Here is a 72,089-nt window from a genome sequence, read left to right as displayed (position 1 = left end):
AGCAAAAACGGCTGATTTTTGACAAAAGAGATAACACCCCCCATTACGTCATGCTTCAGAAATGTGGAAAATGGTCCGTTTCAAATGTTTTATTTTTGAACGTCAGTTCACATTTGTAGGTTGATCATCAGTGTTAGAGCTAAAATTAGCATGTTTAAAGTGATTTTCATGCTTCCAGGGGCCCTAAACACAAGATTTATGGAATGGTTAAAAGTGCATGAAAATGGCCAATTTACTCACTCTGAGTTCTCAAAAAGGGTTTCTTCACCCCGGGAAGTTAATTAAATACCATTTGGAGGCATTTATTGTTCAAGCAAAAATGGCAGATTTTCGACAAAAGAGATAACACCCCCCCATTACGTCATGCTTCAGAAATGTGGAAAATGGTCCGTTTTCAAATGTTTTATTTTTGAACGTCAGTTCACATTTGTAGGTGGATCATCAGTGTTAGAGCTAAAATTAGCATGTTTAAAGTGATTTTCATGCTTCCAGGGGCTCGGGAAGTGAATTCAATACTATTTGGAGGCATTTAATGTTCAAGCAAAAATGGCTGATTTTTGACAAAAGAGATAACACCCCCCCCATTACGTCATGCTTCAGAAATGTGGAAAATGGTCCGTTTTCAAATGTTTTATTTTTGAACGTCAGTTCACATTTGTAGGTTGATCATCAGTGTTAGAGCTAAAATTAGCATGTTTAAAGTGATTTTCATGCTTCCAGGGGCCCTAAACACAAGATTTATGGAATGGTTAAAAGTGCATGAAAATGGCCAATTTACTCACTCTGAGTTCTCAAAAAGGGTTTCTTCACCCCGGGAAGTTAAATAAATACCATTTGGAGGCATTTAATGTTCAAGCAAAAACGGCTGATTTTCGACAAAAGAGATAACACCCCCCCATTACGTCATGCTTCAGAAACGTGGAAAATGGTCCGTTTCAAATGTTTTATTTTTGAACGTCAGTTCACATTTGTAGGTTGATCATCAGTGTTAGAGCTAAAATTAGCATGTTTAAAGTGATTTTCATGCTTCCAGGGGCCCTAAACACAAGATTTATGGAATGGTTAAAAGTGCATGAAATGGCCAATTTACTCACTCTGAGTTCTCAAAAAGGGTTTCTTCACCCCGGGAAGTTAATTAAATACCATTTGGAGGCATTTAATGTTCAAGCAAAAACGGCTGATTTTCGACAAAAGAGATAACACCCCCCCATTACGTCATGCTTCAGAAATGTGGAAAATGGTCCGTTTTCAAATGTTTTATTTTTGAACGTCAGTTCACATTTGTAGGTGGATCATCAGTGTTAGAGCTAAAATTAGCATGTTTAAAGTGATTTTCATGCTTCCAGGGGCTCGGGAAGTGAATTAAATACTATTTGGAGGCATTTAATGTTCAAGCAAAAACGGCTGATTTTCGACAAAAGAGATAACACCCCCCATTACGTCATGCTTCAGAAATGTGGAGACTGGTCCGTTTTCAAATGTTTTATTTTTGAACGTCAGTTCACATTTGTAGGTTGATCATCAGTGTTAGAGCTAAAATTAGCATGTTTAAAGTGATTTTCATGCTTCCAGGGGCTCGGGAAGTGAATTAAATACTATTTGGAGGCATTTAATGTTCAAGCAAAAATGGCTGATTTTTGACAAAAGAGATAACACCCCCCCATTACGTCATGCTTCAGAAATGTGGAAAATGGTCCGTTTTCAAATGTTTTATTTTTGAACGTCAGTTCACATTTGTTGGTTGATCATCAGTGTTAGAGCTAAAATTAGCATGTTTAAAGTGAGTTTCATGCTTCCAGGGGCCCTAAACACAAGATTTATGGAATGGTTAAAAGTGCATGAAAATGGCCAATTTACTCACTCTGAGTTCTCAAAAAGGGTTTCTTCACCCCGGGAAGTTAATTAAATACCATTTGGAGGCATTTAATGTTCAAGCAAAAACGGCTGATTTTCGACAAAAGAGATAACACCCCCCCATTACGTCATGCTTCAGAAATGTGGAAAATGGTCCGTTTTCAAATGTTTGATTTTTGAACGTCAGTTCACATTTGTAGGTTGATCATCAGTGTTAGAGCTAAAATTAGCATGTTTAAAGTGATTTTCATGCTTCCAGGGGCTCAGGAAGTGAATTAAATACTATTTGGAGGGATTTAATGTTCAAGCAAAAACGGCTGATTTTTGACAAAAGAGATAACACCCCCCCATTACGTCATGCTTCAGAAATGTGGAAAATGGTCCGTTTTCAAATGTTTTATTTTTGAACGTCAGTTCACATTTGTAGGTTGATCATCAGTGTTAGAGCTAAAATTAGCATGTTTAAAGTGATTTTCATGCTTCCAAGGGCCCTAAACACAAGATTTATGGAATGGTAAAAAGTGCATGAAAATGGCCAATTTACTCACTCTGAGTTCTCAAAAAGGGTTTCTTCACCCCGGGAAGTTAATTAAATACCATTTGGAGGCATTTAATGTTCAAGCAAAAAGGCTGATTTTCGACAAAAGAGATAACACCCCCCATTACGTCATGCTTCAGAAATGTGGAAAATGGTCCGTTTTTCAAATGTTTGATTTTGAACGTCAGTTCACATTTGTAGGTTGATCATCAGTGTTAGAGCTAAAATTAGCATGTTTAAAGTGATTTTCATGCTTCCAGGGGCTCGGGAAGTGAATTAAATACTATTTGGAGGCATTTAATGTTCAAGCAAAAATGGCTGATTTTTGACAAAAGAGATAACACCCCCCATTACGTCATGCTTCAGAAATGTGGAAAATGGTCCGTTTTCAAATGTTTTATTTTTGAACGTCAGTTCACATTTGTAGGTTGATCATCAGTGTTAGAGCTAAAATTAGCATGTTTAAAGTGAGTTTCATGCTTCCAGGGGCCCTAAACACAAGATTTATGGAATGGTTAAAAGTGCATGAAAATGGCCAATTTACTCACTCTGAGTTCTCAAAAAGGGTTTCTTCACCCCGGGAAGTTAATTAAATACCATTTGGAGGCATTTAATGTTCAAGCAAAAACGGCAGATTTTCGACAAAAGAGATAACACCCCCCCATTACGTCATGCTTCAGAAATGTGGAAAATGATCCGTTTTCAAATGTTTTATTTTTGAACGTCAGTTCACATTTGTAGGTGGATCATCAGTGTTAGAGCTAAAAATTAGCATGTTTAAAGTGATTTTCATGCTTCCAGGGGCTCGGGAAGTGAATTAAATACTATTTGGAGGCATTTAATGTTCAAGCAAAAACAGCTGATTTTTGACAAAAGAGATAACACCCCCCCCCATTACGTCATGCTTCAGAAATGTGGAAAATGGTCCGTTTTCAAATGTTTTATTTTTGAACGTCAGTTCACATTTGTAGGTTGATCATCAGTGTTAGAGCTAAAATTAGCATGTTTAAAGTGATTTTCATTTTTCCAGGGGCCCTAAACACAAGATTTATGGAATGGTAAAAAGTGCATGAAAATGGCCAATTTACTCACTCTGAGTTCTCAAAAAGGGTTTCTTCACCCCGGGAAGTTAATTAAATACCATTTGGAGGCATTGAATGTTCAAGCAAAAACGGCTGATTTTCGACAAAAGAGATAACACCCCCCATTACGTCATGCTTCAGAAATGTGGAGACTGGTCCGTTTTCAAATGTTTTATTTTTGAACGTCAGTTCACATTTGTAGGTTGATCATCAGTGTTAGAGCTAAAATTAGCATGTTTAAAGTGATTTTCATGCTTCCAGGGGCTCGGGAAGTGAATTAAATACTATTTGGAGGCATTTAATGTTCAAGCAAAAACGGCTGATTTTTGACAAAAGAGATAACACCCCCCATTACGTCATGCTTCAGAAATGTGGAAAATGGTCTGTTTCAAATGTTTTATTTTTGAACGTCAGTTCACATTTGTAGGTTGATCATCAGTGTTAGAGCTAAAATTAGCATGTTTAAAGTGATTTTCATGCTTCCAGGGGCCCTAAACACAAGATTTATGGAATGGTTAAAAGTGCATGAAAATGGCCAATTTACTCACTCTGAGTTCTCAAAAAGGGTTTCTTCACCCCGGGAAGTTAATTAAATACCATTTGGAGGCATTTAATGTTCAAGCAAAAATGGCAGATTTTCGACAAAAGAGATAACATCCCCCCATTACGTCATGCTTCAGAAATGTGGAAAATGGTCCGTTTTCAAATGTTTTATTTTTGAACGTCAGTTCACATTTGTAGGTGGATCATCAGTGTTAGAGCTAAAATTAGCATGTTTAAAGTGATTTTCATGCTTCCAGGGGCTCGGGAAGTGAATTCAATACTATTTGGAGGCATTTAATGTTCAAGCAAAAATGGCTGATTTTTGACAAAAGAGATAACACCCCCCCCCCATTACGTCATGCTTCAGAAATGTGGAAAATGGTCCGTTCTCAAATGTTTTATTTTTGAACGTCAGTTCACATTTGTAGGTTGATCATCAGTTTTAGAGCTAAAATTAGCATGTTTAAAGTGATTTTCATGCTTCCAGGGGCCCTAAACACAAGATTTATGGAATGGTTAAAAGTGCATGAAAATGGCCAATTTACTCACTCTGAGTTCTCAAAAAGGGTTTCTTCACCCCGGGAAGTTAAATAAATACCATTTGGAGGCATTTAATGTTCAAGCAAAAATGGCTGATTTTCGACAAAAGAGATAACACCCCCCCATTACGTCATGCTTCAGAAATGTGGAAAATGGTCTGTTTTCAAATGTTTGTTTTTTGAACGTCAGTTCACATTTGTAGGTGGATCATCAGTGTTAGAGCTAAAACTAGCATGTTTAAAGTGATTTTCATGCTTCCAGGGGCTCGGGAAGTGAATTAAATACTATTTGGAGGCATTTAATGTTCAAGCAAAAATGGCTGATTTTTGACAAAAGAGATAACACCCCCCCCCCCCCCATTACGTCATGCTTCAGAAATGTGGAAAATGGTCCGTTTTCAAATGTTTTATTTTTGAACGTCAGTTCACATTTGTAGGTTGATATCAGTGTTAGAGCTAAAATTAGCATGTTTAAAGTGATTTTCATGCTTCCAGGGGCCCTAAACACAAGATTTATGGAATGGTTAAAAGTGCATGAAAATGGCCAATTTACTCACTCTGAGTTCTCAAAAAGGGTTTCTTCACCCCGGGAAGTTAAATAAATACCATTTGGAGGCATTTAATGTTCAAGCAAAAACGGCTGATTTTCGACAAAAGAGATAACACCCCCCCATTACGTCATGCTTCAGAAATGTGGAAAATGGTCCGTTTCAAATGTTTTATTTTTGAACGTCAGTTCACATTTGTAGGTTGATCATCAGTGTTAGAGCTAAAATTAGCATGTTTAAAGTGATTTTCATGCTTCCAGGGGCCCTAAACACAAGATTTATGGAATGGTTAAAAGTGCATGAAAATGGCCAATTTATTCACTCTGAGTTCTCAAAAAGGGTTTCTTCACCCCGGGAAGTTAATTAAATACCATTTAGAGGCATTTAATGTTCAAGCAAAAACGGCTGATTTTCGACAAAAGAGATAACACCCCCCCATTACGTCATGCTTCAGAAATGTGGAAAATGGTCCGTTTTCAAATGTTTTATTTTTGAACGTCAGTTCACATTTGTAGGTGGATCATCAGTGTTAGAGCTAAAATTAGCATGTTTAAAGTGATTTTCATGCTTCCAGGGGCTCGGGAAGTGAATTAAATACTATTTGGAGGCATTTAATGTTCAAGCAAAAACGGCGGATTTTCGACAAAAGAGATAACACCCCCCATTACGTCATGCTTCAGAAATGTGGAGACTGGTCCGTTTTCAAATGTTTTATTTTTGAACGTCAGTTCACATTTGTAGGTTGATCATCAGTGTTAGAGCTAAAATTAGCATGTTTAAAGTGATTTTCATGCTTCCAGGGGCTCGGGAAGTGAATTAAATACTATTTGGAGGCATTTAATGTTCAAGCAAAAATGGCTGATTTTTGACAAAAGAGATAACACCCCCCCATTACGTCATGCTTCAGAAATGTGGAAAATGGTCCGTTTTCAAATGTTTTATTTTTGAACGTCAGTTCACATTTGTGGGTTGATCATCAGTGTTAGAGCTAAAATTAGCATGTTTAAAGTGAGTTTCATGCTTCCAGGGGCCCTAAACACAAGATTTATGGAATGGTTAAAAGTGCATGAAAATGGCCAATTTACTCACTCTGAGTTCTCAAAAAGGGTTTCTTCACCCCGGGAAGTTAATTAAATACCATTTGGAGGCATTTAATGTTCAAGCAAAAACGGCTGATTTTCGACAAAAGAGATAACACCCCCCCATTACGTCATGCTTCAGAAATGTGGAAAATGGTCCGTTTTCAAATGTTTGATTTTTGAACGTCAGTTCACATTTGTAGGTTGATCATCAGTGTTAGAGCTAAAATTAGCATGTTTAAAGTGATTTTCATGCTTCCAGGGGCTCGGGAAGTGAATTAAATACTATTTGGAGGCATTTAATGTTCAAGCAAAAATGGCTGATTTTTGACAAAAGAGATAACACCCCCCCATTACGTCATGCTTCAGAAATGTGGAAAATGGTCCGTTTTCAAATGTTTTATTTTTGAACGTCAGTTCACATTTGTAGGTTGATCATCAGTGTTAGAGCTAAAATTAGCATGTTTAAAGTGAGTTTCATGCTTCCAGGGGCCCTAAACACAAAATTTATGGAATGGTTAAAAGTGCATGAAAATGGCCAATTTACTCACTCTGAGTTCTCAAAAAGGGTTTCTTCACCCCGGGAAGTTAATTAAATACCATTTGGAGGCATTTAATGTTCAAGCAAAAACAGCAGATATTCGACAAAAGAGATAACACCCCCCATTACGTCATGCTTCAGAAATGTGGAAAATGGTCCGTTTTCAAATGTTTTATTTTTGAACGTCAGTTCACATTTGTAGGTGGATCATCAGTGTTAGAGCTAAAATTAGCATGTTTAAAGTGATTTTCATGCTTCCAGGGGCTCGGGAAGTGAATTAAATACTATTTGGAGGCATTTAATGTTCAAGCAAAAATGGCTGATTTTTGACAAAAGAGATAACACCCCCCCATTACGTCATGCTTCAGAAATGTGGAAAATGGTCCGTTTTCAAATGTTTTATTTTTGAACGTCAGTTCACATTTGTAGGTTGATCATCAGTGTTAGAGCTAAAATTAGCATGTTTAAAGTGATTTTCATGCTTCCAGGGGCCCTAAACACAAGATTTATGGAATGGTTAAAAGTGCATGAAAATGGCCAATTTACTCACTCTGAGTTCTCAAAAAGGGTTTCTTCACCCCGGGAAGTTAAATAAATACCATTTGGAGGCATTTAATGTTCAAGCAAAAACGGCTGATTTTCGACAAAAGAGATAACACCCCCATTACGTCATGCTTCAGAAATGTGGAGACTGGTCCGTTTTCAAATGTTTTATTTTTGAACGTCAGTTCACATTTGTAGGTTGATCATCAGTGTTAGAGCTAAAATTAGCATGTTTAAAGTGATTTTCATGCTTCCAGGGGCTCGGGAAGTGAATTAAATACTATTTGGAGGCATTTGATGTTCAAGCAAAAATGGCTGATTTTTGACAAAAGAGATAACACCCCCCCATTACGTCATGCTTCAGAAATGTGGAAAATGGTCCGTTTTCAAATGTTTTATTTTTGAACGTCAGTTCACATTTGTAGGTTGATCATCAGTGTTAGAGCTAAAATTAGCATGTTTAAAGTGAGTTTCATGCTTCCAGGGGCCCTAAACACAAGATTTATGGAATGGTTAAAAGTGCATGAAAATGGCCAATTTACTCACTCTGAGTTCTCAAAAAGGGTTTCTTCACCCCGGGAAGTTAATTAAATACCATTTGGAGGCATTTAATGTTCAAGCAAAAACGGCAGATTTTCGACAAAAGAGATAACACCCCCCCATTACGTCATGCTTCAGAAATGTGGAAAATGGTCCGTTTTCAAATGTTTTATTTGTGAACGTCAGTTCACATTTGTAGGTGGATCATCAGTGTTAGAGCTAAAATTAGCATGTTTAAAGTGATTTTCATGCTTCCAGGGGCTCGGGAAGTGAATTAAATACTATTTGGAGGCATTAATGTTCAAGCAAAAATGGCTGATTTTTGACAAAAGAGATAACACCCCCCCATTACGTCATGCTTCAGAAATGTGGAAAAATGGTCCGTTTTCAAATGTTTTATTTTTGAACGTCAGTTCACATTTGTAGGTTGATCATCAGTGTTAGAGCTAAAATTAGCATGTTTAAAGTGATTTTCATGCTTCCAGGGGCCCTAAACACAAGATTTATGGAATGGTTAAAAGTGCATGAAAATGGCCAATTTACTCACTCTGAGTTCTCAAAAAGGGTTTCTTCACCCCGGGAAGTTAAATAAATACCATTTGGAGGCATTTAATGTTCAAGCAAAAACGGCTGATTTTCGACAAAAGAGATAACACCCCCCCATTACGTCATGCTTCAGAAATGTGGAAAATGGTCTGTTTTCAAATGTTTTATTTTTGAACGTCAGTTCACATTTGTAGGTGGATCATCAGTGTTAGAGCTAAAATTAGCATGTTTAAAGTGATTTTCATGCTTCCAGGGGCTCGGGAAGTGAATTAAATACTATTTGGAGGCATTTAATGTTCAAGCAAAAATGGCTGATTTTTGACAAAAGAGATAACACCCCCCCCCCCCCCATTACGTCATGCTTCAGAAATGTGGAAAATGGTCCGTTTTCAAATGTTTTATTTTTGAACGTCAGTTCACATTTGTAGGTTGGACATCAGTGTTAGAGCTAAAATTAGCATGTTTAAAGTGATTTTCATGCTTCCAGGGGCCCTAAACACAAGATTTATGGAATGGTTAAAAGTGCATGAAAATGGCCAATTTACTCACTCTGAGTTCTCAAAAAGGGTTTCTTCACCCCGGGAAGTTAAATAAATACCATTTGGAGGCATTTAATGTTCAAGCAAAAACGGCTGATTTTCGACAAAAGAGATAACACCCCCCCATTACGTCATGCTTCAGAAATGTGGAAAATGGTCCGTTTCAAATGTTTTATTTTTGAACGTCAGTTCACATTTGTAGGTTGATCATCAGTGTTAGAGCTAAAATTAGCATGTTTAAAGTGATTTTCATGCTTCCAGGGGCCCTAAACACAAGATTTATGGAATGGTTAAAAGTGCATGAAAATGGCCAATTTACTCACTCTGAGTTCTCAAAAAGGGTTTCTTCACCCCGGGAAGTTAATTAAATACCATTTAGAGGCATTTAATGTTCAAGCAAAAACGGCTGATTTTCGACAAAAGAGATAACACCCCCCCATTACGTCATGCTTCAGAAATGTGGAAAATGGTCCGTTTTCAAATGTTTTATTTTTGAACGTCAGTTCACATTTGTAGGTGGATCATCAGTGTTAGAGCTAAAATTAGCATGTTTAAAGTGATTTTCATGCTTCCAGGGGCTCGGGAAGTGAATTAAATACTATTTGGAGGCATTTAATGTTCAAGCAAAAACGGCTGATTTTCGACAAAAGAGATAACACCCCCCATTACGTCATGCTTCAGAAATGTGGAGACTGGTCCGTTTTCAAATGTTTTATTTTTGAACGTCAGTTCACATTTGTAGGTTGATCATCAGTGTTAGAGCTAAAATTAGCATGTTTAAAGTGATTTTCATGCTTCCAGGGGCTCGGGAAGTGAATTAAATACTATTTGGAGGCATTTAATGTTCAAGCAAAAATGGCTGATTTTTGACAAAAGAGATAACACCCCCCCATTACGTCATGCTTCAGAAATGTGGAAAATGGTCCGTTTTCAAATGTTTTATTTTTGAACGTCAGTTCACATTTGTGGGTTGATCATCAGTGTTAGAGCTAAAATTAGCATGTTTAAAGTGAGTTTCATGCTTCCAGGGGCCCTAAACACAAGATTTATGGAATGGTTAAAAGTGCATGAAAATGGCCAATTTACTCACTCTGAGTTCTCAAAAAGGGTTTCTTCACCCCGGGAAGTTAATTAAATACCATTTGGAGGCATTTAATGTTCAAGCAAAAACGGCTGATTTTCGACAAAAGAGATAACACCCCCCCATTACGTCATGCTTCAGAAATGTGGAAAATGGTCCGTTTTCAAATGTTTGATTTTTGAACGTCAGTTCACATTTGTAGGTTGATCATCAGTGTTAGAGCTAAAATTAGCATGTTTAAAGTGATTTTCATGCTTCCAGGGGCTCGGGAAGTGAATTAAATACTATTTGGAGGCATTTAATGTTCAAGCAAAAATGGCTGATTTTTGACAAAAGAGATAACACCCCCCCATTACGTCATGCTTCAGAAATGTGGAAAATGGTCCGTTTTCAAATGTTTTATTTTTGAACGTCAGTTCACATTTGTAGGTTGATCATCAGTGTTAGAGCTAAAATTAGCATGTTTAAAGTGAGTTTCATGCTTCCAGGGGCCCTAAACACAAAATTTATGGAATGGTTAAAAGTGCATGAAAATGGCCAATTTACTCACTCTGAGTTCTCAAAAAGGGTTTCTTCACCCCGGGAAGTTAATTAAATACCATTTGGAGGCATTTAATGTTCAAGCAAAAACAGCAGATTTTCGACAAAAGAGATAACACCCCCCATTACGTCATGCTTCAGAAATGTGGAAAATGGTCCGTTTTCAAATGTTTTATTTTTGAACATCAGTTCACATTTGTAGGTGGATCATCAGTGTTAGAGCTAAAATTAGCATGTTTAAAGTGATTTTCATGCTTCCAGGGGCTCGGGAAGTGAATTAAATACTATTTGGAGGCATTTAATGTTCAAGCAAAAATGGCTGATTTTTGACAAAAGAGATAACACCCCCCCATTACGTCATGCTTCAGAAATGTGGAAAATGGTCCGTTTTCAAATGTTTTATTTTTGAACGTCAGTTCACATTTGTAGGTTGATCATCAGTGTTAGAGCTAAAATTAGCATGTTTAAAGTGATTTTCATGCTTCCAGGGGCCCTAAACACAAGATTTATGGAATGGTTAAAAGTGCATGAAAATGGCCAATTTACTCACTCTGAGTTCTCAAAAAGGGTTTCTTCACCCCGGGAAGTTAAATAAATACCATTTGGAGGCATTTAATGTTCAAGCAAAAACGGCTGATTTTCGACAAAAGAGATAACACCCCCATTACGTCATGCTTCAGAAATGTGGAGACTGGTCCGTTTTCAAATGTTTTATTTTTGAACGTCAGTTCACATTTGTAGGTTGATCATCAGTGTTAGAGCTAAAATTAGCATGTTTAAAGTGATTTTCATGCTTCCAGGGGCTCGGGAAGTGAATTAAATACTATTTGGAGGCATTTAATGTTCAAGCAAAAATGGCTGATTTTTGACAAAAGAGATAACACCCCCCCATTACGTCATGCTTCAGAAATGTGGAAAATGGTCCGTTTTCAAATGTTTTATTTTTGAACGTCAGTTCACATTTGTAGGTTGATCATCAGTGTTAGAGCTAAAATTAGCATGTTTAAAGTGAGTTTCATGCTTCCAGGGGCCCTCAACACAAGATTTATGGAATGGTTAAAAGTGCATGAAAATGGCCAATTTACTCACTCTGAGTTCTCAAAAAGGGTTTCTTCACCCCGGGAAGTTAATTAAATACCATTTGGAGGCATTTAATGTTCAAGCAAAAACGGCTGATTTTCGACAAAAGAGATAACACCCCCCATTACGTCATGCTTCAGAAATGTGGAAAATGGTCCGTTTTTCAAATGTTTGATTTTTGAACGTCAGTTCACATTTGTAGGTTGATCATCAGTGTTAGAGCTAAAATTAGCATGTTTAAAGTGATTGTCATGCTTCCAGGGGCCCTAAACACAAGATTTATGGAATGGTTAAAAGGGCATGAAAATGGCCAATTTACTCACTCTGAGTTCTCAAAAAGGGTTTCTTCACCCCGGGAAGTTAAATAAATACCATTTGGAGGCATTTAATGTTCAAGCAAAAACGGCTGATTTTCGACAAAAGAGATAACACCCCCCCATTACGTCATGCTTCAGAAATGTGGAAAATGGTTCGTTTTCAAATGTTTTATTTTTGAACGTCAGTTCACATTTATAGGTGGATCATCAGTGTTAGAGCTAAAATTAGCATGTTTAAAGTGATTTTCATGCTTCCAGGGGCTCGGGAAGTGAATTAAATACTATTTGGAGGCATTTAATGTTCAAGCAAAAACGGCTGATTTTTGACAAAAGAGATAACACCCCCCCATTACGTCATGCTTCAGAAATGTGGAAAATGGTCCGTTTTCAAATGTTTTATTTTTGAACGTCAGTTCACATTTGTAGGTGGATCATCAGTGTTAGAGCTAAAATTAGCATGTTTAAAGTGATTTTCATGCTTCCAGGGGCTCGGGAAGTGAATTAAATACTATTTGGAGGCATTTAATGTTCAAGCAAAAACAGCTGATTTTTGACAAAAGAGATAACACCCCCCCCATTACGTCATGCTTCAGAAATGTGGAAAATGGTCCGTTTTCAAATGTTTTATTTTTGAACGTCAGTTCATATTTGTAGGTTGATCATCAGTGTTAGAGCTAAAATTAGCATGTTTAAAGTGATTTTCATGCTTCCAGGGGCCCTAAACACAAGATTTATGGAATGGTAAAAAGTGCATGAAAATGGCCAATTTACTCACTCTGAGTTCTCAAAAAGGGTTTCTTCACCCCGGGAAGTTAATTAAATACCATTTGGAGGCATTGAATTTTCAAGCAAAAACGGCTGATTTTCGACAAAAGAGATAACACCCCCCATTACGTCATGCTTCAGAAATGTGGAGACTGGTCTGTTTTCAAATGTTTTATTTTTGAACGTCAGTTCACATTTGTAGGTTGATCATCAGTGTTAGAGCTAAAATTAGCATGTTTAAAGTGATTTTCATGCTTCCAGGGGCTCGGGAAGTGAATTAAATACTATTTGGAGGCATTTAATGTTCAAGCAAAAACGGCTGATTTTTGACAAAAGAGATAACACCCCCCATTACGTCATGCTTCAGAAATGTGGAAAATGGTCCGTTTCAAATGTTTTATTTTTGAACGTCAGTTCACATTTGTAGGTTGATCATCAGTGTTAGAGCTAAAATTAGCATGTTTAAAGTGATTTTCATGCTTCCAGGGGCCCTAAACACAAGATTTATGGAATGGTTAAAAGTGCATGAAAATGGCCAATTTACTCACTCTGAGTTCTCAAAAAGGGTTTCTTCACCCCGGGAAGTTAATTAAATACCATTTGGAGGCATTTATTGTTCAAGCAAAAATGGCAGATTTTCGACAAAAGAGATAACACCCCCCCATTACGTCATGCTTCAGAAATGTGGAAAATGGTCCGTTTTCAAATGTTGTATTTTTGAACGTCAGTTCACATTTGTAGGTGGATCATCAGTGTTAGAGCTAAAATTAGCATGTTTAAAGTGATTTTCATGCTTCCAGGGGCTCGGGAAGTGAATTCAATACTATTTGGAGGCATTTAATGTTCAAGCAAAAATGGCTGATTTTTGACAAAAGAGATAACACCCCCCCCATTACGTCATGCTTCAGAAATGTGGAAAATGGTCCGTTTTCAAATGTTTTATTTTTGAACGTCAGTTCACATTTGTAGGTTGATCATCAGTGTTAGAGCTAAAATTAGCATGTTTAAAGTGATTTTCATGCTTCCAGGGGCCCTAAACACAAGATTTATGGAATGGTTAAAAGTGCATGAAAATGGCCAATTTACTCACTCTGAGTTCTCAAAAAGGGTTTCTTCACCCCGGGAAGTTAAATAAATACCATTTGGAGGCATTTAATGTTCAAGCAAAAACGGCTGATTTTCGACAAAAGAGATAACACCCCCCCATTACGTCATGCTTCAGAAACGTGGAAAATGGTCCGTTTCAAATGTTTTATTTTTGAACGTCAGTTCACATTTGTAGGTTGATCATCAGTGTTAGAGCTAAAATTAGCATGTTTAAAGTGATTTTCATGCTTCCAGGGGCCCTAAACACAAGATTTATGGAATGGTTAAAAGTGCATGAAATGGCCAATTTACTCACTCTGAGTTCTCAAAAAGGGTTTCTTCACCCCGGGAAGTTAATTAAATACCATTTGGAGGCATTTAATGTTCAAGCAAAAACGGCTGATTTTCGACAAAAGAGATAACACCCCCCCATTACGTCATGCTTCAGAAATGTGGAAAATGGTCCGTTTTCAAATGTTTTATTTTTGAACGTCAGTTCACATTTGTAGGTGGATCATCAGTGTTAGAGCTAAAATTAGCATGTTTAAAGTGATTTTCATGCTTCCAGGGGCTCGGGAAGTGAATTAAATACTATTTGGAGGCATTTAATGTTCAAGCAAAAACGGCTGATTTTCGACAAAAGAGATAACACCCCCCATTACGTCATGCTTCAGAAATGTGGAGACTGGTCCGTTTTCAAATGTTTTATTTTTGAACGTCAGTTCACATTTGTAGGTTGATCATCAGTGTTAGAGCTAAAATTAGCATGTTTAAAGTGATTTTCATGCTTCCAGGGGCTCGGGAAGTGAATTAAATACTATTTGGAGGCATTTAATGTTCAAGCAAAAATGGCTGATTTTTGACAAAAGAGATAACACCCCCCCATTACGTCATGCTTCAGAAATGTGGAAAATGGTCCGTTTTCAAATGTTTTATTTTTGAACGTCAGTTCACATTTGTTGGTTGATCATCAGTGTTAGAGCTAAAATTAGCATGTTTAAAGTGAGTTTCATGCTTCCAGGGGCCCTAAACACAAGATTTATGGAATGGTTAAAAGTGCATGAAAATGGCCAATTTACTCACTCTGAGTTCTCAAAAAGGGTTTCTTCACCCCGGGAAGTTAATTAAATACCATTTGGAGGCATTTAATGTTCAAGCAAAAACGGCTGATTTTTGACAAAAGAGATAACACCCCCCCATTACGTCATGCTTCAGAAATGTGGAAAATGGTCCGTTTTCAAATGTTTGATTTTTGAACGTCAGTTCACATTTGTAGGTTGATCATCAGTGTTAGAGCTAAAATTAGCATGTTTAAAGTGATTTTCATGCTTCCAGGGGCTCGGGAAGTGAATTAAATACTATTTGGAGGGATTTAATGTTCAAGCAAAAACGGCTGATTTTTGACAAAAGAGATAACACCCCCCCATTACGTCATGCTTCAGAAATGTGGAAAATGGTCCGTTTTCAAATGTTTGATTTTTGAACGTCAGTTCACATTTGTAGGTTGATCATCAGTGTTAGAGCTAAAATTAGCATGTTTAAAGTGATTTTCATGCTTCCAAGGGCCCTAAACACAAGATTTATGGAATGGTAAAAAGTGCATGAAAATGGCCAATTTACTCACTCTGAGTTCTCAAAAAGGGTTTCTTCACCCCGGGAAGTTAATTAAATACCATTTGGAGGCATTTAATGTTCAAGCAAAAACGGCTGATTTTCGACAAAAGAGATAACACCCCCCCATTACGTCATGCTTCAGAAATGTGGAAAATGGTCCGTTTTCAAATGTTTTATTTTTGAACGTCAGTTCACATTTGTAGGTTGATCATCAGTGTTAGAGCTAAAATTAGCATGTTTAAAGTGAGTTTCATGCTTCCAGGGGCCCTAAACACAAGATTTATGGAATGGTTAAAAGTGCATGAAAATGGCCAATTTACTCACTCTGAGTTCTCAAAAAGGGTTTCTTCACCCCGGGAAGTTAATTAAATACCATTTGGAGGCATTTAATGTTCAAGCAAAAACGGCAGATTTTCGACAAAAGAGATAACACCCCCCCAATAACGTCATGCTTCAGAAATGTGGAAAATGATCCGTTTTCAAATGTTTTATTTTTGAACGTCAGTTCACATTTGTAGGTGGATCATCAGTGTTAGAGCTAAAATTAGCATGTTTAAAGTGATTTTCATGCTTCCAGGGGCTCGGGAAGTGAATTAAATACTATTTGGAGGCATTTAATGTTCAAGCAAAAACAGCTGATTTTTGACAAAAGAGATAACACCCCCCCATTACGTCATGCTTCAGAAATGTGGAAAATGGTCCGTTTTCAAATGTTTTATTTTTGAACGTCAGTTCACATTTGTAGGTTGATCATCAGTGTTAGAGCTAAAATTAGCATGTTTAAAGTGATTTTCATTTTTCCAGGGGCCCTAAACACAAGATTTATGGAATGGTAAAAAGTGCATGAAAATGGCCAATTTACTCACTCTGAGTTCTCAAAAAGGGTTTCTTCACCCCGGGAAGTTAATTAAATACCATTTGGAGGCATTGAATGTTCAAGCAAAAACGGCTGATTTTCGACAAAAGAGATAACACCCCCCATTACGTCATGCTTCAGAAATGTGGAGACTGGTCCGTTTTCAAATGTTTTATTTTTGAACGTCAGTTCACATTTGTAGGTTGATCATCAGTGTTAGAGCTAAAATTAGCATGTTTAAAGTGATTTTCATGCTTCCAGGGGCTCGGGAAGTGAATTAAATACTATTTGGAGGCATTTAATGTTCAAGCAAAAACGGCTGATTTTTGACAAAAGAGATAACACCCCCCATTACGTCATGCTTCAGAAATGTGGAAAATGGTCCGTTTCAAATGTTTTATTTTTGAACGTCAGTTCACATTTGTAGGTTGATCATCAGTGTTAGAGCTAAAATTAGCATGTTTAAAGTGATTTTCATGCTTCCAGGGGCCCTAAACACAAGATTTATGGAATGGTTAAAAGTGCATGAAAATGGCCAATTTACTCACTCTGAGTTCTCAAAAAGGGTTTCTTCACCCCGGGAAGTTAATTAAATACCATTTGGAGGCATTTAATGTTCAAGCAAAAATGGCAGATTTTCGACAAAAGAGATAACATCCCCCCATTACGTCATGCTTCAGAAATGTGGAAAATGGTCCGTTTTCAAATGTTTTATTTTTGAACGTCAGTTCACATTTGTAGGTGGATCATCAGTGTTAGAGCTAAAATTAGCATGTTTAAAGTGATTTTCATGCTTCCAGGGGCTCGGGAAGTGAATTCAATACTATTTGGAGGCATTTAATGTTCAAGCAAAAATGGCTGATTTTTGACAAAAGAGATAACACCCCCCCCCCATTACGTCATGCTTCAGAAATGTGGAAAATGGTCCGTTCTCAAATGTTTTATTTTTGAACGTCAGTTAACATTTGTAGGTTGATCATCAGTTTTAGAGCTAAAATTAGCATGTTTAAAGTGATTTTCATGCTTCCAGGGGCCCTAAACACAAGATTTATGGAATGGTTAAAAGTGCATGAAAATGGCCAATTTACTCACTCTGAGTTCTCAAAAAGGGTTTCTTCACCCCGGGAAGTTAAATAAATACCATTTGGAGGCATTTAATGTTCAAGCAAAAATGGCTGATTTTCGACAAAAGAGATAACACCCCCCCCATTACGTCATGCTTCAGAAATGTGGAAAATGGTCTGTTTTCAAATGTTTTATTTTTGAACGTCAGTTCACATTTGTAGGTGGATCATCAGTGTTAGAGCTAAAACTAGCATGTTTAAAGTGATTTTCATGCTTCCAGGGGCTCGGGAAATGAATTAAATACTATTTGGAGGCATTTAATGTTCAAGCAAAAATGGCTGATTTTTGACAAAAGAGATAACACCCCCCCCCCCCCATTACGTCATGCTTCAGAAATGTGGAAAATGGTCCGTTTTCAAATGTTTTATTTTTGAACGTCAGTTCACATTTGTAGGTTGGATATCAGTGTTAGAGCTAAAATTAGCATGTTTAAAGTGATTTTCATGCTTCCAGGGGCCCTAAACACAAGATTTATGGAATGGTTAAAAGTGCATGAAAATGGCCAATTTACTCACTCTGAGTTCTCAAAAAGGGTTTCTTCACCCCGGGAAGTTAAATAAATACCATTTGGAGGCATTTAATGTTCAAGCAAAAACGGCTGATTTTCGACAAAAGAGATAACACCCCCCCATTACGTCATGCTTCAGAAATGTGGAAAATGGTCCGTTTCAAATGTTTTATTTTTGAACGTCAGTTCACATTTGTAGGTTGATCATCAGTGTTAGAGCTAAAATTAGCATGTTTAAAGTGATTTTCATGCTTCCAGGGGCCCTAAACACAAGATTTATGGAATGGTTAAAAGTGCATGAAAATGGCCAATTTATTCACTCTGAGTTCTCAAAAAGGGTTTCTTCACCCCGGGAAGTTAATTAAATACCATTTAGAGGCATTTAATGTTCAAGCAAAAACGGCTGATTTTCGACAAAAGAGATAACACCCCCCCATTACGTCATGCTTCAGAAATGTGGAAAATGGTCCGTTTTCAAATGTTTTATTTTTGAACGTCAGTTCACATTTGTAGGTGGATCATCAGTGTTAGAGCTAAAATTAGCATGTTTAAAGTGATTTTCATGCTTCCAGGGGCTCGGGAAGTGAATTAAATACTATTTGGAGGCATTTAATGTTCAAGCAAAAACGGCGGATTTTCGACAAAAGAGATAACACCCCCCATTACGTCATGCTTCAGAAATGTGGAGACTGGTCCGTTTTCAAATGTTTTATTTTTGAACGTCAGTTCACATTTGTAGGTTGATCATCAGTGTTAGAGCTAAAATTAGCATGTTTAAAGTGATTTTCATGCTTCCAGGGGCTCGGGAAGTGAATTAAATACTATTTGGAGGCATTTAATGTTCAAGCAAAAATGGCTGATTTTTGACAAAAGAGATAACACCCCCCCATTACGTCATGCTTCAGAAATGTGGAAAATGGTCCGTTTTCAAATGTTTTATTTTTGAACGTCAGTTCACATTTGTAGGTGGATCATCAGTGTTAGAGCTAAAATTAGCATGTTTAAAGTGATTTTCATGCTTCCAGGGGCTCGGGAAGTGAATTAAATACTATTTGGAGGCATTTAATGTTCAAGCAAAAACGGCTGATTTTCGACAAAAGAGATAACACCCCCCATTACGTCATGCTTCAGAAATGTGGAGACTGGTCCGTTTTCAAATGTTTTATTTTTGAACGTCAGTTCACATTTGTAGGTTGATCATCAGTGTTAGAGCTAAAATTAGCATGTTTAAAGTGATTTTCATGCTTCCAGGGGCTCGGGAAGTGAATTAAATACTATTTGGAGGCATTTAATGTTCAAGCAAAAATGGCTGATTTTTGACAAAAGAGATAACACCCCCCCATTACGTCATGCTTCAGAAATGTGGAAAATGGTCCGTTTTCAAATGTTTTATTTTTGAACGTCAGTTCACATTTGTTGGTTGATCATCAGTGTTAGAGCTAAAATTAGCATGTTTAAAGTGAGTTTCATGCTTCCAGGGGCCCTAAACACAAGATTTATGGAATGGTTAAAAGTGCATGAAAATGGCCAATTTACTCACTCTGAGTTCTCAAAAAGGGTTTCTTCACCCCGGGAAGTTAATTAAATACCATTTGGAGGCATTTAATGTTCAAGCAAAAACGGCTGATTTTTGACAAAAGAGATAACACCCCCCCATTACGTCATGCTTCAGAAATGTGGAAAATGGTCCGTTTTCAAATGTTTGATTTTTGAACGTCAGTTCACATTTGTAGGTTGATCATCAGTGTTAGAGCTAAAATTAGCATGTTTAAAGTGATTTTCATGCTTCCAGGGGCTCGGGAAGTGAATTAAATACTATTTGGAGGGATTTAATGTTCAAGCAAAAACGGCTGATTTTTGACAAAAGAGATAACACCCCCCCATTACGTCATGCTTCAGAAATGTGGAAAATGGTCCGTTTTCAAATGTTTGATTTTTGAACGTCAGTTCACATTTGTAGGTTGATCATCAGTGTTAGAGCTAAAATTAGCATGTTTAAAGTGATTTTCATGCTTCCAAGGGCCCTAAACACAAGATTTATGGAATGGTAAAAAGTGCATGAAAATGGCCAATTTACTCACTCTGAGTTCTCAAAAAGGGTTTCTTCACCCCGGGAAGTTAATTAAATACCATTTGGAGGCATTTAATGTTCAAGCAAAAACGGCTGATTTTCGACAAAAGAGATAACACCCCCCCATTACGTCATGCTTCAGAAATGTGGAAAATGGTCCGTTTTCAAATGTTTTATTTTTGAACGTCAGTTCACATTTGTAGGTTGATCATCAGTGTTAGAGCTAAAATTAGCATGTTTAAAGTGAGTTTCATGCTTCCAGGGGCCCTAAACACAAGATTTATGGAATGGTTAAAAGTGCATGAAAATGGCCAATTTACTCACTCTGAGTTCTCAAAAAGGGTTTCTTCACCCCGGGAAGTTAATTAAATACCATTTGGAGGCATTTAATGTTCAAGCAAAAACGGCAGATTTTCGACAAAAGAGATAACACCCCCCCAATAACGTCATGCTTCAGAAATGTGGAAAATGATCCGTTTTCAAATGTTTTATTTTTGAACGTCAGTTCACATTTGTAGGTGGATCATCAGTGTTAGAGCTAAAATTAGCATGTTTAAAGTGATTTTCATGCTTCCAGGGGCTCGGGAAGTGAATTAAATACTATTTGGAGGCATTTAATGTTCAAGCAAAAACAGCTGATTTTTGACAAAAGAGATAACACCCCCCCATTACGTCATGCTTCAGAAATGTGGAAAATGGTCCGTTTTCAAATGTTTTATTTTTGAACGTCAGTTCACATTTGTAGGTTGATCATCAGTGTTAGAGCTAAAATTAGCATGTTTAAAGTGATTTTCATTTTTCCAGGGGCCCTAAACACAAGATTTATGGAATGGTAAAAAGTGCATGAAAATGGCCAATTTACTCACTCTGAGTTCTCAAAAAGGGTTTCTTCACCCCGGGAAGTTAATTAAATACCATTTGGAGGCATTGAATGTTCAAGCAAAAACGGCTGATTTTCGACAAAAGAGATAACACCCCCCATTACGTCATGCTTCAGAAATGTGGAGACTGGTCCGTTTTCAAATGTTTTATTTTTGAACGTCAGTTCACATTTGTAGGTTGATCATCAGTGTTAGAGCTAAAATTAGCATGTTTAAAGTGATTTTCATGCTTCCAGGGGCTCGGGAAGTGAATTAAATACTATTTGGAGGCATTTAATGTTCAAGCAAAAACGGCTGATTTTTGACAAAAGAGATAACACCCCCCATTACGTCATGCTTCAGAAATGTGGAAAATGGTCCGTTTCAAATGTTTTATTTTTGAACGTCAGTTCACATTTGTAGGTTGATCATCAGTGTTAGAGCTAAAATTAGCATGTTTAAAGTGATTTTCATGCTTCCAGGGGCCCTAAACACAAGATTTATGGAATGGTTAAAAGTGCATGAAAATGGCCAATTTACTCACTCTGAGTTCTCAAAAAGGGTTTCTTCACCCCGGGAAGTTAATTAAATACCATTTGGAGGCATTTAATGTTCAAGCAAAAATGGCAGATTTTCGACAAAAGAGATAACATCCCCCCATTACGTCATGCTTCAGAAATGTGGAAAATGGTCCGTTTTCAAATGTTTTATTTTTGAACGTCAGTTCACATTTGTAGGTGGATCATCAGTGTTAGAGCTAAAATTAGCATGTTTAAAGTGATTTTCATGCTTCCAGGGGCTCGGGAAGTGAATTCAATACTATTTGGAGGCATTTAATGTTCAAGCAAAAATGGCTGATTTTTGACAAAAGAGATAACACCCCCCCCCCATTACGTCATGCTTCAGAAATGTGGAAAATGGTCCGTTCTCAAATGTTTTATTTTTGAACGTCAGTTAACATTTGTAGGTTGATCATCAGTTTTAGAGCTAAAATTAGCATGTTTAAAGTGATTTTCATGCTTCCAGGGGCCCTAAACACAAGATTTATGGAATGGTTAAAAGTGCATGAAAATGGCCAATTTACTCACTCTGAGTTCTCAAAAAGGGTTTCTTCACCCCGGGAAGTTAAATAAATACCATTTGGAGGCATTTAATGTTCAAGCAAAAATGGCTGATTTTCGACAAAAGAGATAACACCCCCCCCATTACGTCATGCTTCAGAAATGTGGAAAATGGTCTGTTTTCAAATGTTTTATTTTTGAACGTCAGTTCACATTTGTAGGTGGATCATCAGTGTTAGAGCTAAAACTAGCATGTTTAAAGTGATTTTCATGCTTCCAGGGGCTCGGGAAATGAATTAAATACTATTTGGAGGCATTTAATGTTCAAGCAAAAATGGCTGATTTTTGACAAAAGAGATAACACCCCCCCCCCCCCATTACGTCATGCTTCAGAAATGTGGAAAATGGTCCGTTTTCAAATGTTTTATTTTTGAACGTCAGTTCACATTTGTAGGTTGGATATCAGTGTTAGAGCTAAAATTAGCATGTTTAAAGTGATTTTCATGCTTCCAGGGGCCCTAAACACAAGATTTATGGAATGGTTAAAAGTGCATGAAAATGGCCAATTTACTCACTCTGAGTTCTCAAAAAGGGTTTCTTCACCCCGGGAAGTTAAATAAATACCATTTGGAGGCATTTAATGTTCAAGCAAAAACGGCTGATTTTCGACAAAAGAGATAACACCCCCCCATTACGTCATGCTTCAGAAATGTGGAAAATGGTCCGTTTCAAATGTTTTATTTTTGAACGTCAGTTCACATTTGTAGGTTGATCATCAGTGTTAGAGCTAAAATTAGCATGTTTAAAGTGATTTTCATGCTTCCAGGGGCCCTAAACACAAGATTTATGGAATGGTTAAAAGTGCATGAAAATGGCCAATTTATTCACTCTGAGTTCTCAAAAAGGGTTTCTTCACCCCGGGAAGTTAATTAAATACCATTTAGAGGCATTTAATGTTCAAGCAAAAACGGCTGATTTTCGACAAAAGAGATAACACCCCCCCATTACGTCATGCTTCAGAAATGTGGAAAATGGTCCGTTTTCAAATGTTTTATTTTTGAACGTCAGTTCACATTTGTAGGTGGATCATCAGTGTTAGAGCTAAAATTAGCATGTTTAAAGTGATTTTCATGCTTCCAGGGGCTCGGGAAGTGAATTAAATACTATTTGGAGGCATTTAATGTTCAAGCAAAAACGGCGGATTTTCGACAAAAGAGATAACACCCCCCATTACGTCATGCTTCAGAAATGTGGAGACTGGTCCGTTTTCAAATGTTTTATTTTTGAACGTCAGTTCACATTTGTAGGTTGATCATCAGTGTTAGAGCTAAAATTAGCATGTTTAAAGTGATTTTCATGCTTCCAGGGGCTCGGGAAGTGAATTAAATACTATTTGGAGGCATTTAATGTTCAAGCAAAAATGGCTGATTTTTGACAAAAGAGATAACACCCCCCCATTACGTCATGCTTCAGAAATGTGGAAAATGGTCCGTTTTCAAATGTTTTATTTTTGAACGTCAGTTCACATTTGTGGGTTGATCATCAGTGTTAGAGCTAAAATTAGCATGTTTAAAGTGAGTTTCATGCTTCCAGGGGCCCTAAACACAAGATTTATGGAATGGTTAAAAGTGCATGAAAATGGCCAATTTACTCACTCTGAGTTCTCAAAAAGGGTTTCTTCACCCCGGGAAGTTAATTAAATACCATTTGGAGGCATTTAATGTTCAAGCAAAAACGGCTGATTTTCGACAAAAGAGATAACACCCCCCCATTACGTCATGCTTCAGAAATGTGGAAAATGGTCCGTTTTCAAATGTTTGATTTTTGAACGTCAGTTCACATTTGTAGGTTGATCATCAGTGTTAGAGCTAAAATTAGCATGTTTAAAGTGATTTTCATGCTTCCAGGGGCTCGGGAAGTGAATTAAATACTATTTGGAGGCATTTAATGTTCAAGCAAAAATGGCTGATTTTTGACAAAAGAGATAACACCCCCCCATTACGTCATGCTTCAGAAATGTGGAAAATGGTCCGTTTTCAAATGTTTTATTTTTGAACGTCAGTTCACATTTGTAGGTTGATCATCAGTGTTAGAGCTAAAATTAGCATGTTTAAAGTGAGTTTCATGCTTCCAGGGGCCCTAAACACAAAATTTATGGAATGGTTAAAAGTGCATGAAAATGGCCAATTTACTCACTCTGAGTTCTCAAAAAGGGTTTCTTCACCCCGGGAAGTTAATTAAATACCATTTGGAGGCATTTAATGTTCAAGCAAAAACAGCAGATATTCGACAAAAGAGATAACACCCCCCATTACGTCATGCTTCAGAAATGTGGAAAATGGTCCGTTTTCAAATGTTTTATTTTTGAACGTCAGTTCACATTTGTAGGTGGATCATCAGTGTTAGAGCTAAAATTAGCATGTTTAAAGTGATTTTCATGCTTCCAGGGGCTCGGGAAGTGAATTAAATACTATTTGGAGGCATTTAATGTTCAAGCAAAAATGGCTGATTTTTGACAAAAGAGATAACACCCCCCCATTACGTCATGCTTCAGAAATGTGGAAAATGGTCCGTTTTCAAATGTTTTATTTTTGAACGTCAGTTCACATTTGTAGGTTGATCATCAGTGTTAGAGCTAAAATTAGCATGTTTAAAGTGATTTTCATGCTTCCAGGGGCCCTAAACACAAGATTTATGGAATGGTTAAAAGTGCATGAAAATGGCCAATTTACTCACTCTGAGTTCTCAAAAAGGGTTTCTTCACCCCGGGAAGTTAAATAAATACCATTTGGAGGCATTTAATGTTCAAGCAAAAACGGCTGATTTTCGACAAAAGAGATAACACCCCCATTACGTCATGCTTCAGAAATGTGGAGACTGGTCCGTTTTCAAATGTTTTATTTTTGAACGTCAGTTCACATTTGTAGGTTGATCATCAGTGTTAGAGCTAAAATTAGCATGTTTAAAGTGATTTTCATGCTTCCAGGGGCTCGGGAAGTGAATTAAATACTATTTGGAGGCATTTGATGTTCAAGCAAAAATGGCTGATTTTCGACAAAAGAGATAACACCCCCCCATTACGTCATGCTTCAGAAATGTGGAAAATGGTCCGTTTTCAAATGTTTTATTTTTGAACGTCAGTTCACATTTGTAGGTTGATCATCAGTGTTAGAGCTAAAATTAGCATGTTTAAAGTGAGTTTCATGCTTCCAGGGGCCCTAAACACAAGATTTATGGAATGGTTAAAAGTGCATGAAAATGGCCAATTTACTCACTCTGAGTTCTCAAAAAGGGTTTCTTCACCCCGGGAAGTTAATTAAATACCATTTGGAGGCATTTAATGTTCAAGCAAAAACGGCAGATTTTCGACAAAAGAGATAACACCCCCCCATTACGTCATGCTTCAGAAATGTGGAAAATGGTCCGTTTTCAAATGTTTTATTTGTGAACATCAGTTCACATTTGTAGGTGGATCATCAGTGTTAGAGCTAAAATTAGCATGTTTAAAGTGATTTTCATGCTTCCAGGGGCTCGGGAAGTGAATTAAATACTATTTGGAGGCATTTAATGTTCAAGCAAAAATGGCTGATTTTTGACAAAAGAGATAACACCCCCCCATTACGTCATGCTTCAGAAATGTGGAAAATGGTCCGTTTTCAAATGTTTTATTTTTGAACGTCAGTTCACATTTGTAGGTTGATCATCAGTGTTAGAGCTAAAATTAGCATGTTTAAAGTGATTTTCATGCTTCCAGGGGCCCTAAACACAAGATTTATGGAATGGTTAAAAGTGCATGAAAATGGCCAATTTACTCACTCTGAGTTCTCAAAAAGGGTTTCTTCACCCCGGGAAGTTAAATAAATACCATTTGGAGGCATTTAATGTTCAAGCAAAAACGGCTGATTTTCGACAAAAGAGATAACACCCCCCCATTACGTCATGCTTCAGAAATGTGGAAAATGGTCTGTTTTCAAATGTTTTATTTTTGAACGTCAGTTCACATTTGTAGGTGGATCATCAGTGTTAGAGCTAAAATTAGCATGTTTAAAGTGATTTTCATGCTTCCAGGGGCTCGGGAAGTGAATTAAATACTATTTGGAGGCATTTAATGTTCAAGCAAAAATGGCTGATTTTTGACAAAAGAGATAACACCCCCCCCCCCCCCCCCATTACGTCATGCTTCAGAAATGTGGAAAATGGTCCGTTTTCAAATGTTTTATTTTTGAACGTCAGTTCACATTTGTAGGTTGGACATCAGTGTTAGAGCTAAAATTAGCATGTTTAAAGTGATTTTCATGCTTCCAGGGGCCCTAAACACAAGATTTATGGAATGGTTAAAAGTGCATGAAAATGGCCAATTTACTCACTCTGAGTTCTCAAAAAGGGTTTCTTCACCCCGGGAAGTTAAATAAATACCATTTGGAGGCATTTAATGTTCAAGCAAAAACGGCTGATTTTCGACAAAAGAGATAACACCCCCCCATTACGTCATGCTTCAGAAATGTGGAAAATGGTCCGTTTCAAATGTTTTATTTTTGAACGTCAGTTCACATTTGTAGGTTGATCATCAGTGTTAGAGCTAAAATTAGCATGTTTAAAGTGATTTTCATGCTTCCAGGGGCCCTAAACACAAGATTTATGGAATGGTTAAAAGTGCATGAAAATGGCCAATTTACTCACTCTGAGTTCTCAAAAAGGGTTTCTTCACCCCGGGAAGTTAATTAAATACCATTTAGAGGCATTTAATGTTCAAGCAAAAACGGCAGATTTTCGACAAAAGAGATAACACCCCCCCATTACGTCATGCTTCAGAAATGTGGAAAATGGTCCGTTTTCAAATGTTTTATTTTTGAACGTCAGTTCACATTTGTAGGTGGATCATCAGTGTTAGAGCTAAAATTAGCATGTTTAAAGTGATTTTCATGCTTCCAGGGGCTCGGGAAGTGAATTAAATACTATTTGGAGGCATTTAATGTTCAAGCAAAAACGGCTGATTTTCGACAAAAGAGATAACACCCCCCATTACGTCATGCTTCAGAAATGTGGAGACTGGTCCGTTTTCAAATGTTTTATTTTTGAACGTCAGTTCACATTTGTAGGTTGATCATCAGTGTTAGAGCTAAAATTAGCATGTTTAAAGTGATTTTCATGCTTCCAGGGGCTCGGGAAGTGAATTAAATACTATTTGGAGGCATTTAATGTTCAAGCAAAAATGGCTGATTTTTGACAAAAGAGATAACACCCCCCCATTACGTCATGCTTCAGAAATGTGGAAAATGGTCCGTTTTCAAATGTTTTATTTTTGAACGTCAGTTCACATTTGTGGGTTGATCATCAGTGTTAGAGCTAAAATTAGCATGTTTAAAGTGAGTTTCATGCTTCCAGGGGCCCTAAACACAAGATTTATGGAATGGTTAAAAGTGCATGAAAATGGCCAATTTACTCACTCTGAGTTCTCAAAAAGGGTTTCTTCACCCCGGGAAGTTAATTAAATACCATTTGGAGGCATTTAATGTTCAAGCAAAAACGGCTGATTTTCGACAAAAGAGATAACACCCCCCCATTACGTCATGCTTCAGAAATGTGGAAAATGGTCCGTTTTCAAATGTTTGATTTTTGAACGTCAGTTCACATTTGTAGGTTGATCATCAGTGTTAGAGCTAAAATTAGCATGTTTAAAGTGATTTTCATGCTTCCAGGGGCTCGGGAAGTGAATTAAATACTATTTGGAGGCATTTAATGTTCAAGCAAAAATGGCTGATTTTTGACAAAAGAGATAACACCCCCCCATTACGTCATGCTTCAGAAATGTGGAAAATGGTCCGTTTTCAAATGTTTTATTTTTGAACGTCAGTTCACATTTGTAGGTTGATCATCAGTGTTAGAGCTAAAATTAGCATGTTTAAAGTGAGTTTCATGCTTCCAGGGGCCCTAAACACAAAATTTATGGAATGGTTAAAAGTGCATGAAAATGGCCAATTTACTCACTCTGAGTTCTCAAAAAGGGTTTCTTCACCCCGGGAAGTTAATTAAATACCATTTGGAGGCATTTAATGTTCAAGCAAAAACAGCAGATTTTCGACAAAAGAGATAACACCCCCCATTACGTCATGCTTCAGAAATGTGGAAAATGGTCCGTTTTCAAATGTTTTATTTTTGAACGTCAGTTCACATTTGTAGGTGGATCATCAGTGTTAGAGCTAAAATTAGCATGTTTAAAGTGATTTTCATGCTTCCAGGGGCTCGGGAAGTGAATTAAATACTATTTGGAGGCATTTAATGTTCAAGCAAAAATGGCTGATTTTTGACAAAAGAGATAACACCCCCCCATTACGTCATGCTTCAGAAATGTGGAAAATGGTCCGTTTTCAAATGTTTTATTTTTGAACGTCAGTTCACATTTGTAGGTTGATCATCAGTGTTAGAGCTAAAATTAGCATGTTTAAAGTGATTTTCATGCTTCCAGGGGCCCTAAACACAAGATTTATGGAATGGTTAAAAGTGCATGAAAATGGCCAATTTACTCACTCTGAGTTCTCAAAAAGGGTTTCTTCACCCCGGGAAGTTAAATAAATACCATTTGGAGGCATTTAATGTTCAAGCAAAAACGGCTGATTTTCGACAAAAGAGATAACACCCCCATTACGTCATGCTTCAGAAATGTGGAGACTGGTCCGTTTTCAAATGTTTTATTTTTGAACGTCAGTTCACATTTGTAGGTTGATCATCAGTGTTAGAGCTAAAATTAGCATGTTTAAAGTGATTTTCATGCTTCCAGGGGCTCGGGAAGTGAATTAAATACTATTTGGAGGCATTTAATGTTCAAGCAAAAATGGCTGATTTTTGACAAAAGAGATAACACCCCCCCATTACGTCATGCTTCAGAAATGTGGAAAATAGTCCGTTTTCAAATGTTTTATTTTTGAACGTCAGTTCACATTTGTAGGTTGATCATCAGTGTTAGAGCTAAAATTAGCATGTTTAAAGTGAGTTTCATGCTTCCAGGGGCCCTCAACACAAGATTTATGGAATGGTTAAAAGTGCATGAAAATGGCCAATTTACTCACTCTGAGTTCTCAAAAAGGGTTTCTTCACCCCGGGAAGTTAATTAAATACCATTTGGAGGCATTTAATGTTCAAGCAAAAACGGCTGATTTTCGACAAAAGAGATAACACCCCCCATTACGTCATGCTTCAGAAATGTGGAAAATGGTCCGTTTTTCAAATGTTTGATTTTTGAAAGTCAGTTCACATTTGTAGGTTGATCATCAGTGTTAGAGCTAAAATTAGCATGTTTAAAGTGATTGTCATGCTTCCAGGGGCCCTAAACACAAGATTTATGGAATGGTTAAAAGGGCATGAAAATGGCCAATTTACTCACTCTGAGTTCTCAAAAAGGGTTTCTTCACCCCGGGAAGTTAAATAAATACCATTTGGAGGCATTTAATGTTCAAGCAAAAACGGCTGATTTTCGACAAAAGAGATAACACCCCCCCATTACGTCATGCTTCAGAAATGTGGAAAATGGTTCGTTTTCAAATGTTTTATTTTTGAACGTCAGTTCACATTTATAGGTGGATCATCAGTGTTAGAGCTAAAATTAGCATGTTTAAAGTGATTTTCATGCTTCCAGGGGCTCGGGAAGTGAATTAAATACTATTTGGAGGCATTTAATGTTCAAGCAAAAACGGCTGATTTTTGACAAAAGAGATAACACCCCCCCATTACGTCATGCTTCAGAAATGTGGAAAATGGTCCGTTTTCAAATGTTTTATTTTTGAACGTCAGTTCACATTTGTAGGTGGATCATCAGTGTTAGAGCTAAAATTAGCATGTTTAAAGTGATTTTCATGCTTCCAGGGGCTCGGGAAGTGAATTAAATACTATTTGGAGGCATTTCATGTTCAAGCAAAAACAGCTGATTTTTGACAAAAGAGATAACACCCCCCCCATTACGTCATGCTTCAGAAATGTGGAAAATGGTCCGTTTTCAAATGTTTTATTTTTGAACGTCAGTTCACATTTGTAGGTTGATCATCAGTGTTAGAGCTAAAATTAGCATGTTTAAAGTGATTTTCATGCTTCCAGGGGCCCTAAACACAAGATTTATGGAATGGTAAAAAGTGCATGAAAATGGCCAATTTACTCACTCTGAGTTCTCAAAAAGGGTTTCTTCACCCCGGGAAGTTAATTAAATACCATTTGGAGGCATTGAATTTTCAAGCAAAAACGGCTGATTTTCGACAAAAGAGATAACACCCCCCATTACGTCATGCTTCAGAAATGTGGAGACTGGTCTGTTTTCAAATGTTTTATTTTTGAACGTCAGTTCACATTTGTAGGTTGATCATCAGTGTTAGAGCTAAAATTAGCATGTTTAAAGTGATTTTCATGCTTCCAGGGGCTCGGGAAGTGAATTAAATACTATTTGGAGGCATTTAATGTTCAAGCAAAAACGGCTGATTTTTGACAAAAGAGATAACACCCCCCATTACGTCATGCTTCAGAAATGTGGAAAATGGTCCGTTTCAAATGTTTTATTTTTGAACGTCAGTTCACATTTGTAGGTTGATCATCAGTGTTAGAGCTAAAATTAGCATGTTTAAAGTGATTTTCATGCTTCCAGGGGCCCTAAACACAAGATTTATGGAATGGTTAAAAGTGCATGAAAATGGCCAATTTACTCACTCTGAGTTCTCAAAAAGGGTTTCTTCACCCCGGGAAGTTAATTAAATACCATTTGGAGGCATTTATTGTTCAAGCAAAAATGGCAGATTTTCGACAAAAGAGATAACACCCCCCCATTACGTCATGCTTCAGAAATGTGGAAAATGGTCCGTTTTCAAATGTTTTATTTTTGAACGTCAGTTCACATTTGTAGGTGGATCATCAGTGTTAGAGCTAAAATTAGCATGTTTAAAGTGATTTTTATGCTTCCAGGGGCTCGGGAAGTGAATTCAATACTATTTGGAGGCATTTAATGTTCAAGCAAAAATGGCTGATTTTTGACAAAAGAGATAACACCCCCCCCATTACGTCATGCTTCAGAAATGTGGAAAATGGTCCGTTTTCAAATGTTTTATTTTTGAACGTCAGTTCACATTTGTAGGTTGATCATCAGTGTTAGAGCTAAAATTAGCATGTTTAAAGTGATTTTCATGCTTCCAGGGGCCCTAAACACAAGATTTATGGAATGGTTAAAAGTGCATGAAAATGGCCAATTTACTCACTCTGAGTTCTCAAAAAGGGTTTCTTCACCCCGGGAAGTTAAATAAATACCATTTGGAGGCATTTAATGTTCAAGCAAAAACGGCTGATTTTCGACAAAAGAGATAACACCCCCCCATTACGTCATGCTTCAGAAACGTGGAAAATGGTCCGTTTCAAATGTTTTATTTTTGAACGTCAGTTCACATTTGTAGGTTGATCATCAGTGTTAGAGCTAAAATTAGCATGTTTAAAGTGATTTTCATGCTTCCAGGGGCCCTAAACACAAGATTTATGGAATGGTTAAAAGTGCATGAAATGGCCAATTTACTCACTCTGAGTTCTCAAAAAGGGTTTCTTCACCCCGGGAAGTTAATTAAATACCATTTGGAGGCATTTAATGTTCAAGCAAAAACGGCTGATTTTCGACAAAAGAGATAACACCCCCCCATTACGTCATGCTTCAGAAATGTGGAAAATGGTCCGTTTTCAAATGTTTTATTTTTGAACGTCAGTTCACATTTGTAGGTGGATCATCAGTGTTAGAGCTAAAATTAGCATGTTTAAAGTGATTTTCATGCTTCCAGGGGCTCGGGAAGTGAATTAAATACTATTTGGAGGCATTTAATGTTCAAGCAAAAACGGCTGATTTTCGACAAAAGAGATAACACCCCCCATTACGTCATGCTTCAGAAATGTGGAGACTGGTCCGTTTTCAAATGTTTTATTTTTGAACGTCAGTTCACATTTGTAGGTTGATCATCAGTGTTAGAGCTAAAATTAGCATGTTTAAAGTGATTTTCATGCTTCCAGGGGCTCGGGAAGTGAATTAAATACTATTTGGAGGCATTTAATGTTCAAGCAAAAATGGCTGATTTTTGACAAAAGAGATAACACCCCCCCATTACGTCATGCTTCAGAAATGTGGAAAATGGTCCGTTTTCAAATGTTTTATTTTTGAACGTCAGTTCACATTTGTTGGTTGATCATCAGTGTTAGAGCTAAAATTAGCATGTTTAAAGTGAGTTTCATGCTTCCAGGGGCCCTAAACACAAGATTTATGGAATGGTTAAAAGTGCATGAAAATGGCCAATTTACTCACTCTGAGTTCTCAAAAAGGGTTTCTTCACCCCGGGAAGTTAATTAAATACCATTTGGAGGCATTTAATGTTCAAGCAAAAACGGCTGATTTTCGACAAAAGAGATAACACCCCCCCATTACGTCATGCTTCAGAAATGTGGAAAATGGTCCGTTTTCAAATGTTTGATTTTTGAACGTCAGTTCACATTTGTAGGTTGATCATCAGTGTTAGAGCTAAAATTAGCATGTTTAAAGTGATTTTCATGCTTCCAGGGGCTCGGGAAGTGAATTAAATACTATTTGGAGGGATTTAATGTTCAAGCAAAAACGGCTGATTTTTGACAAAAGAGATAACACCCCCCCATTACGTCATGCTTCAGAAATGTGGAAAATGGTCCGTTTTCAAATGTTTTATTTTTGAACGTCAGTTCACATTTGTAGGTTGATCATCAGTGTTAGAGCTAAAATTAGCATGTTTAAAGTGATTTTCATGCTTCCAAGGGCCCTAAACACAAGATTTATGGAATGGTAAAAAGTGCATGAAAATGGCCAATTTACTCACTCTGAGTTCTCAAAAAGGGTTTCTTCACCCCGGGAAGTTAATTAAATACCATTTGGAGGCATTTAATGTTCAAGCAAAAACGGCTGATTTTCGACAAAAGAGATAACACCCCCCATTACGTCATGCTTCAGAAATGTGGAAAATGGTCCGTTTTTCAAATGTTTGATTTTTGAACGTCAGTTCACATTTGTAGGTTGATCATCAGTGTTAGAGCTAAAATTAGCATGTTTAAAGTGATTTTCATGCTTCCAGGGGCTCGGGAAGTGAATTAAATACTATTTGGAGGCATTTAATGTTCAAGCAAAAATGGCTGATTTTTGACAAAAGAGATAACACCCCCCCATTACGTCATGCTTCAGAAATGTGGAAAATGGTCCGTTTTCAAATGTTTTATTTTTGAACGTCAGTTCACATTTGTAGGTTGATCATCAGTGTTAGAGCTAAAATTAGCATGTTTAAAGTGAGTTTCATGCTTCCAGGGGCCCTAAACACAAGATTTATGGAATGGTTAAAAGTGCATGAAAATGGCCAATTTACTCACTCTGAGTTCTCAAAAAGGGTTTCTTCACCCCGGGAAGTTAATTAAATACCATTTGGAGGCATTTAATGTTCAAGCAAAAACAGCAGATTTTCGACAAAAGAGATAACACCCCCCCATTACGTCATGCTTCAGAAATGTGGAAAATGATCCGTTTTCAAATGTTTTATTTTTGAACGTCAGTTCACATTTGTAGGTGGATCATCAGTGTTAGAGCTAAAATTAGCATGTTTAAAGTGATTTTCATGCTTCCAGGGGCTCGGGAAGTGAATTAAATACTATTTGGAGGCATTTAATGTTCAAGCAAAAACAGCTGATTTTTGACAAAAGAGATAACACCCCCCCCATTACGTCATGCTTCAGAAATGTGGAAAATGGTCCGTTTTCAAATGTTTTATTTTTGAACGTCAGTTCACATTTGTAGGTTGATCATCAGTGTTAGAGCTAAAATTAGCATGTTTAAAGTGATTTTCATTTTTCCAGGGGCCCTAAACACAAGATTTATGGAATGGTAAAAAGTGCATGAAAATGGCCAATTTACTCACTCTGAGTTCTCAAAAAGGGTTTCTTCACCCCGGGAAGTTAATTAAATACCATTTGGAGGCATTGAATGTTCAAGCAAAAACGGCTGATTTTCGACAAAAGAGATAACACCCCCCATTACGTCATGCTTCAGAAATGTGGAGACTGGTCCGTTTTCAAATGTTTTATTTTTGAACGTCAGTTCACATTTGTAGGTTGATCATCAGTGTTAGAGCTAAAATTAGCATGTTTAAAGTGATTTTCATGCTTCCAGGGGCTCGGGAAGTGAATTAAATACTATTTGGAGGCATTTAATGTTCAAGCAAAAACGGCTGATTTTTGACAAAAGAGATAACACCCCCCATTACGTCATGCTTCAGAAATGTGGAAAATGGTCCGTTTCAAATGTTTTATTTTTGAACGTCAGTTCACATTTGTAGGTTGATCATCAGTGTTAGAGCTAAAATTAGCATGTTTAAAGTGATTTTCATGCTTCCAGGGGCCCTAAACACAAGATTTATGGAATGGTTAAAAGTGCATGAAAATGGCCAATTTACTCACTCTGAGTTCTCAAAAAGGGTTTCTTCACCCCGGGAAGTTAATTAAATACCATTTGGAGGCATTTAATGTTCAAGCAAAAATGGCAGATTTTCGACAAAAGAGATAACATCCCCCCATTACGTCATGCTTCAGAAATGTGGAAAATGGTCCGTTTTCAAATGTTTTATTTTTGAACGTCAGTTCACATTTGTAGGTGGATCATCAGTGTTAGAGCTAAAATTAGCATGTTTAAAGTGATTTTCATGCTTCCAGGGGCTCGGGAAGTGAATTCAATACTATTTGGAGGCATTTAATGTTCAAGCAAAAATGGCTGATTTTTGACAAAAGAGATAACACCCCCCCCCATTACGTCATGCTTCAGAAATGTGGAAAATGGTCCGTTCTCAAATGTTTTATTTTTGAACGTCAGTTCACATTTGTAGGTTGATCATCAGTTTTAGAGCTAAAATTAGCATGTTTAAAGTGATTTTCATGCTTCCAGGGGCCCTAAACACAAGATTTATGGAATGGTTAAAAGTGCATGAAAATGGCCAATTTACTCACTCTGAGTTCTCAAAAAGGGTTTCTTCACCCCGGGAAGTTAAATAAATACCATTTGGAGGCATTTAATGTTCAAGCAAAAATGGCTGATTTTCGACAAAAGAGATAACACCCCCCCATTACGTCATGCTTCAGAAATGTGGAAAATGGTCTGTTTTCAAATGTTTGTTTTTTGAACGTCAGTTCACATTTGTAGGTGGATCATCAGTGTTAGAGCTAAAACTAGCATGTTTAAAGTGATTTTCATGCTTCCAGGGGCTCGGGAAGTGAATTAAATACTATTTGGAGGCATTTAATGTTCAAGCAAAAATGGCTGATTTTTGACAAAAGAGATAACACCCCCCCCCATTACGTCATGCTTCAGAAATGTGGAAAATGGTCCGTTTTCAAATGTTTTATTTTTGAACGTCAGTTCACATTTGTAGGTTGGATATCAGTGTTAGAGCTAAAATTAGCATGTTTAAAGTGATTTTCATGCTTCCAGGGGCCCTAAACACAAGATTTATGGAATGGTTAAAAGTGCATGAAAATGGCCAATTTACTCACTCTGAGTTCTCAAAAAGGGTTTCTTCACCCCGGGAAGTTAAATAAATACCATTTGGAGGCATTTAATGTTCAAGCAAAAACGGCTGATTTTCGACAAAAGAGATAACACCCCCCCATTACGTCATGCTTCAGAAATGTGGAAAATGGTCCGTTTCAAATGTTTTATTTTTGAACGTCAGTTCACATTTGTAGGTTGATCATCAGTGTTAGAGCTAAAATTAGCATGTTTAAAGTGATTTTCATGCTTCCAGGGGCCCTAAACACAAGATTTATGGAATGGTTAAAAGTGCATGAAAATGGCCAATTTATTCACTCTGAGTTCTCAAAAAGGGTTTCTTCACCCCGGGAAGTTAATTAAATACCATTTAGAGGCATTTAATGTTCAAGCAAAAACGGCTGATTTTCGACAAAAGAGATAACACCCCCCCATTACGTCATGCTTCAGAAATGTGGAAAATGGTCCGTTTTCAAATGTTTTATTTTTGAACGTCAGTTCACATTTGTAGGTGGATCATCAGTGTTAGAGCTAAAATTAGCATGTTTAAAGTGATTTTCATGCTTCCAGGGGCTCGGGAAGTGAATTAAATACTATTTGGAGGCATTTAATGTTCAAGCAAAAACGGCGGATTTTCGACAAAAGAGATAACACCCCCCATTACGTCATGCTTCAGAAATGTGGAGACTGGTCCGTTTTCAAATGTTTTATTTTTGAACGTCAGTTCACATTTGTAGGTTGATCATCAGTGTTAGAGCTAAAATTAGCATGTTTAAAGTGATTTTCATGCTTCCAGGGGCTCGGGAAGTGAATTAAATACTATTTGGAGGCATTTAATGTTCAAGCAAAAATGGCTGATTTTTGACAAAAGAGATAACACCCCCCCATTACGTCATGCTTCAGAAATGTGGAAAATGGTCCGTTTTCAAATGTTTTATTTTTGAACGTCAGTTCACATTTGTGGGTTGATCATCAGTGTTAGAGCTAAAATTAGCATGTTTAAAGTGAGTTTCATGCTTCCAGGGGCCCTAAACACAAGATTTATGGAATGGTTAAAAGTGCATGAAAATGGCCAATTTACTCACTCTGAGTTCTCAAAAAGGGTTTCTTCACCCCGGGAAGTTAATTAAATACCATTTGGAGGCATTTAATGTTCAAGCAAAAACGGCTGATTTTCGACAAAAGAGATAACACCCCCCCATTACGTCATGCTTCAGAAATGTGGAAAATGGTCCGTTTTCAAATGTTTGATTTTTGAACGTCAGTTCACATTTGTAGGTTGATCATCAGTGTTAGAGCTAAAATTAGCATGTTTAAAGTGATTTTCATGCTTCCAGGGGCTCGGGAAGTGAATTAAATACTATTTGGAGGCATTTAATGTTCAAGCAAAAATGGCTGATTTTTGACAAAAGAGATAACACCCCCCCATTACGTCATGCTTCAGAAATGTGGAAAATGGTCCGTTTTCAAATGTTTTATTTTTGAACGTCAGTTCACATTTGTAGGTTGATCATCAGTGTTAGAGCTAAAATTAGCATGTTTAAAGTGAGTTTCATGCTTCCAGGGGCCCTAAACACAAAATTTATGGAATGGTTAAAAGTGCATGAAAATGGCCAATTTACTCACTCTGAGTTCTCAAAAAGGGTTTCTTCACCCCGGGAAGTTAATTAAATACCATTTGGAGGCATTTAATGTTCAAGCAAAAACAGCAGATATTCGACAAAAGAGATAACACCCCCCATTACGTCATGCTTCAGAAATGTGGAAAATGGTCCGTTTTCAAATGTTTTATTTTTGAACGTCAGTTCACATTTGTAGGTGGATCATCAGTGTTAGAGCTAAAATTAGCATGTTTAAATTGATTTTCATGCTTCCAGGGGCTCGGGAAGTGAATTAAATACTATTTGGAGGCATTTAATGTTCAAGCAAAAATGGCTGATTTTTGACAAAAGAGATAACACCCCCCCATTACGTCATGCTTCAGAAATGTGGAAAATGGTCCGTTTTCAAATGTTTTATTTTTGAACGTCAGTTCACATTTGTAGGTTGATCATCAGTGTTAGAGCTAAAATTAGCATGTTTAAAGTGATTTTCATGCTTCCAGGGGCCCTAAACACAAGATTTATGGAATGGTTAAAAGTGCATGAAAATGGCCAATTTACTCACTCTGAGTTCTCAAAAAGGGTTTCTTCACCCCGGGAAGTTAAATAAATACCATTTGGAGGCATTTAATGTTCAAGCAAAAACGGCTGATTTTCGACAAAAGAGATAACACCCCCATTACGTCATGCTTCAGAAATGTGGAGACTGGTCCGTTTTCAAATGTTTTATTTTTGAACGTCAGTTCACATTTGTAGGTTGATCATCAGTGTTAGAGCTAAAATTAGCATGTTTAAAGTGATTTTCATGCTTCCAGGGGCTCGGGAAGTGAATTAAATACTATTTGGAGGCATTTGATGTTCAAGCAAAAATGGCTGATTTTTGACAAAAGAGATAACACCCCCCCATTACGTCATGCTTCAGAAATGTGGAAAATGGTCCGTTTTCAAATGTTTTATTTTTGAACGTCAGTTCACATTTGTAGGTTGATCATCAGTGTTAGAGCTAAAATTAGCATGTTTAAAGTGAGTTTCATGCTTCCAGGGGCCCTCAACACAAGATTTATGGAATGGTTAAAGGTGCATGAAAATGGCCAATTTACTCACTCTGAGTTCTCAAAAAGGGTTTCTTCACCCCGGGAAGTTAATTAAATACCATTTGGAGGCATTTAATGTTCAAGCAAAAACGGCTGATTTTCGACAAAAGAGATAACACCCCCCATTACGTCATGCTTCAGAAATGTGGAAAATGGTCCGTTTTTCAAATGTTTGATTTTTGAACGTCAGTTCACATTTGTAGGTTGATCATCAGTGTTAGAGCTAAAATTAGCATGTTTAAAGTGATTGTCATGCTTCCAGGGGCCCTAAACACAAGATTTATGGAATGGTTAAAAGTGCATGAAAATGGCCAATTTACTCACTCTGAGTTCTCAAAAAGGGTTTCTTCACCCCGGGTAGTTAAATAAATACCATTTGGAGGCATTTAATGTTCAAGCAAAAACGGCTGATTTTCGACAAAAGAGATAACACCCCCCCATTACGTCATGCTTCAGAAATGTGGAAAATGGTCCGTTTTCAAATGTTTTATTTTTGAACGTCAGTTCACATTTATAGGTGGATCATCAGTGTTAGAGCTAAAATTAGCATGTTTAAAGTGATTTTCATGCTTCCAGGGGCTCGGGAAGTGAATTAAATACTATTTGGAGGCATTTAATGTTCAAGCAAAAACGGCTGATTTTTGACAAAAGAGATAACACCCCCCCATTACGTCATGCTTCAGAAATGTGGAAAATGGTCCGTTTTCAAATGTTTTATTTTTGAACGTCAGTTCACATTTGTAGGTGGATCATCAGTGTTAGAGCTAAAATTAGCATGTTTAAAGTGATTTTCATGCTTCCAGGGGCTCGGGAAGTGAATTAAATACTATTTGGAGGCATTTAATGTTCAAGCAAAAACAGCTGATTTTTGACAAAAGAGATAACACCCCCCCATTACGTCATGCTTCAGAAATGTGGAAAATGGTCCGTTTTCAAATGTTTTATTTTTGAACGTCAGTTCACATTTGTAGGTTGATCATCAGTGTTAGAGCTAAAATTAGCATGTTTAAAGTGATTTTCATGCTTCCAGGGGCCCTAAACACAAGATTTATGGAATGGTAAAAAGTGCATGAAAATGGCCAATTTACTCACTCTGAGTTCTCAAAAAGGGTTTCTTCACCCCGGGAAGTTAATTAAATACCATTTGGAGGCATTGAATTTTCAAGCAAAAACGGCTGATTTTTCGACAAAAGAGATAACACCCCCCATTACGTCATGCTTCAGAAATGTGGAGACTGGTCTGTTTTCAAATGTTTTATTTTTGAACGTCAGTTCACATTTGTAGGTTGATCATCAGTGTTAGAGCTAAAATTAGCATGTTTAAAGTGATTTTCATGCTTCCAGGGGCTCGGGAAGTGAATTAAATACTATTTGGAGGCATTTAATGTTCAAGCAAAAACGGCTGATTTTTGACAAAAGAGATAACACCCCCCATTACGTCATGCTTCAGAAATGTGGAAAATGGTCCGATTTCAAATGTTTTATTTTTGAACGTCAGTTCACATTTGTAGGTTGATCATCAGTGTTAGAGCTAAAATTAGCATGTTTAAAGTGATTTTCATGCTTCCAGGGGCCCTAAACACAAGATTTATGGAATGGTTAAAAGTGCATGAAAATGGCCAATTTACTCACTCTGAGTTCTCAAAAAGGGTTTCTTCACCCCGGGAAGTTAAATAAATACCATTTGGAGGCATTTAATGTTCAAGCAAAAACGGCTGATTTTCGACAAAAGAGATAACACCCCCCCATTACGTCATGCTTCAGAAATGTGGAAAATGGTCCGTTTTCAAATGTTTTATTTTTGAACGTCAGTTCACATTTGTAGGTGGATCATCAGTGTTAGAGCTAAAATTAGCATGTTTAAAGTGATTTTCATGCTTCCAGGGGCTCGGGAAGTGAATTAAATACTATTTGGAGGCATTTAATGTTCAAGCAAAAACGGCTGATTTTTGACAAAAGAGATAACACCCCCCCATTACGTCATGCTTCAGAAATGTGGAAAATGGTCAGTTTTCAAATGTTTTATTTTTGAACGTCAGTTCACATTTGTTGGTTGATCATCAGTGTTAGAGCTAAAATTAGCATGTTTAAAGTGAGTTTCATGCTTCCAGGGGCCCTAAACACAAGATTTATGGAATGGTTAAAAGTGCATGAAATGGCCAATTTACTCACTCTGAGTTCTCAAAAAGGGTTTCTTCACCCCGGGAAGTTAATTAAATACCATTTGGAGGCATTTAATGTTCAAGCAAAAACGGCTGATTTTCGACAAAAGAGATAACACCCCCCCATTACGTCATGCTTCAGAAACGTGGAAAATGGTCCGTTTCAAATGTTTTATTTTTGAACGTCAGTTCACATTTGTAGGTTGATCATCAGTGTTAGAGCTAAAATTAGCATGTTTAAAGTGATTTTCATGCTTCCAGGGGCTCGGGAAGTGAATTAAATACTATTTGGAGGGATTTAATGTTCAAGCAAAAACGGCTGATTTTTGACAAAAGAGATAACCCCCCCCCATTACGTCATGCTTCAGAAATGTGGAAAATGGTCCGTTTTCAAATGTTTTATTTTTGAACGTCAGTTCACATTTGTAGGTTGATCATCAGTGTTTGAGCTAAAATTAGCATGTTTAAAGTGATTTTCATGCTTCCAAGGGCCCTAAACACAAGATTTATGGAATGGTAAAAAGTGCATGAAAATGGCCAATTTACTCACTCTGAGTTCTCAAAAAGGGTTTCTTCACCCCGGGAAGTTAATTAAATACCATTTGGAGGCATTGAATGTTCAAGCAAAAACGGCTGATTTTCGACAAAAGAGATAACACCCCCCATTACGTCATGCTTCAGAAATGTGGAGACTGGTCCGTTTTCAAATGTTTTATTTTTGAACGTCAGTTCACATTTATAGGTTGATCATCAGTGTTAGAGCTAAAATTAGCATGTTTAAAGTGATTTTCATGCTTCCAGGGGCTCGGGAAGTGAATTAAATACTATTTGGAGGCATTTAATGTTCAAGCAAAAATGGCTGATTTTTGACAAAAGAGATAACACCCCCCCATTACGTCATGCTTCAGAAATGTGGAAAATGGTCCGTTTTTCAAATGTTTGATTTTTGAACGTCAGTTCACATTTGTAGGTTGATCATCAGTGTTAGAGCTAAAATTAGCATGTTTAAAGTGATTGTCATGCTTCCAGGGGCCCTAAACACAAGATTTATGGAATGGTTAAAAGTGCATGAAAATGGCCAATTTACTCACTCTGAGTTCTCAAAAAGGGTTTCTTCACCCCGGGAAGTTAAATAAATACCATTTGGAGGCATTTAATGTTCAAGCAAAAACGGCTGATTTTCGACAAAAGAGATAACACCCCCCCATTACGTCATGCTTCAGAAATGTGGAAAATGGTCCGTTTTCAAATGTTTTATTTTTGAACGTCAGTTCACATTTATAGGTGGATCATCAGTGTTAGAGCTAAAATTAGCATGTTTAAAGTGATTTTCATGCTTCCAGGGGCTCGGGAAGTGAATTAAATACTATTTGAGGCATTTAATGTTCAAGCAAAAACGGCTGATTTTTGACAAAAGAGATAACACCCCCCCATTACGTCATGCTTCAGAAATGTGGAAAATGGTCCGTTTCAAATGTTTTATTTTTTAACGTAAGTTCACATTTGTAGGTTGATCATCAGTGTTAGAGCTAAAATTAGCATGTTTAAAGTGATTTTCATGCTTCCAGGGGCCCTAAACACAAGATTTATGGAATGGTTAAAAGTGCATGAAAATGGCCAATTTACTCACTCTGAGTTCTCAAAAAGGGTTTCTTCACCCCGGGAAGTTAATTAAATACCGTTTGGAGGCATTTAATGTTCAAGCAAAAACGGCAGATTTTCGACAAAAGAGATAACACCCCCCCATTACGTCATGCTTCAGAAATGTGGAAAATGATCCGTTTTCAAATGTTTTATTTTTGAACGTCAGTTCACATTTGTAGGTGGATCATCAGTGTTAGAGCTAAAATTAGCATGTTTAAAGTGATTTTCATGCTTCCAGGGGCTCGGGAAGTGAATTAAATACTATTTGGAGGCATTTAATGTTCAAGCAAAAACAGCTGATTTTTGACAAAAGAGATAACACCCCCCCATTACGTCATGCTTCAGAAATGTGGAAAATGGTCCGTTTTCAAATGTTTTATTTTTGAACGTCAGTTCACATTTGTAGGTTGATCATCAGTGTTAGAGCTAAAACTAGCATGTTTAAAGTGATTTTCATGCTTCCAGGGGCCCTAAACACAAGATTTATGGAATGGTAAAAAGTGCATGAAAATGGCCAATTTACTCACTCTGAGTTCTCAAAAAGGGTTTCTTCACCCCGGGAAGTTAATTAAATACCATTTGGAGGCATTGAATGTTCAAGCAAAAACGGCAGATTTTCGACAAAAGAGATAACACCCCCCATTACGTCATGCTTCAGAAATGTGGAAAATGGTCCGTTTCAAATGTTTTATTTTTGAACGTCAGTTCACATTTGTAGGTTGATCATCAGTGTTAGAGCTAAAATTAGCATGTTTAAAGTGATTTTCATGCTTCCAGGGGCTCGGGAAGTGAATTAAATACTATTTGGAGGCATTTAATGTTCAAGCAAAAACGGCTGATTTTTGACAAAAGAGATAACACCCCCCATTACGTCATGCTTCAGAAATGTGGAAAATGGTCCGTTTCAAATGTTTTATTTTTGAACGTCAGTTCACATTTGTAGGTTGATCATCAGTGTTAGAGCTAAAATTAGCATGTTTAAAGTGATTTTCATGCTTCCAGGGGCTCGGGAAGTGAATTAAATACTATTTGGAGGCATTTAATGTTCAAGCAAAAACGGCTGATTTTTGACAAAAGAGATAACACCCCCCATTACGTCATGCTTCAGAAATGTGGAAAATGGTCCGTTTCAAATGTTTTATTTTTGAAAGTCAGTTCACATTTGTAGGTTGATCATCAGTGTTAGAGCTAAAATTAGCATGTTTAAAGTGATTTTCATGCTTCCAGGGGCCCTAAACACAAGATTTATGGAATGGTTAAAAGTGCATGAAAATGGCCAATTTACTCACTCTGAGTTCTCAAAAAGGGTTTCTTCACCCCGGGAAGTTAATTAAATACCATTTGGAGGCATTTAATGTTCAAGCAAAAATGGCAGATTTTCGACAAAAGAGATAACACCCCCCCATTACGTCATGCTTCAGAAATGTGGAAAATGGTCCGTTTTCAAATGTTTTATTTTTGAACGTCAGTTCACATTTGTAGGTGGATCATCAGTGTTAGAGCTAAAATTTGCATGTTTAAAGTGATTTTCATGCTTCCAGGGGCTCGGGAAGTGAATTCAATACTATTTGGAGGCATTTAATGTTCAAGCAAAAATGGCTGATTTTTGACAAAAGAGATAACACCCCCCCATTACGTCATGCTTCAGAAATGTGGAAAATGGTCCGTTTTCAAATGTTTTATTTTTGAACGTCAGTTCACATTTGTAGGTTGATCATCAGTGTTAGAGCTAAAATTAGCATGTTTAAAGTGATTGTCATGCTTCCAGGGGCCCTAAACACAAGATTTATGGAATGGTTAAAAGTGCATGAAAATGGCCAATTTACTCACTCTGAGTTCTCAAAAAGGGTTTCTTCACCCCGGGAAGTTAAATAAATACCATTTGGAGGCATTTAATGTTCAAGCAAAAACGGCTGATTTTCGACAAAAGAGATAACACCCCCCCCATTACGTCATGCTTCAGAAATGTGGAAAATGGTCCGTTTTCAAATGTTTTATTTTTGAACGTCAGTTCACATTTATAGGTGGATCATCAGTGTTAGAGCTAAAATTAGCATGTTTAAAGTGATTTTCATGCTTCCAGGGGCTCGGGAAGTGAATTAAATACTATTTGGAGGCATTTAATGTTCAAGCAAAAACGGCTGATTTTTGACAAAAGAGATAACACCCCCCCATTACGTCATGCTTCAGAAATGTGGAAAATGGTCCGTTTCAAATGTTTTATTTTTGAACGTCAGTTCACATTTGTAGGTTGATCATCAGTGTTAGAGCTAAAATTAGCATGTTTAAAGTGATTTTCATGCTTCCAGGGGCCCTAAACACAAGATTTATGGAATGGTTAAAAGTGCATGAAAATGGCCAATTTACTCACTCTGAGTTCTCAAAAAGGGTTTCTTCACCCCGGGAAGTTAATTAAATACCATTTGGAGGCATTTAATGTTCAAGCAAAAACGGCTGATTTTCGACAAAAGAGATAACACCCCCCCATTACGTCATGCTTCAGAAATGTGGAAAATGATCCGTTTTCAAATGTTTTATTTTTGAACGTCAGTTCACATTTGTAGGTGGATCATCAGTGTTAGAGCTAAAATTAGCATGTTTAAAGTGATTTTCATGCTTCCAGGGGCTCGGGAAGTGAATTAAATACTATTTGGAGGCATTTAATGTTCAAGCAAAAACAGCTGATTTTTGACAAAAGAGATAACACCCCCCCATTACGTCATGCTTCAGAAATGTGGAAAATGGTCCGTTTTCAAATGTTTTATTTTTGAACGTCAGTTCACATTTGTAGGTTGATCATCAGTGTTAGAGCTAAAATTAGCATGTTTAAAGTGATTTTCATGCTTCCAGGGGCCCTAAACACAAGATTTATGGAATGGTAAAAAGTGCATGAAAATGGCCAATTTACTCACTCTGAGTTCTCAAAAAGGGTTTCTTCACCCCGGGAAGTTAATTAAATACCATTTGGAGGCATTGAATGTTCAAGCAAAAACGGCTGATTTTCGACAAAAGAGATAACACCCCCCATTACGTCATGCTTCAGAAATGTGGAGACTGGTCCGTTTTCAAATGTTTTATTTTTGAACGTCAGTTCACATTTGTAGGTTGATCATCAGTGTTAGAGCTAAAATTAGCATGTTTAAAGTGATTTTCATGCTTCCAGGGGCTCGGGAAGTGAATTAAATACTATTTGGAGGAATTTAATGTTCAAGCAAAAACGGCTGATTTTTGACAAAAGAGATAACACCCCCCATTACGTCATGCTTCAGAAATGTGGAAAATGGTCAGTTTCAAATGTTTTATTTTTGAACGTCAGTTCACATTTGTAGGTTGATCATCAGTGTTAGAGCTAAAATTAGCATGTTTAAATTGATTTTCATGCTTCCAGGGGCCCTAAACACAAGATTTATGGAATGGTTAAAAGTGCATGAAAATGGCCAATTTACTCACTCTGAGTTCTCAAAAAGGGTTTCTTCACCCCGGGAAGTTAAATAAATACCATTTGGAGGCATTTAATGTTCAAGCAAAAACGGCTGATTTTCGACAAAAGAGATAACACCCCCCCATTACGTCATGCTTCAGAAATGTGGAAAATGGTCCGTTTCAAATGTTTTATTTTTGAACGTCAGTTCACATTTGTAGGTTGATCATCAGTGTTAGAGCTAAAATTAGCATGTTTAAAGTGATTTTCATGCTTCCAGGGGCCCTAAACACAAGATTTATGGAATGGTTAAAAGTGCATGAAAATGGCCAATTTACTCACTCTGAGTTCTCAAAAAGGGTTTCTTCACCCCGGGAAGTTAATTAAATACCATTTGGAGGCATTTAATGTTCAAGCAAAAACGGCTGATTTTCGACAAAAGAGATAACACCCCCCCATTACGTCATGCTTCAGAAATGTGGAAAATGGTCCGTTTTCAAATGTTTTATTTTTGAACGTCAGTCCACATTTGTAGGTGGATCATCAGTGTTAGAGCTAAAATTAGCATGTTTAAAGTGATTTTCATGCTTCCAGGGGCTCGGGAAGTGAATTAAATACTATTTGGAGGCATTTAATGTTCAAGCAAAAACGGCTGATTTTCGACAAAAGAGATAACACCCCCCATTACGCCATGCTTCAGAAATGTGGAGACTGGTCCGTTTTCAAATGTTTTATTTTTGAACGTCAGTTCACATTTGTAGGTTGATCATCAGTGTTAGAGCTAAAATTAGCATGTTTAAAGTGATTTTCATGCTTCCAGGGGCTCGGGAAGTGAATTAAATACTATTTGGAGGCATTTAATGTTCAAGCAAAAATGGCTGATTTTTGACAAAAGAGATAACACCCCCCATTACGTCATGCTTCAGAAATGTGGAAAATGGTCCGTTTTCAAATGTTTTATTTTTGAACGTCAGTTCACATTTGTGGGTTGATCATCAGTGTTAGAGCTAAAATTAGCATGTTTAAAGTGAGTTTCATGCTTCCAGGGGCCCTAAACACAAGATTTATGGAATGGTTAAAAGTGCATGAAAATGGCCAATTTACTCACTCTGAGTTCTCAAAAAGGGTTTCTTCACCCCGGGAAGTTAATTAAATACCATTTGGAGGCATTTAATGTTCAAGCAAAAACGGCTGATTTTCGACAAAAGAGATAACACCCCCCCATTACGTCATGCTTCAGAAATGTGGAAAATGGTCCGTTTTCAAATGTTTGATTTTTGAACGTCAGTTCACATTTGTAGGTTGATCATCAGTGTTAGAGCTAAAATTAGGATGTTTAAAGTTATTTTCATGCTTCCAGGGGCTCGGGAAGTGAATTAAATACTATTTGGAGGGATTTAATGTTCAAGCAAAAACGGCTGATTTTTGACAAAAGAGATAACACCCCCCCATTACGTCATGCTTTAGAAATGTGGAAAATGGTCCGTTTTCAAATGTTTTATTTTTGAACGTCAGTTCACATTTGTAGGTTGATCATCAGTGTTAGAGCTAAAATTAGCATGTTTAAAGTGATTTTCATGCTTCCAAGGGCCCTAAACACAAGATTTATGGAATGGTAAAAAGTGCATGAAAATGGCCAATTTACTCACTCTGAGTTCTCAAAAAGGGTTTCTTCACCCCGGGAAGTTAATTAAATACCATTTGGAGGCATTGAATGTTCAAGCAAAAACGACTGATTTTCGACAAAAGAGATAACACCCCCCATTACGTCATGCTTCAGAAATGTGGAGACTGGTCCGTTTTCAAATGTTTTATTTTTGAACGTCAGTTCACATTTGTAGGTTGATCATCAGTGTTAGAGCTAAAATTAGCATGTTTAAAGTGATTTTCATGCTTCCAGGGGCTCGGGAAGTGAATTAAATACTATTTGGAGGCATTTAATGTTCAAGCAAAAATGGCTGATTTTTGACAAAAGAGATAACACCCCCCCATTACGTCATGCTTCAGAAATGTGGAAAATGGTCTGTTTTCAAATGTTTTATTTTTGAACGTCAGTTCACATTTGTAGGTTGATCATCAGTGTTAGAGCTAAAATTAGCATGTTTAAAGTGAGTTTCATGCTTCCAGGGGCCCTAAACACAAGATTTATGGAATGGTTAAAAGTGCATGAAAATGGGCAATTTACTCACTCTGAGTTCTCAAAAAGGGTTTCTTCACCCCGGGAAGTTAATTAAATACCATTTGGAGGCATTTAATGTTCAAGCAAAAACGGCAGATTTTCGACAAAAGAGATAACACCCCCCCATTACGTCATGCTTCAGAAATGTGGAAAATGGTCCGTTTTCAAATGTTTTATTTGTGAACGTCAGTTCACATTTGTAGGTGGATCATCAGTGTTAGAGCTAAAATTAGCATGTTTAAAGTGATTTTCATGCTTCCAGGGGCTCGGGAAGTGAATTAAATACTATTTGGAGGCATTTAATGTTCAAGCAAAAATGGCTGATTTTTGACAAAAGAGATAACACCCCCCCATTACGTCATGCTTCAGAAATGTGGAAAATGGTCCGTTTTCAAATGTTTTATTTTTGAACGTCAGTTCACATTTGTAGGTTGATCATCAGTGTTAGAGCTAAAATTAGCATGTTTAAAGTGATTTTCATGCTTCCAGGGGCCCTAAACACAAGATTTATGGAATGGTTAAAAGTGCATGAAAATGGCCAATTTACTCACTCTGAGTTCTCAAAAAGGGTTTCTTCACCCCGGGAAGTTAAATAAATACCATTTGGAGGCATTTAATGTTCAAGCAAAAACGGCTGATTTTCGACAAAAGAGATAACACCCCCCCCATTACGTCATGCTTCAGAAATGTGGAAAATGGTCTGTTTTCAAATGTTTTATTTTTGAACGTCAGTTCACATTTGTAGGTGGATCATCAGTGTTAGAGCTAAAATTAGCATGTTTAAAGTGATTTTCATGCTTCCAGGGGCTCGGGAAGTGAATTAAATACTATTTGGAGGCATTTAATGTTCAAGCAAAAATGGCTGATTTTTGACAAAAGAGATAACACCCCCCCATTACGTCATGTTTCAGAAATGTGGAAAATGGTCCGTTTTCAAATGTTTTATTTTTGAACGTCAGTTCACATTTGTAGGTTGATCATCAGTGTTAGAGCTAAAATTAGCATGTTTAAAGTGATTTTCATGCTTCCAGGGGCCCTAAACACAAGATTTATGAAATGGTTAAAAGTGCATGAAAATGGCCAATTTACTCACTCTGAGTTCTCAAAAAGGGTTTCTTCACCCCGGGAAGTTAATTAAATACCATTTGGAGGCATTGAATGTTCAAGCAAAAACGGCTGATTTTCGACAAAAGAGATAACACCCCCATTACGTCATGCTTCTTAAATGTGGAGACTGGTCCGTTTTCAAATGTTTTATTTTTGAACGTCAGTTCACATTTGTAGGTTGATCATCAGTGTTAGAGCTAAAATTAGCATGTTTAAAGTGATTTTCATGCTTCCAGGGGCTCGGGAAGTGAATTAAATACTATTTGGAGGCATTTAATGTTCAAGCAAAAATGGCTGATTTTTGACAAAAGAGATAACACCCCCCCATTACGTCATGCTTCAGAAATGTGGAAAATGGTCCGTTTTCAAATGTTTTATTTTTGAACATCAGTTCACATTTGTAGGTTGATCATCAGTGTTAGAGCTAAAATTAGCATGTTTAAAGTGAGTTTCATGCTTCCAGGGGCCCTAAACACAAGATTTATGGAATGGTTAAAAGTGCATGAAAATGGCCAATTTACTCACTCTGAGTTCTCAAAAAGGGTTTCTTCACCCCGGGAAGTTAATTAAATACCATTTGGAGGCATTTAATGTTCAAGCAAAAACGGCTGATTTTCGACAAAAGAGATAACACCCCCCCATTACGTCATGCTTCAGAAATGTGGAAAATGGTCCGTTTTTCAAATGTTTGATTTTTGAACGTCAGTTCACATTTGTAGGTTGATCATCAGTGTTAGAGCTAAAATTAGCATGTTTAAAGTGATTGTCATGCTTCCAGGGGCCCTAAACACAAGATTTATGGAATGGTTAAAAGTGCATGAAAATGGCCAATTTACTCACTCTGAGTTCTCAAAAAGGGTTTCTTCACCCCGGGAAGTTAAATAAATACCATTTGGAGGCATTTAATGTTCAAGCAAAAACGGCTGATTTTCGACAAAAGAGATAACACCCCCCCATTACGTCATGCTTCAGAAATGTGGAAAATGGTCCGTTTTCAAATGTTTTATTTTTGAACGTCAGTTCACATTTATAGGTGGATCATCAGTGTTAGAGCTAAAATTAGCATGTTTAAAGTGATTTTCATGCTTCCAGGGGCTCGGGAAGTGAATTAAATACTATTTGGAGGCATTTAATGTTCAAGCAAAAATGGCTGATTTTTGACAAAAGAGATAACACCCCCCCATTACGTCATGCTTCAGAAATGTGGAAAATGGTCCGTTTCAAATGTTTTATTTTTGAACGTCAGTTCACATTTGTAGGTTGATCATCAGTGTTAGAGCTAAAATTAGCATGTTTAAAGTGATTTTCATGCTTCCAGGGGCCCTACACACAAGATTTATGGAATGGTTAAAAGTGCATGAAAATGGCCAATTTACTCACTCTGAGTTCTCAAAAAGGGTTTCTTCACCCCGGGAAGTTAATTAAATACCATTTGGAGGCATTTAATGTTCAAGCAAAAACGGCAGATTTTCGACAAAAGAGATAACACCCCCCCATTACGTCATGCTTCAGAAATGTGGAAAATGATCCGTTTTCAAATGTTTTATTTTTGAACGTCAGTTCACATTTGTAGGTGGATCATCAGTGTTAGAGCTAACATTAGCATGTTTAAAGTGATTTTCATGCTTCCAGGGGCTCGGGAAGTGAATTAAATACTATTTGGAGGCATTTAATGTTCAAGCAAAAACAGCTGATTTTTGACAAAAGAGATAACACCCCCCCCCATTACGTCATGCTTCAGAAATGTGGAAAATGGTCCGTTTTCAAATGTTTTATTTTTGAACGTCAGTTCACATTTGTAGGTTGATCATCAGTGTTAGAGCTAAAATTAGCATGTTTAAACTGATTTTCATGCTTCCAGGGGCCCTAAACACAAGATTTATGGAATGGTAAAAAGTGCATGAAAATGGCCAATTTACTCACTCTGAGTTCTCAAAAAGGGTTTCTTCACCCCGGGAAGTTAATTAAATACCATTTGGAGGCATTGAATGTTCAAGCAAAAACGGCTGATTTTCGACAAAAGAGATAACACCCCCCATTACGTCATGCTTCAGAAATGTGGAGACTGGTCCGTTTTCAAATGTTTTATTTTTGAACGTCAGTTCACATTTGTAGGTTGATCATCAGTGTTAGAGCTAAAATTAGCATGTTTAAAGTGATTTTCATGCTTCCAGGGGCTCGGGAAGTGAATTAAATACTATTTGGAGGCATTTAATGTTCAAGCAAAAACGGCTGATTTTTGACAAAAGAGATAACACCCCCCATTACGTCATGCTTCAGAAATGTGGAAAATGGTCCGTTTCAAATGTTTTATTTTTGAACGTCAGTTCACATTTGTAGGTTGATCATCAGTGTTAGAGCTAAAATTAGCATGTTTAAAGTGATTTTCATGCTTCCAGGGGCCCTAAACACAAGATTTATGGAATGGTTAAAAGTGCATGAAAATGGCCAATTTACTCACTCTGAGTTCTCAAAAAGGGTTTCTTCACCCCGGGAAGTTAATTAAATACCATTTGGAGGCATTTAATGTTCAAGCAAAAATGGCAGATTTTCGACAAAAGAGATAACACCCCCCCATTACGTCATGCTTCAGAAATGTGGAAAATGGTCCGTTTTCAAATGTTTTATTTTTGAACGTCAGTTCACATTTGTAGGTGGATCATCAGTGTTAGAGCTAAAATTAGCATGTTTAAAGTGATTTTCATGCTTCCAGGGGCTCGGGAAGTGAATTCAATACTATTTGGAGGCATTTAATGTTCAAGCAAAAATGGCTGATTTTTGACAAAAGAGATAACACCCCCCCATTACGTCATGCTTCAGAAATGTGGAAAATGGTCCGTTTTCAAATGTTTTATTTTTGAACGTCAGTTCACATTTGTAGGTTGATCATCAGTGTTAGAGCTAAAATTAGCATGTTTAAAGTGATTTTCATGCTTCCAGGGGCCCTAAACACAAGATTTATGAAATGGTTAAAAGTGCATGAAAATGGCCAATTTACTCACTCTGAGTTCTCAAAAAGGGTTTCTTCACCCCGGGAAGTTAATTAAATACCATTTGGAGGCATTGAATGTTCAAGCAAAAACGGCTGATTTTCGACAAAAGAGATAACACCCCCATTACGTCATGCTTCAGAAATGTGGAGACTGGTCCGTTTTCAAATGTTTTATTTTTGAACGTCAGTTCACATTTGTAGGTTGATCATCAGTGTTAGAGCTAAAATTAGCATGTTTAAAGTGATTTTCATGCTTCCAGGGGCTCGGGAAGTGAATTAAATACTATTTGGAGGCATTTAATGTTCAAGCAAAAATGGCTGATTTTTGACAAAAGAGATAACACCCCCCCATTACGTCATGCTTCAGAAATGTGGAAAATGGTCCGTTTTCAAATGTTTTATTTTTGAACGTCAGTTCACATTTGTAGGTTGATCATCAGTGTTAGAGCTAAAATTAGCATGTTTAAAGTGATTGTCATGCTTCCAGGGGCCCTAAACACAAGATTTATGGAATGGTTAAAAGTGCATGAAAATGGCCAATTTACTCACTCTGAGTTCTCAAAAAGGGTTTCTTCACCCCGGGAAGTTAAATAAATACCATTTGGAGGCATTTAATGTTCAAGCAAAAACGGCTGATTTTCGACAAAAGAGATAACACCCCCCCATTACGTCATGCTTCAGAAATGTGGAAAATGGTTCGTTTTCAAATGTTTTATTTTTGAACGTCAGTTCACATTTATAGGTGGATCATCAGTGTTAGAGCTAAAATTAGCATGTTTAAAGTGATTTTCATGCTTCCAGGGGCTCGGGAAGTGAATTAAATACTATTTGGAGGCATTTAATGTTCAAGCAAAAACAACTGATTTTTGACAAAAGAGATAACACCCCCCCATTACGTCATGCTTCAGAAATGTGGAAAATGGTCCGTTTCAAATGTTTTATTTTTGAACGTCAGTTCACATTTGTAGGTTGATCATCAGTGTTAGAGCTAAAATTAGCATGTTTAAAGTGATTTTCATGCTTCCAGGGGCCCTAAACACAAGATTTATGGAATGGTTAAAAGTGCATGAAAATGGCCAATTTACTCACTCTGAGTTCTCAAAAAGGGTTTCTTCACCCCGGGAAGTTAATTAAATACCATTTGGAGGCATTTAATGTTCAAGCAAAAACGGCAGATTTTCGACAAAAGAGATAACACCCCCCCATTACGTCATGCTTCAGAAATGTGGAAAATGATCCGTTTTCAAATGTTTTATTTTTGAACGTCAGTTCACATTTGTAGGTGGATCATCAGTGTTAGAGCTAAAATTAGCATGTTTAAAGTGATTTTCATGCTTCCAGGGGCTCGGGAAGTGAATTAAATACTATTTGGAGGCATATAATGTTCAAGCAAAAACAGCTGATTTTTGACAAAAGAGATAACACCCCCCCCATTACGTCATGCTTCAGAAATGTGGAAAATGGTCTGTTTCAAATGTTTTATTTTTGAACGTCAGTTCACATTTGTAGGTTGATCATCAGTATTAGAGCTAAAATTAGCATGTTTAAAGTGATTTTCATGCTTCCAGGGGCCCTAAACACAATATTTATGGAATGGTTAAAAGTGCATGAAAATGGCCAATTTACTCACTCTGAGTTCTCAAAAAGGGTTTCTTCACCCCGGGAAGTTAATTAAATACCATTTGGAGGCATTTAATGTTCAAGCAAAAATGGCAGATTTTCGACAAAAGAGATAACACCCCCCATTACGTCATGCTTCAGAAATGTGGAGACTGGTCCGTTTTCAAATGTTTTATTTTTGAACGTCAGTTCACATTTGTAGGTTGATCATCAGTGTTAGAGCTAAAATTAGCATGTTTAAAGTGATTTTCATGCTTCCAGGGGCTCGGGAAGTGAATTAAATACTATTTGGAGGCATTTAATGTTCAAGCAAAAACGGCTGATTTTTGACAAAAGAGATAACACCCCCCATTACGTCATGCTTCAGAAATGTGGAAAATGGTCCGTTTCAAATGTTTTATTTTTGAATGTCAGTTCACATTTGTAGGTTGATCATCAGTGTTAGAGCTAAAATTAGCATGTTTAAAGTGATTTTCATGCTTCCAGGGGCCCTAAACACAAGATTTATGGAATGGTTAAAAGTGCATGAAAATGGCCAATTTACTCACTCTGAGTTCTCAAAAAGGGTTTCTTCACCCCGGGAAGTTAATTAAATACCATTTGGAGGCATTTAATGTTCAAGCAAAAATGGCAGATTTTCGACAAAAGAGATAACACCCCCCCATTACGTCATGCTTCAGAAATGTGGAAAATGGTCCGTTTTCAAATGTTTTATTTTTGAACGTCAGTTCACATTTGTAGGTTGATCATCAGTGTTAGAGCTAAAATTAGCATGTTTAAAGTGATTTTCATGCTTCCAGGGGCCCTAAACACAAGATTTATGGAATGGTAAAAAGTGCATGAAAATGGCCAATTTACTCACTCTGAGTTCTCAAAAAGGGTTTCTTCACCCAGGGAAGTTAATTAAATACCATTTGGAGGCATTGAATGTTCAAGCAAAAACGGCTGATTTTCGACAAAAGAGATAACACCCCCCATTACGTCATGCTTCAGAAATGTGGAGACTGGTCCGTTTTCAAATGTTTTATTTTTGAACGTCAGTTCACATTTGTAGGTTGATCATCAGTGTTAGAGCTAAAATTAGCATGTTTAAAGTGATTTTCATGCTTCCAGGGGCTCGGGAAGTGAATTAAATACTATTTGGAGGCATTTAATGTTCAAGCAAAAACGGCTGATTTTTGACAAAAGAGATAACACCCCCCATTACGTCATGCTTCAGAAATGTGGAAAATGGTCCGTTTCAAATGTTTTATTTTTGAACGTCAGTTCACATTTGTAGGTTGATCATCAGTGTTAGAGCTAAAATTAGCATGTTTAAAGTGATTTTCATGCTTCCAGGGGCCCTAAACACAAGATTTATGGAATGGTTAAAAGTGCATGAAAATGGCCAATTTACTCACTCTGAGTTCTCAAAAAGGGTTTCTTCACCCCGGGAATTTAATTAAATACCATTTGGAGGCATTTAATGTTCAAGCAAAAATGGCAGATTTTCGACAAAAGAGATAACACCCCCCCATTACGTCATGCTTCAGAAATGTGGAAAATGGTCCGTTTTCAAATGTTTTATTTTTGAACGTCAGTTCACATTTGTAGGTGGATCATCAGTGTTAGAGCTAAAATTAGCATGTTTAAAGTGATTTTCATGCTTCCAGGGGCTCGGGAAGTGAATTCAATACTATTTGGAGGCATTTAATGTTCAAGCAAAAATGGCTGATTTTTGACAAAAGAGATAACACCCCCCCATTACGTCATGCTTCAGAAATGTGGAAAATGGCCCGTTTTCAAATGTTTTATTTTTGAACGTCAGTTCACATTTGTAGGTTGATCATCAGTGTTAGAGCTAAAATTAGCATGTTTAAAGTGATTGTCATGCTTCCAGGGGCCCTAAACACAAGATTTATGGAATGGTTAAAAGTGCATGAAAATGGCCAATTTACTCACTCTGAGTTCTCAAAAAGGGTTTCTTCACCCCGGGAAGTTAAATAAATACCATTTGGAGGCATTTAATGTTCAAGCAAAAACGGCTGATTTTCGACAAAGAGATAACACCCCCCCCATTACGTCATGCTTCAGAAATGTGGAAAATGGTCAGTTTTCAAATGTTTTATTTTTGAACGTCAGTTCACATTTATAGGTGGATCATCAGTGTTAGAGCTAAAATTAGCATGTTTAAAGTGATTTTCATGCTTCCAGGGGCACGGGAAGTGAATTAAATACTATTTGGAGGCATTTAATGTTCAAGCAAAAACGGCTGATTTTTGACAAAAGAGATAACACCCCCCCATTACGTCATGCTTCAGATATGTGGAAAATGGTCCGTTTCAAATGTTTTATTTTTGAACGTCAGTTCACATTTGTAGGTTGATCATCAGTGTTAGAGCTAAAATTAGCATGTTTAAAGTGATTTTCATGCTTCCAGGGGCCCTAAACACAAGATTTATGGATGGTTAAAAGTGCATGAAAATGGCCAATTTACTCACTCTGAGTTCTCAAAAAGGGTTTCTTCACCCCGGGAAGTTAATTAAATACCATTTGGAGGCATTTAATGTTCAAGCAAAAACGGCTGATTTTCGACAAAAAAGATAACACCCCCCCATTACGTCATGCTTCAGAAATGTGGAAAATGATCCGTTTTCAAATGTTTTATTTTTGAACGTCAGTTCACATTTGTAGGTGGATCATCAGTGTTAGAGCTAAAATTAGCATGTTTAAAGTGATTTTCATGCTTCCAGGGGCTCGGGAAGTGAATTAAATACTATTTGGAGGCATTTAATGTTCAACCAAAAACAGCTGATTTTTGACAAAAGAGATAACACCCCCCCATTACGTCATGCTTCAGAAATGTGGAAAATGGTCCGTTTTCAAATGTTTTATTTTTGAACGACAGTTCACATTTGTAGGTTGATCATCAGTGTTAGAGCTAAAATTAGCATGTTTAAAGTGATTTTCATGCTTCCAGGGGCCCTAAACACAAGATTTATGGAATGGTAAAAAGTGCATGAAAATGGCCAATTTACTCACTCTGAGTTCTCAAAAAGGGTTTCTTCACCCCGGGAAGTTAATTAAATACCATTTGGAGGCATTGAATGTTCAAGCAAAAACGGCTGATTTTCGACAAAAGAGATAACACCCCCCATTACCTCATGCTTCAGAAATGTGGAGACTGGTCCGTTTTCAAATGTTTTATTTTTGAACGTCAGTTCACATTTGTAGGTTGATCATCAGTGTTAGAGCTAAAATTAGCATGTTTAAAGTGATTTTCATGCTTCCAGGGGCTCGGGAAGTGAATTAAATACTATTTGGAGGCATTTAATGTTCAAGCAAAAATGGCTGATTTTTGACAAAAGAGATAACACCCCCCATTACGTCATGCTTCAGAAATGTGGAAAATGGTCCGTTTCAAATGTTTTATTTTTGAACGTCAGTTCACATTTGTAGGTTGATCATCAGTGTTAGAGCTAAAATTAGCATGTTTAAAGTGATTTTCATGCTTCCAGGGGCCCTAAACACAAGATTTATGGAATGGTTAAAAGTGCATGAAAATGGCCAATTTACTCACTCTGAGTTCTCAAAAAGGGTTTCTTCACCCCGGGAAGTTAAATAAATACCATTTGGAGGCATTTAATGTTCAAGCAAAAACGGCTGATTTTCGACAAAAGAGATAACACCCCCCCATTACGTCATGCTTCAGAAATGTGGAAAATGGTCCGTTTCAAATGTTTTATTTTTGAACGTCAGTTCACATTTGTAGGTTGATCATCAGTGTTAGAGCTAAAATTAGCATGTTTAAAGTGATTTTCATGCTTCCAGGGGCCCTAAACACAAGATTTATGGAATGGTTAAAAGTGCATGAAAATGGCCAATTTACTCACTCTGAGTTCTCAAAAAGGGTTTCTTCACCCCGGGAAGTTAATTAAATACCATTTGGAGGCATTTAATGTTCAAGCAAAAACGGCTGATTTTCGACAAAAGAGATAACACCCCCCCATTACGTCATGCTTCAGAAATGTGGAAAATGGTCCGTTTTCAAATGTTTTATTTTTGAACGTCAGTTCACATTTGTAGGTGGATCATCAGTGTTAGAGCTAAAACTAGCATGTTTAAAGTGATTTTCATGCTTCCAGGGGCTCGGGAAGTGAATTAAATACTATTTGGAGGCATTTAATGTTCAAGCAAAAACGGCTGATTTTCGACAAAAGAGATAACACCCCCCATTACGCCATGCTTCAGAAATGTGGAGACTGGTCCGTTTTCAAATGTTTTATTTTTGAACGTCAGTTCACATTTGTAGGTTGATCATCAGTGTTAGAGCTAAAATTAGCATGTTTAAAGTGATTTTCATGCTTCCAGGGGCTCGGGAAGTGAATTAAATACTATTTGGAGGCATTTAATGTTCAAGCAAAAATGGCTGATTTTTGACAAAAGAGATAACACCCCCCATTACGTCATGCTTCAGAAATGTGGAAAATGGTCCGTTTTCAAATGTTTTATTTTTGAACGTCAGTTCACATTTGTGGGTTGATCATCAGTGTTAGAGCTAAAATTAGCATGTTTAAAGTGAGTTTCATGCTTCCAGGGGCCCTAAACACAAGATTTATGGAATGGTTAAAAGTGCATGAAAATGGCCAATTTACTCACTCTGAGTTCTCAAAAAGGGTTTCTTCACCCCGGGAAGTTAATTAAATACCATTTGGAGGCATTTAATGTTCAAGCAAAAACGGCTGATTTTCGACAAAAGAGATAACACCCCCCCATTACGTCATGCTTCAGAAATGTGGAAAATGGTCCGTTTTCAAAAGTTTGATTTTTGAACGTCAGTTCACATTTGTAGGTTGATCATCAGTGTTAGAGCTAAAATTAGGATGTTTAAAGTTATTTTCATGCTTCCAGGGGCTCGGGAAGTGAATTAAATACTATTTGGAGGGATTTAATATTCAAGCAAAAACGGCTGATTTTTGACAAAAGAGATAACACCCCCCCATTACGTCATGCTTTAGAAATGTGGAAAATGGTCCGTTTTCAAATGTTTTATTTTTGAACGTCAGTTCACATTTGTAGGTTGATCATCAGTGTTAGAGCTAAAATTAGCATGTTTAAAGTGATTTTCATGCTTCCAAGGGCCCTAAACACAAGATTTATGGAATGGTAAAAAGTGCATGAAAATGGCCAATTTACTCACTCTGAGTTCTCAAAAAGGGTTTCTTCACCCCGGGAAGTTAATTAAATACCATTTGGAGGCATTGAATGTTCAAGCAAAAACGACTGATTTTCGACAAAAGAGATAACACCCCCCATTACGTCATGCTTCAGAAATGTGGAGACTGGTCCGTTTTCAAATGTTTTATTTTTGAACGTCAGTTCACATTTGTAGGTTGATCATCAGTGTTAGAGCTAAAATTAGCATGTTTAAAGTGATTTTCATGCTTCCAGGGGCTCGGGAAGTGAATTAAATACTATTTGGAGGCATTTAATGTTCAAGCAAAAACGGCTGATTTTTGACAAAAGAGATAACACCCCCCATTACGTCATGCTTCAGAAATGTGGAAAATGGTCCGTTTCAAATGTTTTATTTTTGAACGTCAGTTCACATTTGTAGGTTGATCATCAGTGTTAGAGCTAAAATTAGCATGTTTAAAGTGATTTTCATGCTTCCAGGGGCCCTAAACACAAGATTTATGGAATGGTTAAAAGTGCATGAAAATGGCCAATTTACTCACTCTGAGTTCTCAAAAAGGGTTTCTTCACCCCGGGAAGTTAAATAAATACCACTTGGAGGCATTTAATGTTCAAGCAAAAACGGCTGATTTTCGACAAAAGAGATAGCACCCCCCCATTACGTCATGCTTCAGAAATGTGGAAAATGGTCCGTTTCAAATGTTTTATTTTTGAACGTCAGTTCACATTTGTAGGTTGATCATCAGTGTTAGAGCTAAAATTAGCATGTTTAAAGTGATTTTCATGCTTCCAGGGGCCCTAAACACAAGATTTATGGAATGGTTAAAAGTGCATGAAAATGGCCAATTTACTCACTTTGAGTTCTCAAAAAGGGTTTCTTCACCCCGGGAAGTTAATTAAATACCATTTGGAGGCATTTAATGTTCAAGGAAAAACGGCTGATTTTCGACCAAAGGGATAACACCCCCCCATTACGTCATGCTTCAGAAATGTGGAAAATGGTCCGTTTTCAAATGTTTTATTTTTGAACGTCAGTTCACATTTGTAGGTGGATCATCAGTGTTAGAGCTAAAACTAGCATGTTTAAAGTGATTTTCATGCTTCCAGGGGCTCGGGAAGTGAATTAAATACTATTTGGAGGCATTTAATGTTCAAGCAAAAACGGCTGATTTTCGACAAAAGAGATAACACCCCCCATTACGCCATGCTTCAGAAATGTGGAGACTGGTCCGTTTTCAAATGTTTTATTTTTGAACGTCAGTTCACATTTGTAGGTTGATCATCAGTGTTAGAGCTAAAATTAGCATGTTTAAAGTGATTTTCATGCTTCCAGGGGCTCGGGAAGTGAATTAAATACTATTTGGAGGCATTTAATGTTCAAGCAAAAATGGCTGATTTTTGACAAAAGAGATAACACCCCCCATTACGTCATGCTTCAGAAATGTGGAAAATGGTCCGTTTTCAAATGTTTTATTTTTGAACGTCAGTTCACATTTGTGGGTTGATCATCAGTGTTAGAGCTAAAATTAGCATGTTTAAAGTGAGTTTCATGCTTCCAGGGGCCCTAAACACAAGATTTATGGAATGGTTAAAAGTGCATGAAAATGGCCAATTTACTCACTCTGAGTTCTCAAAAAGGGTTTCTTCACCCCGGGAAGTTAATTAAATACCATTTGGAGGCATTTAATGTTCAAGCAAAAACGGCTGATTTTCGACAAAAGAGATAACACCCCCCCATTACGTCATGCTTCAGAAATGTGGAAAATGGTCCGTTTTCAAAAGTTTGATTTTTGAACGTCAGTTCACATTTGTAGGTTGATCATCAGTGTTAGAGCTAAAATTAGGATGTTTAAAGTTATTTTCATGCTTCCAGGGGCTCGGGAAGTGAATTAAATACTATTTGGAGGGATTTAATATTCAAGCAAAAACGGCTGATTTTTGACAAAAGAGATAACACCCCCCCATTACGTCATGCTTTAGAAATGTGGAAAATGGTCCGTTTTCAAATGTTTTATTTTTGAACGTCAGTTCACATTTGTAGGTTGATCATCAGTGTTAGAGCTAAAATTAGCATGTTTAAAGTGATTTTCATGCTTCCAAGGGCCCTAAACACAAGATTTATGGAATGGTAAAAAGTGCATGAAAATGGCCAATTTACTCACTCTGAGTTCTCAAAAAGGGTTTCTTCACCCCGGGAAGTTAATTAAATACCATTTGGAGGCATTGAATGTTCAAGCAAAAACGACTGATTTTCGACAAAAGAGATAACACCCCCCATTACGTCATGCTTCAGAAATGTGGAGACTGGTCCGTTTTCAAATGTTTTATTTTTGAACGTCAGTTCACATTTGTAGGTTGATCATCAGTGTTAGAGCTAAAATTAGCATGTTTAAAGTGATTTTCATGCTTCCAGGGGCTCGGGAAGTGAATTAAATACTATTTGGAGGCATTTAATGTTCAAGCAAAAACGACTGATTTTTGACAAAAGAGATAACACCCCCCATTACGTCATGCTTCAGAAATGTGGAAAATGGTCCGTTTCAAATGTTTTATTTTTGAACGTCAGTTCACATTTGTAGGTTGATCATCAGTGTTAGAGCTAAAATTAGCATGTTTAAAGTGATTTTCATGCTTCCAGGGGCCCTAAACACAAGATTTATGGAATGGTTAAAAGTGCATGAAAATGGCCAATTTACTCACTCTGAGTTCTCAAAAAGGGTTTCTTCACCCCGGGAAGTTAATTAAATACCATTTGGAGGCATTTAATGTTCAAGCAAAAATGGCAGATTTTCGACAAAAGAGATAACACCCCCCCATTACGTCATGCTTCAGAAATGTGGAAAATGGTCCGTTTTCAAATGTTTTATTTTTGAACGTCAGTTCACATTTGTAGGTGGATCATCAGTGTTAGAGCTAAAATTAGCATGTTTAAAGTGATTTTCATGCTTCCAGGGGCTCGGGAAGTGAATTCAATACTATTTGGAGGCATTTAATGTTCAAGCAAAAATGGCTGATTTTTGACAAAAGAGATAACACCCCCCATTACGTCATGCTTCAGAAATGTGGAAAATGGTCCGTTTTCAAATGTTTTATTTTTGAACGTCAGTTCACATTTGTAGGTTGATCATCAGTGTTAGAGCTAAAATTAGCATGTTTAAAGTGATTTTCATGCTTCCAGGGGCCCTAAACACAAGATTTATGAAATGGTTAAAAGTGCATGAAAATGGCCAATTTACTCACTCTGAGTTCTCAAAAAGGGTTTCTTCACCCCGGGAAGTTAATTAAATACCATTTGGAGGCATTGAATGTTCAAGCAAAAACGGCTGATTTTCGACAAAAGAGATAACACCCCCATTACGTCATGCTTCAGAAATGTGGAGACTGGTCCGTTTTCAAATGTTTTATTTTTGAACGTCAGTTCACATTTGTAGGTTGATCATCAGTGTTAGAGCTAAAATTAGCATGTTTAAAGTGATTTTCATGCTTCCAGGGGCTCGGGAAGTGAATTAAATACTAGTTGGAGGCATTTAATGTTCAAGCAAAAATGGCTGATTTTTGACAAAAGAGATAACACCCCCCCATTACGTCATGCTTCAGAAATGTGGAAAATGGTCCATTTTCAAATGTTTTATTTTTGAACGTCACTTCACATTTGTAGGTTGATCATCAGTGTTAGAGCTAAAATTAGCATGTTTAAAGTGAGTTTCATGCTTCCAGGGGCCCTAAACACAAGATTTATGGAATGGTTAAAAGTGCATGAAAATGGCCAATTTACTCACTCTGAGTTCTCAAAAAGGGTTTCTTCACCCCGGGAAGTTAATTAAATACCATTTGGAGGCATTTAATGTTCAAGCAAAAACGGCTGATTTTCGACAAAAGAGATAACACCCCCCCATTACGTCATGCTTCAGAAATGTGGAAAATGGTCAGTTTTTCAAATGTTTGATTTTTGAACGTCAGTTCACATTTGTAGGTTGATCATCAGTGTTAGAGCTAAAATTAGCATGTTTAAAGTGATTGTCATGCTTCCAGGGGCCCTAAACACAAGATTTATGGAATGGTTAAAAGTGCATGAAAATGGCCAATTTACTCACTCTGAGTTCTCAAAAAGGGTTTCTTCACCCCGGGAAGTTAAATAAATACCATTTGGAGGCATTTAATGTTCAAGCAAAAACGGCTGATTTTCGACAAAAGAGATAACACCCCCCCATTACGTAATGCTTCAGAAATGTGGAAAATGGTCCGTTTTCAAATGTTTTATTTTTGAACGTCAGTTCACATTTATAGGTGGATCATCAGTGTTAGAGCTAAAATTAGCATGTTTAAAGTGATTTTCATGCTTCCAGGGGCTCGGGAAGTGAATTAAATACTATTTGGAGGCATTTAATGTTCAAGCAAAAACGGCTGATTTTTGACAAAAGAGATAACACCCCCCCATTACGTCATGCTTCAGAAATGTGGAAAATGGTCCGTTTCAAATGTTTTATTTTTGAACGTCAGTTCACATTTGTAGGTTGATCATCAGTGTTAGAGCTAAAATTAGCATGTTTAAAGTGATTTTCATGCTTCCAGGGGCCCTAAACACAAGATTTATGGAATGGTTAAAAGTGCATGAAAATGGCCAATTTACTCACTCTGAGTTCTCAAAAAGGGTTTCTTCACCCCGGGAAGTTAATTAAATACCATTTGGAGGCATTTAATGTTCAAGCAAAAACGGCAGATTTTCGACAGAAGAGATAACACCCCCCCATTACGTCATGCTTCAGAAATGTGGAAAATGATCCGTTTTCAAATGTTTTATTTTTGAACGTCAGTTCACATTTGTAGGTGGATCATCAGTGTTAGAGCTAAAATTAGCATGTTTAAAGTGATTTTCATGCTTCCAGGGGCTCGGGAAGTGAATTAAATACTATTTGGAGGCATATAATGTTCAAGCAAAAACAGCTGATTTTTGACAAAAGAGATAACACCCCCCCCATTACGTCATGCTTCAGAAATGTGGAAAATGGTCCGTTTTCAAATGTTTTATTTTTGAACGTCAGTTCACATTTGTAGGTTGATCATCAGTGTTAGAGCTAAAATTAGCATGTTTAAAGTGATTTTCATGCTTCCAGGGGCCCTAAACACAAATTTTATGGAATGGTAAAAAGTGCATGAAAATGGCCAATTTACTCACTCTGAGTTCTCAAAAAGGGTTTCTTCACCCCGGGAAGTTAATTAAATACCATTTGGAGGCATTGAATGTTCAAGCAAAAACGGCTGATTTTCGACAAAAGAGATAACACCCCCCATTACGTCATGCTTCAGAAATGTGGAGACTGGTCCGTTTTCAAATGTTTTATTTTTGAACGTCAGTTCACATTTGTAGGTTGATCATCAGTGTTAGAGCTAAAATTAGCATGTTTAAAGTGATTTTCATGCTTCCAGGGGCTCAGGAAGTGAATTAAATACTATTTGGAGGCATTTAATGTTCAAGCAAAAACGGCTGATTTTTGACAAAAGAGATAACACCCCCCAATACGTCATGCTTCAGAAATGTGGAAAATGGTCCGTTTCAAATGTTTTATTTTTGAACGTCAGTTCACATTTGTAGGTTGATCATCAGTATTAGAGCTAAAATTAGCATGTTTAAAGTGATTTTCATGCTTCCAGGGGCCCTAAACACAATATTTATGGAATGGTTAAAAGTGCATGAAAATGGCCAATTTACTCACTCTGAGTTCTCAAAAAGGGTTTCTTCACCCCGAGAAGTTAATTAAATACCATTTGGAGGCATTTAATGTTCAAGCAAAAATGGCAGATTTTCGACAAAAGAGATAACACCCCCCATTACGTCATGCTTCAGAAATGTGGAGACTGGTCCGTTTTCAAATGTTTTATTTTTGAACGTCAGTTCACATTTGTAGGTTGATCATCAGTGTTAGAGCTAAAATTAGCATGTTTAAAGTGATTTTCATGCTTCCAGGGGCTCGGGAAGTGAATTAAATACTATTTGGAGGCATTTAATGTTCAAGCAAAAACGGCTGATTTTTGACAAAAGAGATAACACCCCCCATTACGTCATGCTTCAGAAATGTGGAAAATGGTCTGTTTCAAATGTTTTATTTTTGAACGTCAGTTCACATTTGTAGGTTGATCATCAGTGTTAGAGCTAAAATTAGCATGTTTAAAGTGATTTTCATGCTTCCAGGGGCCCTAAACACAAGATTTATGGAATGGTTAAAAGTGCATGAAAATGGCCAATTTACTCACTCTGAGTTCTCAAAAAGGGTTTCTTCACCCCGGGAAGTTAATTAAATACCATTTGGAGGCATTTAATGTTCAAGCAAAAATGGCAGATTTTCGACAAAAGAGATAACACCCCCCCATTACGTCATGCTTCAGAAATGTGGAAAATGGTCCGTTTTCAAATGTTTTATTTTTGAACGTCAGTTCACATTTGTAGGTTGATCATCAGTGTTAGAGCTAAAATTAGCATGTTTAAAGTGATTTTCATGCTTCCAGGGGCCCTAAACACAAGATTTATGGAATGGTAAAAAGTGCATGAAAATGGCCAATTTACTCACTCTGAGTTCTCAAAAAGGGTTTCTTCACCCCGGGAAGTTAATTAAATACCATTTGGAGGCATTGAATGTTCAAGCAAAAACGGCTGATTTTCGACAAAAGAGATAACACCCCCCATTACGTCATGCTTCAGAAATGTGGAGACTGGTCCGTTTTCAAATGTTTTATTTTTGAACGTCAGTTCACATTTGTAGGTTGATCATCAGTGTTAGAGCTAAAATTAGCATGTTTAAAGTGATTTTCATGCTTCCAGGGGCTCGGGAAGTGAATTAAATACTATTTGGAGGCATTTAATGTTCAAGCAAAAACGGCTGATTTTTGACAAAAGAGATAACACCCCCCATTACGTCATGCTTCAGAAATGTGGAAAATGGTCCGTTTCAAATGTTTTATTTTTGAACGTCAGTTCACATTTGTAGGTTGATCATCAGTGTTAGAGCTAAAATTAGCATGTTTAAAGTGATTTGCATGCTTCCAGGGGCCCTAAACACAAGATTTATGGAATGGTTAAAAGTGCATGAAAATGGCCAATTTACTCACTCTGAGTTCTCAAAAAGGGTTTCTTCACCCCGGGAAGTTAATTAAATACCATTTGGAGGCATTTAATGTTCAAGCAAAAATGGCAGATTTTCGACAAAAGAGATAACACCCCCCCATTACGTCATGCTTCAGAAATGTGGAAAATGGTCCGTTTTCAAATGTTTTATTTTTGAACGTCAGTTCACATTTGTAGGTGGATCATCAGTGTTAGAGCTAAAATTAGCATGTTTAAAGTGATTTTCATGCTTCCAGGGGCTCGGGAAGTGAATTCAATACTATTTGGAGGCATTTAATGTTCAAGCAAAAATGGCTGATTTTTGACAAAAGAGATAACACCCCCCCATTACGTCATGCTTCAGAAATGTGGAAAATGGTCCGTTTTCAAATGTTTTATTTTTGAACGTCAGTTCACATTTGTAGGTTGATCATCAGTGTTAGAGCTAAAATTAGCATGTTTAAAGTGATTGTCATGCTTCCAGGGGCCCTAAACACAAGATTTATGGAATGGTTAAAAGTGCATGAAAATGGCCAATTTACTCACTCTGAGTTCTCAAAAAGGGTTTCTTCACCCCGGGAAGTTAAATAAATACCATTTGGAGGCATTTAATGTTCAAGCAAAAACGGCTGATTTTCGACAAAAGAGATAACACCCCCCCATTACGTCATGCTTCAGAAATGTGGAAAATGGTCCGTTTTCAAATGTTTTATTTTTGAACGTCAGTTCACATTTATAGGTGGATCATCAGTGTTAGAGCTAAAATTAGCATGTTTAAAGTGATTTTCATGCTTCCAGGGGCACGGGAAGTGAATTAAATACTATTTGGAGGCATTTAATGTCCAAGCAAAAACGGCTGATTTTTGACAAAAGAGATAACACCCCCCCATTACGTCATGCTTCAGAAATGTGGAAAATGGTCCGTTTCAAATGTTTTATTTTTGAACGTCAGTTCACATTTGTAGGTTGATCATCAGTGTTGAGCTAAAATCAGCATGTTTAAAGTGATTTTCATGCTTCCAGGGGCCCTAAACACAAGATTTATGGAATGGTTAAAAGTGCATGAAAATGGCCAATGTACTCACTCTGAGTTCTCAAAAAGGGTTTCTTCACCCCGGGAAGTTAATTAAATACCATTTGGAGGCATTTAATGTTCAAGCAAAAACGGCTGATTTTCGACAAAAGAGATAACACCCCCCCCATTACGTCATGCTTCAGAAATGTGGAAAATGGTCCGTTTTCAAATGTTTTATTTTTGAACGTCAGTTCACATTTGTAGGTTGATCATCAGTGTTAGAGCTAAAATTAGCATGTTTAAAGTGATTTTCATGCTTCCAGGGGCCCTAAACACAAGATTTATGGAATGGTAAAAAGTGCATGAAAATGGCCAATTTACTCACTCTGAGTTCTCAAAAAGGGTTTCTTCACCCCGGGAAGTTAATTAAATACCATTTGGAGGCATTGAATGTTCAAGCAAAAACGGCTGATTTTCGACAAAAGAGATAACACCCCCCATTACGTCATGCTTCAGAAATGTGGAGACTGGTCCGTTTTCAAATGTTTTATTTTTGAACGTCAGTTCACATTTGTAGGTTGATCATCAGTGTTAGAGCTAAAATTAGCATGTTTAAAGTGATTTTCATGCTTCCAGGTGCTCGGGAAGTGAATTAAATACTATTTGGAGGCATTTAATGTTCAAGCAAAAACGGCTGATTTTTGACAAAAGAGATAACACCCCCCATTACGTCATGCTTCAGAAATGTGGAAAATGGTCCGTTTCAAATGTTTTATTTTTGAACGTCAGTTCACATTTGTAGGTTGATCATCAGTGTTCGAGCTAAAATTAGCATGTTTAAAGTGATTTTCATGCTTCCAGGGGCCCTAAACACAAGATTTATGGAATGGTTAAAAGTGCATGAAAATGGCCAATTTACTCACTCTGAGTTCTCAAAAAGGGTTTCTTCACCCCGGGAAGTTAAATAAATACCATTTGGAGGCATTTAATGTTCAAGCAAAAACGGCTGATTTTCGACAAAAGAGATAACACCCCCCCATTACGTCATGCTTCAGAAATGTGGAAAATGGTCCGTTTCAAATGTTTTATTTTTGAACGTCAGTTCACATTTGTAGGTTGATCATCAGTGTTAGAGCTAAAATTAGCATGTTTAAAGTGATTTTCATGCTTCCAGGGGCCCTAAACACAAGATTTATGGAATGGTTAAAAGTGCATGAAAATGGCCAATTTACTCACTCTGAGTTCTCAAAAAGGGTTTCTTCACCCCGGGAAGTTAATTAAATACCATTTGGAGGCATTTAATGTTCAAGCAAAAACGGCTGATTTTCGACAAAAGAGATAACACCCCCCCATTACGTCATGCTTCAGAAATGTGGAAAATGGTCCGTTTTCAAATGTTTTATTTTTGAACGTCAGTTCACATTTGTAGGTGGATCATCAGTGTTAGAGCTAAAATTAGCATGTTTAAAGTGATTTTCATGCTTCCAGGGGCTCGGGAAGTGAATTAAATACTATTTGGAGGCATTTAATGTTCAAGCAAAAACGGCTGATTTTCGACAAAAGAGATAACACCCCCCATTACGCCATGCTTCAGAAATGTGGAGACTGGTCCGTTTTCAAATGTTTTATTTTTGAACGTCAGTTCACATTTGTAGGTTGATCATCAGTGTTAGAGCTAAAATTAGCATGTTTAAAGTGATTTTCATGCTTCCAGGGGCTCGGGAAGTGAATTAAATACTATTTGGAGGCATTTAATGTTCAAGCAAAAATGGCTGATTTTTGACAAAAGAGATAACACCCCCCATTACGTCATGCTTCAGAAATGTGGAAAATGGTCCGTTTTCAAATGTTTTATTTTTGAACGTCAGTTCACATTTGTGGGTTGATCATCAGTGTTAGAGCTAAAATTAGCATGTTTAAAGTGAGTTTCATGCTTCCAGGGGCCCTAAACACAAGATTTATGGAATGGTTAAAAGTGCATGAAAATGGCCAATTTACTCACTCTGAGTTCTCAAAAAGGGTTTCTTCACCCCGGGAAGTTAATTAAATACCATTTGGAGGCATTTATTGTTCAAGCAAAATGGCTGATTTTCGACAAAAGAGATAACACCCCCCCATTACGTCATGCTTCAGAAATGTGGAAAATGGTCCGTTTTCAAATGTTTGATTTTTGAACGTCAGTTCACATTTGTAGGTTGATCATCAGTGTTAGAGCTAAAATTAGGATGTTTAAAGTTATTTTCATGCTTCCAGGGGCTCGGGAAGTGAATTAAATACTATTTGGAGGGATTTAATGTTCAAGCAAAAACGGCTGATTTTTGACATAAGAGATAACACCCCCCCATTACGTCATGCTTTAGAAATGTGGAAAATGGTCCGTTTTCAAATGTTTTATTTTTGAACGTCAGTTCACATTTGTAGGTTGATCATCAGTGTTAGAGCTAAAATTAGCATGTTTAAAGTGATTTTCATGCTTCCAAGGGCCCTAAACACAAGATTTATGGAATGGTAAAAAGTGCATGAAAATGGCCAATTTACTCACTCTGAGTTCTCAAAAAGGGTTTCTTCACCCCGGGAAGTTAATTAAATACCATTTGGAGGCATTGAATGTTCAAGCAAAAACGACTGATTTTCGACAAAAGAGATAACACCCCCCATTACGTCATGCTTCAGAAATGTGGAGACTGGTCCGTTTTCAAATGTTTTATTTTTGAACGTCAGTTAACATTTGTAGGTTGATCATCAGTGTTAGAGCTAAAATTAGCATGTTTAAAGTGATTTTCATGCTCCCAGGGGCTCGGGAAGTGAATTAAATACTATTTGGAGGCATTTAATGTTCAAGCAAAAACGGCAGATTTTCGACAAAAGAGATAACACCCCCCCCATTACGTCATGCTTCAGAAATGTGGAAAATGATCCGTTTTCAAATGTTTTATTTTTGAACGTCAGTTCACATTTGTAGGTGGATCATCAGTGTTAGAGCTAAAATTAGCATGTTTAAAGTGATTTTCATGCTTCCAGGGGCTCGGGAAGTGAATTAAATACTATTTGGAGGCATATAATGTTCAAGCAAAAACAGCTGATTTTTGACAAAAGAGATAACACCCCCCCCATTACGTCATGCTTCAGAAATGTGGAAAATGGTCCGTTTTCAAATGTTTTATTTTTGAACGTCAGTTCACATTTGTAGGTTGATCATCAGTGTTAGAGCTAAAATTAGCATGTTTAAAGTGATTTTCATGCTTCCAGGGGCCCTAAACACAAGATTTATGGAATGGTAAAAAGTGCATGAAAATGGCCAATTTACTCACTCTGAATTCTCAAAAAGGGTTTCTTCACCCCGGGAAGTTAATTAAATACCATTTGGAGGCATTGAATGTTCAAGCAAAAACGGCTGATTTTCGACAAAAGAGATAACACCCCCCATTACGTCATGCTTCAGAAATGTAGAGACTGGTCCGTTTTCAAATGTTTTATTTTTGAACTTCAGTTCACATTTGTAGGTTGATCATCAGTGTTAGAGCTAAAATTAGCATGTTTAAAGTGATTTTCATGCTTCCAGGGGCTCAGGAAGTGAATTAAATACTATTTGGAGGCATTTAATGTTCAAGCAAAAATGGCTGATTTTTGACAAAAGAGATAACACCCCCCCATTACGTCATGCTTCAGAAATGTGGAAAATGGTCCGTTTTCAAATGTTTTATTTTTGAACGTCAGTTCACATTTGTAGGTTGATCATCAGTGTTAGAGCTAAAATTAGCATGTTTAAAGTGAGTTTCATGCTTCCAGGGGCCCTAAACACAAGATTTATGGAATGGTTAAAAGTGCATGAAAATGGCCAATTTACTCACTCTGAGTTCTCAAAAAGGGTTTCTTCACCCCGGGAAGTTAATTAAATACCATTTGGAGGCATTTAATGTTCAAGCAAAAACGGCTGATTTTCGACAAAAGAGATAACACCCCCCCATTACGTCATGCTTCAGAAATGTGGAAAATGGTCCGTTTCAAATGTTTTATTTTTGAACGTCAGTTCACATTTGTAGGTTGATCATCAGTGTTCGAGCTAAAATTAGCATGTTTAAAGTGATTTTCATGCTTCCAGGGGCCCTAAACACAAGATTTATGGAATGGTTAAAAGTGCATGAAAATGGCCAATTTACTCACTCTGAGTTCTCAAAAAGGGTTTCTTCACCCCGGGAAGTTAAATAAATACCATTTGGAGGCATTTAATGTTCAAGCAAAAACGGCTGATTTTCGACAAAAGAGATAACACCCCCCCATTACGTCATGCTTCAGAAATGTGGAAAATGGTCCGTTTCAAATGTTTTATTTTTGAACGTCAGTTCACATTTGTAGGTTGATCATCAGTGTTAGAGCTAAAATTAGCATGTTTAAAGTGATTTTCATGCTTCCAGGGGCCCTAAACACAAGATTTATGGAATGGTTAAAAGTGCATGAAAATGGCCAATTTACTCACTCTGAGTTCTCAAAAAGGGTTTCTTCACCCCGGGAAGTTAATTAAATACCATTTGGAGGCATTTAATGTTCAAGCAAAAACGGCTGATTTTCGACAAAAGAGATAACACCCCCCCATTACGTCATGCTTCAGAAATGTGGAAAATGGTCCGTTTTCAAATGTTTTATTTTTGAACGTCAGTTCACATTTGTAGGTGGATCATCAGTGTTAGAGCTAAAATTAGCATGTTTAAAGTGATTTTCATGCTTCCAGGGGCTCGGGAAGTGAATTAAATACTATTTGGAGGCATTTAATGTTCAAGCAAAAACGGCTGATTTTCGACAAAAGAGATAACACCCCCCATTACGCCATGCTTCAGAAATGTGGAGACTGGTCCGTTTTCAAATGTTTTATTTTTGAACGTCAGTTCACATTTGTAGGTTGATCATCAGTGTTAGAGCTAAAATTAGCATGTTTAAAGTGATTTTCATGCTTCCAGGGGCTCGGGAAGTGAATTAAATACTATTTGGAGGCATTTAATGTTCAAGCAAAAATGGCTGATTTTTGACAAAAGAGATAACACCCCCCATTACGTCATGCTTCAGAAATGTGGAAAATGGTCCGTTTTCAAATGTTTTATTTTTGAACGTCAGTTCACATTTGTGGGTTGATCATCAGTGTTAGAGCTAAAATTAGCATGTTTAAAGTGAGTTTCATGCTTCCAGGGGCCCTAAACACAAGATTTATGGAATGGTTAAAAGTGCATGAAAATGGCCAATTTACTCACTCTGAGTTCTCAAAAAGGGTTTCTTCACCCCGGGAAGTTAATTAAATACCATTTGGAGGCATTTATTGTTCAAGCAAAATGGCTGATTTTCGACAAAAGAGATAACACCCCCCCATTACGTCATGCTTCAGAAATGTGGAAAATGGTCCGTTTTCAAATGTTTGATTTTTGAACGTCAGTTCACATTTGTAGGTTGATCATCAGTGTTAGAGCTAAAATTAGGATGTTTAAAGTTATTTTCATGCTTCCAGGGGCTCGGGAAGTGAATTAAATACTATTTGGAGGGATTTAATGTTCAAGCAAAAACGGCTGATTTTTGACATAAGAGA

Source organism: Lissotriton vulgaris, chromosome 11 (assembly GCF_964263255.1).
Source record: "Lissotriton vulgaris chromosome 11, aLisVul1.2, whole genome shotgun sequence".
In the NCBI taxonomy this organism is placed as follows: domain Eukaryota; kingdom Metazoa; phylum Chordata; class Amphibia; order Caudata; family Salamandridae; genus Lissotriton; species Lissotriton vulgaris.
The sequence above is the reverse complement of the archived record's forward strand: the minus strand, read 5'-3'. Positions refer to the sequence as shown.